Genomic DNA, 71,238 nt, shown 5'->3' on the forward strand with positions numbered 1-71,238 from the left:
TGTGTCCTGCTACCTCAGTGATGACATGCTCTGGTCAGCCTGCCCCTGTCCCCGCTGTGTGCCCAGGAGATGTGTCATTCCCTACCAGAGTTTTGTCATCAGTGACATTGACTACTTCTCATTCCAGCCAGACAGGCCTCTGGGCACCCGGCTCACCGTCACTCTGACCCAGCATGGTGAGGGACTGGGGGTCTTGGCTGGGGCCTGGTCCCCTGTGTGAACGGCCCTCCATGTGGTTTATATTTCTAGAAGGAGACAATGTTGCAACAAATATTTATGTACCTATAGTTTTGGGTATGGGTCCAAACATTTCTAGAAGCATAATAGTAAAGTCAAAAGGTGTACGTTTTTCATTTTGCTAGATATTGTCCAAGAAACAACTTCCCACTAAAATGATATCAGAGTACCTGGTCAAGAGAATGTGAAGACAAGACATAGAGTGGGAGAACATGTCTGCAAAAGACATATCTTTCGGATAAAGGACTGTTACCCAAATTATTCAAAGAACTCTTAAAACTCAATGATAAGGGCCGGGTGTGGTGGCTCATGCCTGTAATCCCAGCACTTTGGGAGGCTGAGGTGGGAGGATCACCTGAGTCAAGACCCCATCTCTACAACAAAATTTTTTTAAAAAAAAAACAGTGAGAAAATGAACAACCCAGTTAAAGACCAGAGTAGACACTTCATCAAAGAAGACATACAGATGTGAGAAGAGCATACGAAAAGGTGCTCAGCATCATGCGTCATTAGGGAATTGCAAATTAAAACAACAAGATACCGCTACATACCGGTTAGAATGGCCAAAATCCAGAACACGGACAACACCAAATGCTGGCCAGGATGTGGAGCAGCAGGAACTCTCATTCATTGCTGATGGGGATGCAAAATGGTACAGCCACCTTGGAAGACAATTTTGCAGTTTCTTATAAAAGCAAACACACTCTAACCATATGATTAGCAATTGTACTCCTTGGTATTTACTCCCATGAGTTGAAAACATATCCACAAAAAAACCTGCACATAGATGCTTATAGCAACCTTAACTGACAAAACTTGGAAGCAAAAAAGATGTCCTTCAGTAGGAGAATGGATAAATAAATTATGATACACCCAGACAATGGAATACTATGTAGCACTGAAAAGAAATGAGCTATCAGCCATGAAAGGACACAGAGGAAACTTAGCTGCATATTACTAAGCGAAAACAGTGACTCTGAATAGGCTACATACTGTATGATTTCAACTATATGACATTCTGGAAAAGGGAAAACTATGGAGAGAGAAAAAGGATCAGTGGTTGCCAGAGGTTAGGGTGAGGGAGTGATGAAAAAGTGGAGCACAGAGGGTTTTTAGGGCAGTGGAACTGTTCTGTGCCATGTTATAATGCTGGATACCTGTCAAGATGTATTTATGTAAACTATAGACCTTGAGTGATAATTATGTATCAATGTAGGTTTATCAGTTGTAACAAATGTACCACCGTTGCCATGGATTGAATGTTTATATCCCTCCAAATTAGTGCATTGAAATCCTTTTTGCTTTTTTTTAGTTTCTTTTTTTTTAAGTTCATGTCAGATAGGTAATATGCCCACACGGTAACTGACAGAGCAGAAGCATCACCATCTTGGACAAGCACTGCCATTCTAAAGTTCCCCTTGATCAAAAATTGCCTAAATCCAAAGGTCATCAGCCTAGTGACTAAGGTCAGCATGACCATAAACCACAAATGACGTCTCTGACCAGAAACATTCCAACCATAAGATAAATCCCTCCCTGACCAGAGACAAGCCAGCCCGGAGATAACTTCTCCTCCGGCAGAGAGACGTCAGCCCCAACACAACCTCCCCTTCGGCCAGAGACATTCCAACCCCACTATAAACTTCTCTCCCACACAGAAACATTCCAAGCCTGTGATAAAGCTCTCTCACTCTAAAATCAATAAATACTCTTGTTGTTTATAAGCCACTGGTCTATGTTATTTTGGTTATAGCAGCCCAATGGGCTAAGGCGATTGTAGTGCAGGCTGTTGATAGTTGTAAGAGAGAATCCTCCTGACTGAAATTGGCCAGAAGCCCCTTTCAGGTTTATTCTCCAAAATAAACCTGTCTTTGACGGTTGAGCCCCTTTTCTGGTTTCTTTCCTCTTTCTTTAACTCTTACAGTAACAAGGTTTGAAGGTGACACATCACACACATGCATAGGAACACCCAATCATCACGTCTATGAATTAGAAAATGATCTGTGTTGAAATCCTACCCCACAAGGTGATGGATTAGGAGATGGGCCTTTTGGAGGTGATTAGTTCATGAGGGCAGAGGCCTTAGGAATGAGATCAGTGCTTTTATAAAAGAGACCCGAGGGACTCCCTTGCCCCTTCAGCCATACAAGGTTACAGTGAGAAAGCTTCATCTATGAGGAAGCAGGCCCTAACTAGACACCAAATCTGCCAGAATGTTGATCTTGAACTTCCCAGCCTCCAGAACTGTGAGAAATAAATTCTTTGTTTATAAGCCACCGGTCTATGTTATTTTGGTTATAGCAGCCCAGCGGGCTAAGATGATTGTAGTGCGGGCTGTTGATCATTGGGGAGGCTGTGCATGTGTGGGGCAGGGAGTATAAGGGAATTCTGAACCGCCCACTCCATTTTGCTGCAAACCTAAAACTGTTCTAAAAAGTAAAATCTATTAAAAAAATAGACTTGTATTTTATAGTACAAGAGTACCTGTACCCCCACACACTTCCCACTCTGGATATTATCAGTCATTTTCCCAGTAATATTTACCAATGTGGTGAGTAAAAGAACTACATCTCATTTTAATTTGAATGTACAGCCACACCTCATCTTATTGCACTTTGTTTTATTGTGCTTTGCAGATACCGTGTTTTATACAAATTGAATGTTTGTGGCAGCCATGCTTTTGGCAAGTCTACCATCACCATTTTGCCAACAGCATGTGCTCACTTCATGTCTCTGTTATAGGACCAATGGGTTCATATGCCCACTGTGCAGTAACAGACCCATTACATAGTGACAGCAGGGTTTGCAGCAGAGAAAGTTTAATGATTGCAGAGTGCTGAGCGACGAGATGGGAGGAGACCCTCCTGTTTATCTCACCAAGGAGCTTTGGGCTGGGGCTTTTAAGGGGATTATAGAGGGTGAGAGACTCCCTCCATAATTGGAAAATTGGGGTTGTTGATTGGTCGGGGGAAGGGGGAATGAAATCATCATGATATGGAAACTGCATTCTTTGGTGAGTCAGCCCATTGTGGGGTCCTTCAGACCAGCTGGGTCAGTAGTTTCATCAGCATATGGGACCTGAAGGACTATCTCATAGGGAAAACTAAACATTTTATAATGTTCACGTTGTTATCTATGGAGCAGTTAAGGGGAACTGTGATCTCGTAACAGGGTCTATGTGATTTTAGCACAATAGGCACCAAACAGCTATGAGGACGCAGGCTGGAGAGCAGGTCGACCTCATGATGCAGGCCAAATGTGCTGCAAGCATGGGTGACTTTTGTTTCTGCCCCTTCCTTCTTCCCTGATTAATTTCATAAAGTTTATAGGGGCAGTTTCATCTCTGTGTCACCTTTTGGTAATTCTTGCAATATTTCAAACTTTTTCATTATTATTGTCTCTGTTATGGTGGTCTGAGATCTGTGATGTTATTACTGCAATTGTTTTGGGATGCCATGATATGTCACAGAAGACAGTAAACTTAATCAACAGATGTTCTGTGTGTTCTGACTGCTCCATCGACTGGCTGTTCTCTTATCTCTCACCCTACAGTGAGAAGGCTTCATCTATGAGGAAGCAGACCCTAACTAGACACCTAATCTAGCCTCCCTGTTCCCAGAGACCCAACAATATGTAAATTAGGCCAATTAATAACCCTACAATGGCCTCTCAGCTTTCAAGTAAAAGGAAGAGTTGCACACATCTCTTACTTTAAATCCAGTGCTAGAAATGATTAAGCTTCACTGAAAGCCTAGATAGCCTGAAAACTTGGCCTCTTGGGAAAATAGTCAAGTTATGAATGCAAAAGAAAAGCTCTTGCAGGAAATTAAAAGTACTACTTCAGTGAACTCATGAATGAGACAGGAAAACTGCCTTATTGCTGATATGGAGAAAGTTTTAGTGGTTTGGATAGAAGACCAAGCCAGCCACAACATTCCCTTAAGCCAAAGCTTCATCCAGAGCAAGGCCTTAATGCTCCTCAATTCCCTGAAGACTGAGAGAGGTGAGGAAGCTGCAGAAGAAAAGTTGGAAGCTAGCAGAGATTAGTTCATGAGGTTTAAGGAAAGAAACCATCTCTCTAACATTAAAGAACAAGGTGAAGCAGCAAGTGCTGATGGAGAAGCTACACAAAGTTATCCAGAAGATCCAGCTAGGATGATTAATGAAGGTGGCTACACTAAACACAGATACTCAATGTAGACAAAATAGCCTTTTTATTGGAAGAAGATGCCTTTTATTTGAAGCTGCAATGCTTCAAAGGACAGGCAGAATCTCTTGTTAGGGGCTAATGCCACTGGTAACTTTAAGTTGAAACCAATGTTCATTCACAGTTCAAAAGAATCCTAAGGCCCTTAAGTATTGATACAGTTGGCCATGCGCGGTGGCTCACACCTGTCATCCCAGCACTTTGGGAGGCCAAGGCAGGCGGATCACGAGGCCAGGAGATCAAGACCATCCTGGCTAACACGGTGAAACCCCATCTCTATTAAAAATACAAAACATTAGCTGGGCGTGGTGGCAGGCACCTGTAGTCCCAGCTACTCGGGAGGCTGAGGCAGGAGAATGGAGTGAACCCGGGAGGTGGAGCTTGCAGTGAGCCAAGATCGTGGCACTGAGCAACAGAGCGAGACTCCATCTCAAAAAAAAAAAAAATTGATACCATTTTACTCTGTGTCCCCACCCAAATCTCATCTTGAATTGTACTCCCATAATTCCCATGTGTTGTGGGAGGGACCTAGTGGGAGATAATTGAATCATGGGGGCAGTTTCCCCCATACTCTTCTCTTGTTAGTGAATAAGTATCAGGAGATCTGATGGTTTTATCAGGGGTTTCCGCTTTTGTGCCTTCCTTTCCTCATTCTCTCTTTGCCTGCCGCCATCCATGGAAGATGGGACTTGCTCCTCCTTGCCCTCCACCATGATTGTGAGGCTTCCCCAGCCATGTGGAACTGCAAGTCCAATTAAACCTCTTTCTTTTGTAAATTGCCCAGACTTGGGTATGTCTTTATCAGCAGCATGAAAACAGACTAATACAAGAATTATGCTAAATCTACTCTGCCTGTGTTTTGGAAATGGATCAGTAAAGGCTGACAGCACATCTGTTTACAGCATGGTTTAGGAATATTTTAAGTTCACTGTTGAGATGTAATGCTCAGAAAATATATTTGTTTCAATATATTACTGCTTATTGCCAATGTATCTGGTCACCCAAGAGTTCTGATGAAGATGCACAAGGAGATTAATGTCGTTTTCATGTCTGTGAACATAACATTTATTACGCAGCCCTTGGATTAAGGAGAAATTCCTACTTTCAAGACTTATTATTTAAGAAACACATTTCCTAAGGCTATAGCTGTCATAGAGAGTGACTCTTCTGATGGATCTGGGCCAAGTAAATTGAAAACCTTCTAGAAAGGATTCACCACTCTAGATGTCATTCAGAACATTTGTGATTCATGGAAGGAGGTCAAAATATCAACACTAACAGTGTTTGGAAGACGTTGATTCCAACTCTTATGGATGACTTTGAGGGATTCAAGACTTCAGGGGAGGAAGGAACTGCAGATGTAGTGGAAATAGAAAGACAACTAGAATTAGAAGTACGGCCTGAAGATGTGACTGAATTACTGCAATCTCATGATAAAACTTGAATGGGTGAGGAGCTGCTTCTTATGGATGAGCAAAGAAAGTGGTTTCTTGAGATGGAACCTACTCCTGGTGAAGATACTGTGAACATGTCGAAATAACAACAAAGGATGAAGAATATTAAATAAACTTAGTTGACAAAGCAGCAGCAGGGTTTGAGAAGATTAACTTCAATTTGGAAAGAAATGCTATCAAATAACATTGCATGCTACCAATAAATATTTCATGAAAGGATGAGTCCATTGATGCAGCAAACTCCATTGGTGGCCAATCACAAAATTGCCACAGCCTTCAACACAACCCCAGCCTTCAACAACCACCACTCTGCTCAGTCGGCAGCTATCAACATCATGGCAAGACCCCCCAGCAGCAAACCATGAAGGGCTCTGGGCCTGGCCATTTCCATCCAACACAGGCTCTTCCAACAGGCAATTCATGCCCCCAAGTTCCCCATGGGGGGACAAATGTCAACTCTGGATGGCCAATGGCTTCCCCGGCCCACTTCTGCTTCCTGCCTTCCCTTTTATCCCCCTAATAAATTTTTTTGTCCTCCTCCATCTCAGGGACAGCCTCTTGCAGGCCTTGCTCACCTCAGTGATCACCTACTACATGCATGGCTCTGGGCTGGGTTCTCAGGGGAAGACAGACGAGGGAGCTGCAGTCCTCCAGGAAAGGTCTCTCGGGACTCCAATGGGTGAGAACTGCATCTTCTGTGTTCAGCTCCCAGATAAACAGACATTTTTCAGGGTCACCTCTGATTCAATCTCCCCCTGCCACCAAATCAATTTATTTGGTTTATGGATTTTCTGTCTTGCCAACCAACATGGATCATCTTACATCCACATATGGATCTTTAGGTGAGAGACTTACCTTTTGAGGGCAGGCTCTGAGACACAGGGCTACATTTCAAATCCTGGCTCTGCCCCTTACCCGCTGGCGGACCTGGGGCAAGTTGTGTGACATCTCTGTGCCTTAGTTTCCTCAATGACAAAAATGATAAAGATAGTATCTTCCACTTCCATAGTATCTAAATGAATTGATCTTCTAGATCACTCGAATGGGACCTGCCAGGAATAAGCTCTCAATCACTCTCAGTTATTTGTATGGGGAACTCAGTCTCTATTTAGTTTTTCACTCTCATGACTATGGATCAAATACAGAACGTTCAGTTATGTTGGAATTTCAGATAATAATGAACGATTTTTTAAAAGTGTGTTCTTTATCCTCCTTTCCCTCACTGTCTTTCCTCTTCCCTCATCCCTCCTGGATTTTCCCAGGAGTGCCCTGCGTCTCCCTCCATTGCGTGGTGTTCCACACGCCATCATGTACCCACTGTAGTGCCCCAAAGACCGAAGGCCCTTCTGTTTAGCAGAATTCGTTTCCTTATGTTATAGGAATTATTAAAAAATTATTTGAGGCAGATAGAGAGGAGAAGGGGTCCTTGGGAAGTTTTCATTTCTGTTTTAAAAGCAGCTCCAAAAAACGTTTCTTTTTTTTTTTTTTTTTGAGACGGAGTCTCGCTCTGTCGCCCAGGCTGGAGTGCAGTGGCGCAATCTCTGCTCACTGCAAGCTCCGCCTCCCGGGTTCACGCCATTCTCCTGCCTCAGCCTCTCCAAGTAGCTGGGACTACATGCGCCCACCATGACGCCCGGCTAATTTTTTGTATTTTTAGTAGAGACGGGGTTTCACCATGGTCTCGATCTCCTGACCTCGTGATTCACCCACCTCGGCCTCCCAAAGTGCTGGGATTACAAACTTGAGCCACCGCGCCCGGCCTAAAAAATGTTTCTTGTCTAGCAGGAAAGCCCCAGCTCCTAGAGTCAGGCTGGCAACCTTTGATATGCAAATGCAGACCATTAGAAACTGGGTCCACCCAAACATGGGGATTCCCGCCATCTTTTCCTTGTCCCCACATTTGCCTGGCAATATGGCCACCCCCACATAGTCCCACCTGTGTAGAACATCATGGCGCCCTGCATTTGCATATTAAAATGCTAGGGTAAAAAGGCCAGGTTTTTCAGGGGTCACATGAATGACATGCCTGGTCAAACCAATCCCCTGAGCCCTATGCAAATCAGATACTGCCTCCTCTAGCGTCCTCATATAACTGGCTGATTTCCGTGGCACTCAGGGTTTCCTCTCTCAGCTTTGGATCCCCCCCTCCCTCTGTCTCTGTACAGGGGAGCTTCTTCTTCTTTCTTGCCTATTAAAGTCTCCACTCCTTGAAACCACTCTATGTGTTTCCGTGTCGTTTTATTTAAACTGGCACAAGACTAAGGACCCTGGTGTTCCTCCAGTCACTGGAGCTGTATCACTTACAATAGCAATTGAGGTTTCAGAGAGCAACCCCTTCCTCCAACTACACCAACATGCACACACAAATTCAGGGTTTCAGTTTGTTTTATGTTACAAATATTTTATTGCAATTTTTTTCCCTTTAATAATGTCTGGATATTTTGGAATTAATATCTCAGATTTCTTTCTAATCCACATTGGTTCATCTTGTTCATTATGAACAGGGGATTCTACTTTACAATGTACTAAAATGCTGTTATGGATTTCAGGACCATTGAACATTCAAGTTGTTTATCATTTTCTTTGACCACCAACATTGCTGTAATGAACAGGGATTTAAGAGCAAAAGTAACGAGAACACTTGCTTAACCACTTATGAAAACATACAAAAGTAGAACAATCAAAATGGTGGACGCCATAGAGAAAGCAAGGTAACAAAATAGGAAGCCTAGGGACCGATAAAGTATATATATGAGGATTTCCTATATCACAAAAGCAACACTTCAGATACATGGAAAAAGAATTTCAATACCAAAAGGCATCTCCGTCTCACATCCACACATTCAAAAATAATTAAAATTTTACATGAAAAGTTAGAAACACAAAATGAACTAGAAAAACAATATATAAATTAAGACAAACACTGCTTTGCAATGGGAGGACCTTGTAAATCTGACAGTAAAAGTGAAAAAGGAGTTTACTAGGGATCTGTTTGACATTACAGAAGCATTCACATTCATACACCATAAAGCCTCATATGCAACATTATAAGACAAGCTACAGATTTGGGGGAAAAACACTCCACCATCCGTGAAAGACTGTACGTCAATAGTCAAAAAAACTTAATCAGAAAATGATAGCACCCAACAGAAGAAAGACTTTAATAGGCTTGGCCCAGTTAAAAAATACCAATCGATGCCTAAGATACCTATAAAAATATGTGCAAACTGGATAACTAAAATAATGCAAATTAAAGCAATTTAATGCCATTATTTTTCCTGTATCTGAAAGGCAAAGATTTAAAAGAACCATAATCCCTGGTGCAGGCCCAGGCATAGACCAGCAGCCCTTCATCTGTGGCCGGTGCGAGTGAGAGTTGCCCAGTCTATCTGGAAGAGTGGCCACCCGCGCCATTTGGACCAAAGACCCTAAAGCATATATGCCTTTGGGGCATTTTCCTTTGTTCGGCAGTTTCCCCCGACTTTTCTGCAGTAGACGTGGGTTCTGGACTCCTCTCCTGATGTTTCCCAGGTCCCACCAGCCTGCCCATCACTTGGGCCATTAACTTCTCTACATGACATGGGGTCTCAAGGGACTGGAGGTCCCGCAGACATCACTGAGACAACCAGCAGGACTCCCCAGAAGCTCCCAAACAGTCTCTCATGTGCATCCCTTGCACTGCCCCCCGCCCCATTACCATGCCCATTTCTTGGAGTGACAATCGAGGCTAGTCTGAATTCCCTGAGCCTCACTGAGCGTGCCCAGTCCTGTGCCGCTCTTCCAAGCCCTAACCCCCATGGGTGCCCACTTGGTGCCTCCCGCCTCTGCACCCAGATGAGAATCATGTCATGTGCATCACCACCTGCCGGGGACAGGCAGCCTACACAAGTCCTAAACACAACCAGACGCATCTCAGTCTGACAACGCTCAGCTCAGACCTCAGTCCCACTCTCATAATAAATCAGTGGAAAAAGAAGGAAGAAAAATGGCAAAAGCAAGGAAACCTGATTAAAGAAATGAGGGGGAGATGGAATGAGTATGTCTAGAAAGTTCTAATTCAGAACCTACAAATAAGTTAACCTGAGGGGAAAAATGTGTGCATGTACGTGTGTGCGTGCGTGTGTGTGTGTGTGTGTGTGTGTGTGAGCGTGGGGAGAGAAGTGATTTGCAAAAGGTCAAGGAGGCCCAGGCCTCTAGCTACCTTGACAGGAGGCCACCCCTTGGCTTTGCAGAAATGGCTGAGGAAGGTCAGGCGAGAGGGAAGGCAAGCCCTCTCCATCCCCTTGCCCGTCTAGGTCTGAGGGTCTCAACACACCTCCCCGGGCTTGTTGACCTCCCAAGGGGGCAGAGACAAGTAGTCCTGCTGCTTCAGGGCTTTGAAGAGCTGAATGACGGGCACCTGGGGCAGAGCCTGGCCTGGGGGCTTCTTGACTTGAAAAGCCTGGTCTAGGTCCCTGATCTCAGGACAAGGTTCCGGGGAAGAAGGTTTACTGGAAGAAGGTTTACTCCGGAACGAGAGAGGGCCGGGCCCCAGGCCGGGGAGGAAGCAATAGTCACCCACTTGCTGCAGGACAAGGAGACCCTCGGGCTGTGGGGATGTTGGGGACACAGCTGCCCGGCGTTCCCCTGGGTTCAGGACAGGGCTTCTGGCCTCAGGGGGGACAGGATTGTTCCTTGGGGACCTGGGGGACTGGCCCTCAATTGGAGGGAGCTCCACATAGTCCTCAAACCCTGACTTCACAGGGCTTGGGGCTCCAGGGGGGCCATTGGCCAGCCCAGGACATAAGCTGGGGGTCTGGTCTGAGGGGAGGCCCAGAGAGGGAACTAGCAAGACAGACGAGGCCCCTGAGTGTGGGGGGAATACCAGGTCTGCAGAGGAGACATAAGCAGAGGTCTCTCCAGGGTCCTCAGGGTCCCCAGAGCTCGTGGGTGTAGCCACAGGGCTGTCCTTTTGGTCCTGACCTCCCACCCTTGGCCCAAGAGCAGGAGGGGCAGGGCCTTCCCCAGACTGCAGGGAGGAGCTCGCTGCAGCCCCCTGGCTCGGCCTCCTCTCCACTTCCACGGCCTGGCCCTGTCCCATCCCTTGGGCCAGAGGGACCAGTTGCACCTGCCCCCCAGCAGGCAGACACAGGTACTCCAGGGACCCTGGAGGTGGGGACTTCTGGCTCCCACCCTCCTGTGGGGCCTCCGGCTGGCCCAGGATGTCAGGCAGGGAGCAGCTGTGGGGCGGCCCCAGGTAGGGCCCATTGAAGTCAAAGCTGGAAACCTGTTTCTCAGGTGTGTGGGAGGGGGCAGGCGGGCCTGGCTGGGGGCTGAGGGGCTGTTCTGTGGGCAGATCTGAGGCAGCTGGAGTCGTGTCAGGCCCAGATGGTGGATCACAGACATGCTTGGGGTCCTCTATGGTGAGAGGTGACACCTCGCTGTCCCCGAATCCTACAGGGAACACCCTGTGGGAAGAACATGGGCAGAAGAGTTGGGACCACCCTGGGCAGACGATTCGGCTCAGGCACAAGGGTCTTGGTGGGGTGGGGATGATTCTCTGGAAGCCCTGATGTCCCCCAGAGCTCACAGAAAGAACCTGAGCGGGGCAGGGTTGAGGGAGCAGGGGCCCCAGAGAAGGACACGGGACATGGGTTCAGTCTCTCTGTGGCTCAGGAGCTCCATCCTCCATGCTGAGCTCAAGGTCTTCCTCCGCAAGGCTGGAGCCCTCTCCCTTTTGACCTTAAAGTCCATCCTCCTTCAGCACCAGGTTCATGGCCAGCCTGTGCACTGGGCAGCCCTTCCATCATTCTATCAACCATGCCACCCCCTTCTCCCTGCCGAGTCAGTGGTGAGCTGCCGGCTCAGGCGCTGAGTTCCCAGGAGTCTGCAGCCCCAGCTACCCCATGAGGCCTCTGCAGTGTGACGCCTCCAAGGCAGCCAGGGAGGGGAAGGCCATCTGTTTCCCTCTTTCACTTCTGGTCACTTCCCTTGTCTGGCACTCTCTAGCCTGGAAAGAGGAAGTTCTTCCTCACATCCCCCCAGGTGCCTCCTGCTTTAGTGCAAACCAGCCCCCTTGGATCCCTTCACAGTGAGCCACAGGCAGCCTCACTTGAGTCCCTGATTTCCACAATGGGGTCAGCCCCCCGTATGATCCCCAAAGGTCAGGAGTGATCCACGAGCCCACTCACCCCTCCAGCTCAGGGAAGCGGCTGCCCCACGGCCCCTGGTGTTGGGGGCTCCCGCTGGTGAAGGCCGACATGCTGCCTGGGAGCCAAAGCTCTGCGCTCCCATTCTGCAAGAGCAGAGACATTTGGGCCGGTGGGCATCAGGAGGTCCCCGAGGTGGGGACAAGGCAGAGGGTGATGGGGGTGCAGGGGGATTCAAGGAGCCCCCAGACAAGAGAAGAATCTCCACTTTTTCAGGACTGGCCACGGTCTTTTGACACCAGCAAAGTGAGGCCCAGAGAGGGGCTGGGACTTCCCCCATGTCCCTGATACCTGAGGACAGGGCCCTTTTCCTGTGATTTTTCTAACCTGGGGCGCTTGTCTCCATGCTCACCCCCATTTCTCCTCCACACCAGCCAAGAGTCCCCTCCACAGGCAAAGCCGGCCCTGCCTGCCTGACTATAGGGCTCCCATCACCCACATGCTGGCATCTTCCCCATGGTCATCTCGGCCTCCTCCTGTCCCACCCCCTCAGCTCCCTTCCTGAAGGGTTTCTGTCTCCACCCTCAAGATGCCCTGAGCCAGAGCAACTTTTGCCACCTGGCACCACTGGGACTCTCAAAGCTCAGCCCAGGTATCTTGTCCTCGGGGAGCCCTTCTGCCTCCTGACACCCCATCCGTCCTGGTAGCAGGAACCCCCTCTGTGAGCCCACCCTGTCCCAGGCATCCCCACACTCAGTTCTCTCCACTGGGCTCCATGCAGAGCTCTGGGAGGCAAGGCCAGGTGTGGGCACTCCAGGGAATCCCGGGAATGAATTTCCAAGTGCTGGCCTCACTCCCAAATCTCCCAGAGCCTAGTCCACCTACATCCCTACCACCCAAAGCCCACAGGAAGGGAAGGAGGAGGTGGGGATAGAGACAAGAGAGGCAGGAACAGAGAAGCCCCCACTCCACCCCTCGCAGCCAGTTCCTACCTGGAATAGGTGGCTCTTGCTGGGGTTGGGGATCTTCTCCTCCCACTTTCTGCGCAGCCTGGAAGACACCAGGGAGGTGACAGCCATCAGAGACCTCAGGGCCAGCTGCTCCCATGTTTATGCCCAGAGGGGAAACTGAGGCCCAGGAAGCGAGTGGCAGAGCAGGGCCTGGAGGGAGCTGGGTGGGATTCCCTGGTGCCCTCTGGGGTCTCGGCTACCACCTCCAGCCCCACAAAGTCCCCTCACCTGTACCCGTAGATGCCACAGAAGCGGAGGGCCAGGAGTACAGCGATGGTGAGGAAGATCACGACGAGGGCCAGCACCCACATGGGCAGCACTTCCAGCAGCCAGGGAGAAAAAGGAACGTCAGCATCTGGGCAGGAAATTGACCTCAGGGCAGGGAGTGGGGTTGGTGCGGTATTCCCTAAGACCCCGCTCTGTGCAGGCCCAGGGCTCTGGAACTTACTGCCTTGGGGGATTAGGGGAGAGAGGCCAGATCCATGCTGAGAAGGGCATTGGTCTGAACCCCCACAGTGTTCAAAGTGCTGGGAGGACACAGGAGGGTCAGATCCTTTCCAGGATCTATAGCACAGGAGGTGCTACAGGGAGGGCAAGAACCACAGTTCATCGCAATCACAGGGGTCTTCCTGAAGGGGGTGACATATTAGCTGGGCCTCCAGTAATAGGAAGGATTAGAGGTGGAGATGGGGAAAGGCACGCTGGCAGAGGCACCAGCAGGTGCAAAGGTCCCTCCGGAGGCCCCTGATCCCTCCTGCTCCCCAGCCCTGATCTCCCAGGCCAGGTTCCTCCAGGACTCCCCTCTTCCTCCTCTCTTGGGCTCATTGGTCCGGCCTCCTTTCTACCTGGTTGTGGCCCTCTCCCTGGGCCCCTGCCGCTACCAAGCCTGGCTGTGGACTTGGGGGGCTCCCAATATCTCCAGTGTCCTTACTCTCTCTGAAACCACCCCTTGGACTTGTCTTGTTCTATGGGAGTCCCCTGGTGGTTACTATGGTGAAAGGTGAGGGGTCAGTGCACGCAGCAAGTGCAGGGAGGTGGGAAGGTGAAGGAATTACAGCAAAACCTTCCAATCCAAGGACCCAGTCTGCGGCTCTAGATTTTCTTGCTTCCAAGGTAACAGGAAACTCGGCTGAGCAACCACAAAAACTTGGTAGTCCCAAAAGCTAAGAAACCAAGGGCCATATTAACAGAAGCCTAAGTCCCAGTTTAAAGGAGGAGCGATCATGAGATCTGCTCTCCTCTGCTCCCTCAAGTCCTCACTTGCAGTCTGTATTTCACACCAGGTGTCACTTTCCAACGACTAGTGGCCCAAGGGAGGGAAGGAGGCCTGAGTGGGGTGGGGTCTGGAGCCCCACATCTCTGTGCCCACACAGGCTGCATCCTCTGCCCGGCTGCGCTGTCTCATGAAGAGTGGGTGGAGAACTTCTGACTCCATGCCCAGTTTCTGCCTGCTTTACCCTTTGCCTCTTGGAGCTTGCGGGTCTGATGACCAGGTGGGTGGTGCTGTCTGCAAAGGCCTTCCCTTTCTCTTTGGCCACCGTCTAACTGGGGAGATGGCTCACCTACAAGTTGTTGCAGGCCTGCTACGGCTGCTGCACTGGGGATTTTCTGGCAGTGAGAAACTATGAGCTGGTCCTGGCCGGAAGCTCTGGACTCCAGGCTTCACCTACCTGACTCGGTGTCCCAGGAGTGAGCCTCACTCCACTCGCTCCAGATCCCGTTGTAGCCGGTGCGGAAGGTCCTGACCCTCACCCTGGCCCAGTACCTGGTGGAGGGCTCCAGGGCTGGCAGGGCCATGCTGTGGGCGTTCTGGAGGGTCTCGGTCTTGCTGTCCTGTGGGTTGGCGCTGAGGGTGAGGCCTGGCCCGGTGCCCGTGGGAGTGGCTGCAAATCCCTCCCACCTGGACCCTCCGCTTCGCTGGCTCCCAGCTCCTGCCGTACCCTAGGCCTGCTGCGGCTGCTTCTCTCTCACCACCGTGGATCCTCCCTGAGGGCCCACCCAGGGACAGCACTTCGGATGGCACTGGGGACTCCGCCTCTCAGTGCAGCCCCTGACATTGACAACACTGAGGCCTGGAACCCTGAAGCCACCTGTCCCACCCTAGTTTGAGCCTTTTCAGCTCCCAGCCATTCTGGCGCAGCCTGCACCCACACTGTGGCCTTTCCAGAAATGCAGTGCAGGCCGACTGGGCTCTGGACCCTGAGAATGGGGGTTCAGGACCCCAGGGCCTGCTCCTGGCTCCACCACTGGCCCACCTCCCTCCTAGCCTCAGTTGCCCCATTTCTAGCCTGAGGGTGTGGGATTGGTTCTGTGGTTTCTGTTCTGGGCTCTGTGGAGGGAGGGGACTGAGCCCTGGCCTGGGCGCACCCCCGACTCATTAGAAGCAGCTCTGTCTGAACCTCCATGTGTGTCCAGACGAGATTCCTCTGAAGAAATAACCCCAAACTTTCATGACTTTTGAAAACCTTCTTCCCAGTGGCCTTTCAACCCTTCCCTGCCCAGAGGGTTCTCTGTTCCCTGGGAACTCAGGGTCAGCTGTTCATGCTGGCCAAGCCACGCCACTTTTCCAAACCTCAGTTACTTCACCAAGAGACAGGACAGTGACCTGCTGACCACACAGCCTAGTGATCACCATGTCCCAGTGGCTACCTCTCACTGGTCACCTGCCAAGGGCCCGACGCCTTGCAGGTGGAACGCCTCTGGTTGCTTTCCCCTCTCCTGCCCTCCCCAGTGTTTCTCCCCTCCCTGGGCGAAGGCCCTCACCTTCCACGTGGCCGTGTCTTTCCTGTACTGGATCTCAAATGTGTGGTCTATGTGTTCGTATCGCATTTTCATTGTTTCCCAGCGCAGGCTGTAGCTGTCTCCATCCTTGGTCACGTTGAGGGATGGAGGGGCCATCTGGACTGGAGGGAGGGAAACTTTTAGGAGAGTCATCACACCCACCCTCCAACGGAACATTCCCCGTGTCTCATGCTAGACACTGGGGCTGTCTCCACTGGCACCAGACCCCAGGTACTGCCCATGGTTGGATCCTTTTCATCCCCACTTCACTATATCGTGTTTTGACCTGAGTGGTATTCTTGTGGGAGATGCTGAGATACACTTGTTTTGTAGTGATGTGGCCCAATGCTTGCATTACTCCTATTTTTTTTTTTTTTTTGCAATAAAAATAAAACCACTATTAGTTGGTTCTACTCTAGGTAACTGGCTATTTTTTTGTTTGTTTGTTTGTTTTTTGAGACGGAGTCTCACTCTGTCGCCCAGGCTGGAGTGCAGTGGTGTGATCTTGGCTAACTGCAACCTCTGCCTCCTGGGTTCAAGTGATTCTCCTGCCTCAGCCTACCAAGTAGCTGGGATTACAGGCACCCGCCACCAAGCCCAGCTAATTTTTGTATTTTCAGTGGAGACGGGGTTTCACCATGTTGGCCAGGCTGGTCTTGAACTCCTGATCTCACGTGATCCACATGCCTTGGCCTCCCAAAGTGCTGGGATTACAGGCGTGAGCCACCACGCCCAGCCTGACTGTGTTTTAGCCACTGTTAAACATACTTATTCTACATGAATTATTCCGCTCAATTCTAACAGCCCTATATGGTGGGTACTATTAACCTTTACTTTTCACAGACAGGGAAACGGAGTCACAGAACCATTAAGTAACTTGCCCTAAGGAAAGGCAGCTAAGCAGTGGTAGAGGCAAAGATTGCAACCCCACAAGTGTGATGGGCTCTCTTGCCTGACACTCCCAGAGGTGTAGGGAGATGGCTAAAGGCCAGGTCATTGACACGTTCTCATCACCAGAAAATCCCCAATACAGCGGCTGTGACAGGCCTTCAACAACATCTAGGTGAGGCCTCTCCCCAGCCAGATAGTGGCCAAAGAGAAAGGAGAAGCCCTTTGCAGACAGCACCTCCCACCTGGCCGGCAGACCCATAAGTTGAAAGAGGCAAAGGGTAAAGAAAGCAGAAACTGGGCAGGGAGTGAGAAGTTCTGAACTCTAATCTTGATCTGCCTACTAACAGCTGTGCAACTTTAAGTCAGCCACTCAACCTCTCTGAGCTTCAGTCTACCCAAAAGAGAAAAGAGAGTGCTTATAACCTTGATGCCTTCACTGTATAAACATAATATGAATGCCCGTAATTTGCTGAGGTCTCTTATGTGCCAGGCATTATATGAGGCCCTTAATATATCCTGTGCATTTGAACAATCAGAATTCCTTTTTCCAGTGAGGATCCCAAGATAGTTAATGATAAATTCAAACCCAGGTAATTAAGACAAATTGGCCTCTGCCCTTCACATGTGCTAAAGACCGGATGGAAGAACTTGGTCATCATGAAACAACGTGAGAGGTTCCATCGCCCTGGGGTCCTTGTTACATCACAGAAATGAGGGATATTAACCTCCAAGGTTCAACACTATTTGTACACACCACAGGCTCCAGTTGAAAAGTACATCATAGATCAATTACATTAAAGATAGAATATCAGTCGATGGGGAACTTCGGATACCAGAAAGAGGAAAATCCAACGAGGAATGAAAGGGAAGGTTTTGGTGACAGGACCGGGAGGGTGTGGCTAGCAGTGGAGATTTGGAGAGCTGCAGGGTAGGAGAGGGAAGCAGAAGAAAAGGACAAGAGATCAGAGGTTTTAAAGATCTGCTCCTGTTCTCGGCCACTGCCATGGTGGTTTCATTGCTTCTCTGTTCACTTTTGCTCACTGGACTGCAGCTCTTTGAAAGTGACAAACATGAAGACCGGGCCACGAGGAACCCTGAACTGATTCGGGTTACACAGTGAGGGTGTGCTGGTCTCAGACCGTCCCCACAGCGGGCTAGGAGCAAACTCACTGTTCACTGAGCTCTTTATGTGTTTCTCTGCCCTCCTTGGCTGAACAGAGACGATGTATTGGCCGTGGGCCGTGGGGTCGGGCACGGGAATCCGGCAGTGGTGCCTGGTGTGGAGGCTGCCGAGCTCCTCCCTCAGCACTGGGGAGCACTCTTCCTCCCTGAGGAGCACAGCAGAGCTGAGGACAGGGAGAGGGAGGGCACACGGGAGGGAGGAGAGCTTGGGGTGGGCTGTGGCTTCTGCTGGGGCCCCAGGGACAGGAGGAAGCCTGGAGAGAGCAAGGCCGAGAGGAGGGGAGGGGACGGAGAGAAAAGATGCTCACCCTGCATCTGGGCTGGGCTTGTAGAAGAGGCCAAAGGAGACCGAGCTGGCCACCTCCTTCCTCACCTCCCAGGAGCAGCTGAGCACGGCGGCCCCGTCAAAGAAGCACTGCAGGTTCTGGGGCTGGGCCTCGTCCCCTGGGGTGGAGACAGGTCCTCATGTACTCCCTCCTTCATCCCTCCCATAGCTCTCAGTGGGTGCCCACCATGTGATTCATCACACAGAGGTCACGAGCTCTGGGGCCAAAAGACCAGGGCTGAAACTTCAGCCTGAACCTGCCAGTTGTGTGTCCAACAGCTCCGAGAGAGAGAGAGTTCTGTGCACCTGCACTCCCTCCCGGGAGAATGGAAATAGTATCTAAGTTTCAGTGTTTGGGGATTGAACAGAAAAATGTGGGTAAGCCCTGAGCATCCTGTAGCCTCCATTAACACACAGCTGCTAACAGCACTATTGTTGTTATTATTGTAATTGCCATTGGCAGAGAGGGTGCAGAAAACTGGAAGCCCAAAGTGAACAGATGCAGAGTCCTCCTGGTCAGTGGTCACAGTAGCAGTGGGACGGCCCAGGGACGCTACTGGAAAGATGGCAGCAGGAGATCCGGGAAGCCTCCAGGTGGAGCCCAGGAACCCTGCTGTGCCAGGAGCTCCTGATGAGCCCGCCCTCCCACCACAGGGCATTTCCTGGGCTCTGGCTCCATTACCTGGCTGGGAGTCCCAGCGAACCTCTGGGCTCCACTTGCTGGGATGTCCTGAGAGCCGAGAGCCTGGGGCCAGGCGGGTCCGTACTCGGGCCACGTAGGTGCTGCTGGGCATGAGGTGCTCTGGCCCCAGGGTGGCCTGGGAGGTGTTGGAGAGGAGGGTGGCTGCATCCTGTCAGGAGACAGTGGGTGCTGGAGGAGGGGTGCCACCCATCCCTTTGGGCTGGGGCAGAGCTGGCCGTGATTCCTACCTCCCAAGAGTCCTGAAGCCGCTTGTAGACCACCTCAAACTCCAGATCCCCCTGGGACAACCAGTGGCTCTGGGGACCCCCAAGGGCCACACTCCAGGTCAGCAGGAAGTGGTCCTGGTCGGTGCTGATCTTCAGGTCCCTGGGTGCAGGAGGCTGGACTGGAGGGAGGAAGTGAAGGGCACCTAAGGGCTGAACCACTGGGGGACAGTCAGGGCCTGCATGGCCTTTTGTGTGGACACAGGGGGTTCCAGGCCACCCCTGCCCCCAGCAGCTGAGGGACCTTGAGCAAGAACCGTTTCCTCTGTGAGCCTCAGCCCTTCATCTGCAAAACTGTAGGGTTTCAACATGAAAGCAATGGAAAGCCGTGCAGATTGCAACGCGCACGTGACCCGAACTCCATAAAAAGCGCTGGTGAGGAAACTCATTGGAGCCTCCTCTGTCCTGAGGCTCCCCACTGCCCACGCTGAGGCCTGGGTGGCTCCTGCCAGCAGAGGGGCCTGCGATTCAGAGGCCTCCCCCTCCTGCTGTCCAAGCTCCCTTCCTCCTGCCCAGGGTCCCTCCTGCTGTCAATGCCCGGGGCAAATGCCTCCGGCTCTAGGAACATCCTTGGATCTGCATCTCCAGGCAGAACCCCCCATTCCTTCTCTCATTCCACCACAGCTCAGTGGAATTCCCTCCACCAGGGTCTTACCACAGCTGAGGGATTCCTATGTTTCTGTGTCTGCCTCCCCTAAGGGGTGAGGAGATGGGGGTGGGTGGGGTTGGTCCTGACCCCCTTCCCTATCTCCAGGTTGAGATGCGGCTTCTTAGGGAATTATGGGGCAAGGTGAATGAATGAATGAATGAATGAATGAATGAACAAATACACGTAGGCAACTTTGGGGCTTCTCATGAAATCCTTGCAGCCACAAGGCAAGCATCTATCTCCTGTGAACTCTGGGTTGTTCAAGAAAATGCAGAATGAAGACATGGCACCTGGTTTCTGGCATTTCTGTGTCTGCTTGCTGAGGGGTGGCTTTCAAACAAAAACATCCTCACACGTAGGATGTAAGTGCTCTCTGCTGGGCATGGGCTATGGCATGCTAGAGCATGTCAGGAATCATCAACCCAGAATGGCAGACACACAGCAGGGGAACCACCCCTCCCCACCTACAGCCAGGACAGGCGTCCCTCATGTGTCACTGCACTCCCAGCCCCCGAGGCTGTCATGGAGGGGGAGTCCTTCCCAGCAGAGCCCTCTCGGAAGCTGCCACAAACTGCACAGACTGGAAGTCCCATCAGAAACCTGCTCAGCCAACTCAAGAGGTTTAGTCCCCCAGCTCACTTCACAGACGGAGAAACTCACAGAGGAAGTGAAATGTCCAAGGTCTCCAAACAGGGAGCCTCAGAGCAGATCAGATGCATGCCTGTCGCCTGCCCAGTACTTCCCAGCTTCCTCGATTCATTGCTAATCTGCGTTAGGCTGGACCCTACCTCGCTACTCAACACAGGCTCCAGGAGGCCAAGGGCCACACTTCTCTCCCTATATCTAAGTTGTCTCCATCCCCCTAGAAACCTTCCTGGTTTCCAAGCTGTAAGCTCCAAGGGCAGGGTTGCTGGCTGGTTTGTTGGCTGCTTTGTTGGCATATGTAGGCACTCAAGGAAAGAAGATTGAATGAATGAATTGTGTGTATATCTGAACTATGATTTGCATGCCCTCATGTCCCCATCTCCTAGCCAGTTGTGTCCTCATCATTTCTAGGAATGAGTGCTTTAGGTCACATCCTGAACTTCAACTTCTTTCCCAACTCCTGCTCCTCCAGTCTACCCTGTAAGTCTCCTGTCCCCAGCATTCTCACATCCGCATCTGATCTTGTCATTTCCCCTCGGTGCTCTCCATGCCTAGAGGGTCCCCTCTACCTGACACCGCAGGAGACAGAAGCCTCTCCAGGGCCAGGTCCCTGCCTATGTCTCTTGCTTCTTCCCACCGCTGTCCAGCCCTTGAAGCTGATGCTCCTTGGACACAACGGTGAGCAGGTTCCCCAGCCGCCCATGCCCTTCTGATCCCCCAGCCTCTGCACAGCTGTTACCCTGCCAGAGAGGCTCCTCCTGCCCTCCCCTCCTGTCCACCCTTCAGATCTGGGTTGCAAAGCTCTTCCCTCTGGGAAGCCTGTCCTGAGCTCCCAGGGGCCCTGCCCTTTACCCCCTGCATGAGGCACCCACCCACCACTGTCAGTAAGTTCTCACGGTGGACGACATACAGTGTTTCCCCTCCCTCCAGCCTGGGCCCCCTGAGCTCCATTCGGGAAGGAAGGGACTCTCGTGTCCATCAAACCCATGTGTGGAAACGTTGCTTCTGATGGATTCCTGGTGGCCTAACTGATCCCCTCCTCTGGCAGTGGCTTTACGATGCTGTGGCAAAAAAGGGCAGGAAGCTATGGTCACAGCCCCTTCCGTGTGACCCTTGCAAAGAGCACCAGGTGGCCCCGTGGTTAGGACCAGGGACTCAGACCATCCTGCCCTGGATCTCAGCTCTGCCAGCAGCAGCAGAGAGGCCTTGGACTAGTCACCTCCCTCTGTCTCCGTTTTAGCAGCAGCCAAAGGCACCAATAACAGCACCAAGCCTGCCGTGGTTCTGAGACTCAATGACAGCCTGCAGTGCCTCCTACCAGCCTGCCACCAGCATGGGTTTTTGCCACGTCAACGCAAACTTTCATAGAACGTGTCCCTTTTTAGGTTTAGCTTCATTCTAAGCAACCATTTCCTTGAATCCAGGACTTCGAAGTGCAGGTTATATTTCTTTCTAATAGAGAGGCAAATAAAACCTAACTACATAAAATGATCATCTACCCCACCCTAGAGCACAGATGGCTTCATGGACCACTGTGGGATTTCGGCCCACACCGGGGCCCCTCCTCCAGGGCAGGGAGGAGACGCACTCCCTGTCTACCGTGCAGGAAGCCCCCAGGAAGGCTGACCCATCTCTGTCATTACTGCTCAGCGATGGGACTTCAGAGGAAGCATCTGACCTCCTGGGCCTCAAGGGCCACATCCAGGAAATGGGTTGCTTCAGAGATGAGATGAAACAACTAAGCGGAGAGAGTTTTCTAACTGGATAGGTTTCTAAGTGAGTGGTGAGAACGGTTTTCTTCAAGACAAACCTGCAGTGCTGGAAGCCCACGGCTTAGTGGGAGGTGGTAGCAGCCAGGGGCACGGGAGAAGCCTTTGTCAGGGGCCTCTCACACAGTCCCTGCTCTGAAGTCTCCATGTAACCAGACCATACCCTCATCCCTCAAGAAACCCTCACCCAACCCCAAGCCACAGCCTTCTGCCTTGAAGACTCCCTGGGCCACCCCTGGTGCTCCCCCTGTCCACACAGGAAAACAAGCCCCGGGCAGGGCCCCCAGCCCCTCACCATGCTGGGTCAGAGTGACGGTGAGCCGGGTGCCCAGAGGCCTGTCTGGTTGGAATGAGAAGTAGTCAACATCAGTGACGACAAAACTCTGGCAGGGAATGACACATCTCCTGGGCACGCAGCGGGGATGGGGGCAGGCTGACCAGGGCATGTCATCACTGAGGTCACAGGACACTGGCTTCGGAGGGTCCCTGTTGGGAGAGGACACGGCTTAGCCCAGGGTGTATGGGAATCACTGACTCATGAAAGGTTCATCGGGTACTCACCACATGCCTGGCTCTGTTCAGAATCAGGGGCCAGCAGCGATAAAACACACAAAAATCCTGCCCATGGAGCTGCCATCCTGGGAGAAGGAGACCCGCATGGAACAAAGTGTGTAGCGTGTGCAGTGGAGAGAAATTCATGTGGAAAAATAAAGCAAGCAGCAGGTGAGGAGGGAGGAAGGGTTGGGCTGGGGAGGCACTTTGAAATATGGGACAAGCAGGCTTCTCTAAGGAGGTGACCTGGGGGCAGAATGTTAAAGGCATTGAGGGAGGGACTGCGCAAATTGTGAGGATTTCAGGAAATGGGAACAGCACGTGCAAAGGCCCTAGGGCAGGCAGAGTTTGGTGTGCTACGTGGCTTGGCCTAAAACCAGTGCACAGGGAGTAGAGCGTGTGACAGGGAGGTCTAGGAGACCCATCCATCAACATGATGGGATTGGATCTCACTGCAAGTGAGTGAGAAACAGTCCTGAGCAAAGGCATTGTAGATTTCAATGAATGCTTTGAAAGGATTCCTGAGGGTCCTTGGTTGTGAATAGACTGAGGTGGGAATGTGGCAATGTTGGAAGCAGGGAGCCCAGTTAGGAAGCTTCTGGAATATCTAGGTGACAGGAAGTGGCTGTGCACCAGGGTGGTCAGGCTGGCGTGGGTGAGATTCGTGTTCTGCTTGAGATAAGGTTGGCAGCATTTGCTGGTGGAGGGAGGTAGCAGTTAGGAAGGAATGGTGGCAAAAGAGACTTAAAAACAAAACAAAATCATCCCTGTTGCTTAGCTTGAGCCACTAGGAGCTCCCATTTAGAAAGGGAGATGGGGAAGACGGAGGCAGCAGCGCAGCTCAGGTGAGAGCGGGACTTCGGTTGAGAACATTTGGAGTCAGAGACACCTGTTGTCTAAGTGACAGGTGGAGAGGCCAGTGCGCCTGGAGGCTTGGAGCTTAGGGGAAGTGTGGGCTTGAGGTCACCTTTGGGAGATGCCCCAGCGGCCTCAGGGGGTCTCTGCAGAGTGGATACAGCAGACAGGAGGTCCGTGGACTGGACCTGGGTGTCTCACCCTTGGCAGCCAAGAGAACAAAGAGGCAGCAGACAAGGAGAAAGAGGAGGGTGGGCAGGGCCCCAGGGGCACTGGGTGAGCTGTGGGCAGAGCCAGGTGCAGGAGGAAGTGCAGGGAGGCCGCGGTGGTCCTCCTCGTCAGGGGCTGCCCCTGGTCAAGTAGGAAGAAGGTGGAGGCCCCACAATGAGATCCTACTCCCGGGACATTTGCTGACTTGGACCAGAGCAGTTTGGGTGGCCTGGTGGGGGTAGCATCCTAGGGGAGTGAGCCCAGGAGGAGATGGCTGGAAAGACACTGGACGTGGTGAATGTGGACAACTCTTTAGGGAATGCTGCTGTCAAAGGAAGCAGGGAAAGAGGGGCCGCAGGGTTGCCGGGTCAGGAGATGCCCAGGTGCTGCACTCCTGTGGGCGTCTGAGAGGGGGTTGGGGTAGGTTTGCAAGGCAATTGGGAAAGATCCTGGGAGAGGGCATGGTGGGTGGCACAGGGCAGCGTGGGGACGTGGAGGCCGTGATATTCCTGAGCAACAGGACGAGGCGGCATCGGGTCTCAGGCCTTAGACAGGAGCCCTGGTCCAGGCCCAGGCCCCGGCGGTGGGCAGAGGGGGTGGGGAGTGAGTGTGGGGTGGGTGGGGAGCTTCTCCCTGGTCCCCTGTTGTGTCAGAGCAGCAGGAAGCAGGTCACAGGGAGGGGCAGGATGGTCTTTGAAGAGAATGGAGAAGGTCTGATGGAGGCCTCCAGGAGAACTGAAGGCGGTGGAGGGGTGAAGGTGGCAGAGCCGGCCCTACCCCCCAATGCTGGGGTGACCTCCAATGGGTTGTCACCTGCCTCTCTGGTTCCAGCTATTTAATTATTTGATTTATGGCTGATTTAGACCCTGGCCAACACCCCAGCGCGATTCTGGTCCTCTTCCCGTGTGGCACGTGCCCAGGAGAGCTTGGGTGGGAGAGGTGGCAGCCCACATACGGAGGGGGGGCCTGGGAGAGCGCAGAGCCCCCTCCCAGACACGCCCACACGGCCTGCTCTGCCACTCCTTACCCTGAGGCCAGGGCTGGCACCTCACCTCCAGGGCCTCAGTTTTCCCATCTGTGAACTCCCAGGCCAGCGCCATCTCTCCCTGGTCTACTCTGGACAGACAGGCGGTGGCACAGCTGGCGCTTCGTGGGCTGGCCTTGCCCACCTCACAGTGAGGAGGAACTAAGATAGGTCATGTGGGGCAATTGTGTTAAATTATAAAGAAACAAGAGAATATTTTCACCACTGTCACCACCACCACAATCAATAACATCAGTGTAGGAGGCACTCTGCAGAAACCCCAGGTCAGATGGCAGCGCCCGGCCTGGCAGGTGCCTGGCGGAGCAGGAGCTCCTGGAGGGCCTCCCTCCTCCTCTGTCCTCTGTCCGCTCCCACCCCGAGGCTGACCTGACAGGTCCCTCTCTACACTGCCGCCCCATGCCAGGCACAGGGGACATTGTAGTCCCTACCCGTGGCCCCTGCACCCAGCGTCACTCACTCATTCACTCGGCGAATGAGGGTCACGTTGACGAGCTGCTGGGCATCCTGGGTGTCTGCCCACCTGCAGGTGATGTGGCTGGTGTAGTCGTTGTAGCAGCGCAGGGTCTGCAGCGGGATGGTTTCTGACAAGGGGGGTAGGAGGGGTCACCTCTCTTTCCTGCAGGGACCCTTGTCACCATCACCCCCAGCTGCTCTGGGATGCCCAGCTCTGGGGAGGGGTCTCCCAGTTCCCTGCAGAGGCACCAGGTGGCCAGGCACATGCACATGTGTTCATGTCTGCCCGGGGTGGGCTCCTGGTTGCGGACCCTCCTCTCCTGACAGAAGCGCGATATTCTGTTGGCTGTCAGCACGCTTTCTGGGCCTCTGCAATGCTCCGTTCCTGGGCACGGCCCCCTTCCCCACCCCAGGACAGGGACATGCATCAAGCACAGGCCTGGCCCCTGGAACGACTGTGCAGCCTGGGAAGGGGCACACACTCAGCCCTGGGGTGCAGCGTGGCAGAGTCCTACCCTGCACCCTCCCCCCTGCTTTCTAGTCCCCATCCTCAGGAGCCTGGTATTTGTTAAGGGGACTGTGGTCCCAGCATTGTCACAGAAGCCAGGTCTCTGGGAGCCCTTGGGAGGGGCCATTTCACCTCAAGAGCCCAGGAGCATCCCAGTGTGGCCTTCAGGCACAAGGAGGGTGCTAGCGGCTGACGCGGGGACAGAACCCCAGCCAAGGCCCTGCAGGAGGAAAGCCCCGGAGGTGGGAACCACTGAGGCACAGAGTGTCCGCTGGGGAACAAGGGGCAGGGAAACGGCCAGAGCAGCCATCCTGGAGCCGGGGGGCCGGGAGTGCTGTGCTGAGAAATGTGGGCAAGGAAGCCAGACACGCTCAGCTGGAATTTCCAGGACAGGATGATCAGGAATGCGCAGGAGGAAGGAAGCGGGGGAGGCCCAGGGAAGGCCAGGGGGAGAGACGAGCAGGAGGAGGGCTGGGGGGCAGGGTCCTGGGGATACGCTGCGGCCCTCCCCTGGGGTGCAGCAGTGAGGATGGGGACAGGGAAGTGGGTGGGAGCCACGGACTCACCTTCTGCCCCTGCCAGGCTGCGCTGCCAGCACAGGGCCAGCAGGGCCATGGAGAGCAGCCCCTGGGCCAGCGCCATCTCCCTGGTCAGCTCTGGACAGGCAGGCGCAGGCACTGGTGGGTGCTGGCCATGGGCGTGGCAGGGTCCTCAGTGTCCTGAAGTCCTGTGTTCCTGCCCAGCTGGGAGCCAGGCCAGACCCATTTCACAGGCTCTTGGGACCTCTCCCTCCTGGCCTCTGCCTCCTCCAGGCCTGCAGAAGGAGATGTCAGCAGTGAGCCGCCCCTCCCCTTCCACGTGTCCCAGGGACACCGCCCGTGTTGTGGGGACAACCCAGAGAAGTGGCCCTCATGCATGACCCTTCAGTCTCCTGCAGCATGAAGGCAATGGACATGCGCTGCGTGGCCTGAGGGACTGGGTCCCCACTTGGATCACTGACACCTACCACTGCACAATGTGCTAGACAGCAGAGCAGCCGAGACAAGGGCCTAGGATTTGACTCCTGCTAAGCTCCCCGTGGGCTGCTGGTCCACGGCTGTTGGATGCCACGGCGTCATCCCTTGGACATGAACACATGTACACACACATGTCCTCACTTCCACAGGGCCTGTGCTCTCCCCACCCCTGCTCCATTTACCGTCATCCCCCCTACCCTCTGCTTGCCAGTTCCCTTTTCTCCTCGGAGGCCGGGGGTTTCCTCCCTTTCATTTCACTGGTCTGGGAAGTACCCAAGAGAGCAGAACAGACAACTGTGGCTCCTTTTCTTCTGTTAGATTACTGGAAGCTTCACTCAAGATGCCCACGCAGACACACACACACAAACACACGCACACACACAGGCACACACATGCACAACACACACAGATACATACATATATACACGTACACACAAAACATGCACATGCGTACCCACACATATACACACAAACGCACACACAGACACACACACATACGCAGACACTGACACACACAGATACATACAATATACACACATACACACACAGACATGCACACACATACACACACACAGAGACACAGACACACATACAAACATGAACAACACAGATACATACATGTATATACACATATATACACATATACACACAAACATGCACACACATTCACACATACACACACAAATTCACATAGAGAGGCACACACAGACACACATACACATGCACAACACACACACATATACACACTCACATATACCATCTACACACAGACATACACACACACATACAGATACATGCACAGACACACATACACACACACAGAATCTGTCAGTGGACATGCTGGCTGGAAACAAACTCTACTTAACCCCAGACTGAGAAAGAATCAGGAATCAATGTGAAGTGATGAAATATTCAATTTCAAAAAATGCTAAAATCATTGAATAACAACATAAAAATGCCTATCTAAAACCCCATTTCACACCATTCCCCAAATAACAAGTTAATTATAAATTTAAATGTAAAATGTTACATCCTATGAAAGCTGCAAACCAGAGGAGCGAACGCCTTTGAACTCTTTAAGCTTAAAAGCATAGGAGACATCACAGAGACAAAGGCTGGCAGAAGTACATAAAAGTGAAATCTTCTGTAATTTATCAACCTGACTGAATCATAAAAGCAAAGGACAGAGTGCAAACAGAAAATCTTTGCACCAATGTACTCATCCGTTAGGGCTATTGTAACAACATACCATAGATAGAGTGGCTTACTAGTTACAAAGTTTATTTCTCATAGTTCTGGAGGCTGGGAAGTTCAAGAACAAGGCACGGGCAGATTCAATATCTGGTGAGGGCCTGTTCCTCACAGTCTTCTCCCTGCAATCTCACATGGAATAAGCAAGGGAGCTTGCTGGGGTATTTTATAGGGTGCCACAGGAACTACCTCCAGATATTCTCACATTGGGGATTAGGGTGCAACATAAACTTGGGGGCACTTAAACATATAGACCATAGCAACTAGAATTATGGAGGACAGGTTAGTGTCTTTTACTGTAAAAGGTTAAAACAAATCAATATCATCAAAGAGCACAAACAATACTCACATACACAGAGAGAATTCATGGTAGTGGCTGACAATATTGCAGTGTTTTCCATGAGCCAGCCATTATTCAAAAGGCTTTATGGATATGAACACATCTATGTATAGCTTACCACTAGAAGCTCCACTTTGTAGATGAGAAAACAGGGGTGGGATGTTATGTAATTGGTTGACAGTCACACGGTTGGTAAGGAACAGGTTGAGATTCGAGCCCACAGTGGGTTGCTTCTAGACTCTGTCCCTAACCTCTATGCCAATAGTGATTCAATTTCCCAAATGTCAAAACAGCACACATCTATTCTGACATACGCTAACCCAGCAGACACTTCTACAGACATGCACAGATACAGCAAAAATAAAAGAGTACATTAAGACATCTAAATCGGCATCCTCAGGGAGATTTGAGAAATCATAGTCATTTAAAAGAAGACACTTCTATGCAAAGAACAGAGTTCTTGGAATTTGAAGATATGAGATCCATAATTAAAAAAAAAAAAAAAAAAATAGCTGGCCATGGTGGAGCACGCCTGTAATCCCAACTATTCTGGAGGCTGAGGCAGGAGAATTGCTTGAACCTGGGAGGTGGAGGTTGCAGTGAGCTGACACCATTGCCATAGCACTCCAGCCTGAGACTCTGTCTCAAAAAAACAAAATGACAACAACAATCAATAGTGGGCCAAACCACAGAATGGATACCACAAATGAAAAAGAGAGATATATAAAATAGAGCAAATAGTCAAGGAGATGAAAAGTCTTAGGGAAAAGTTTAGACCTGGGAAAGAAATTCAAAAATTCCAGCCTCCAGAAGGAGGGGGTGGAGGCAATTAAGAGCAGGTACGGCAGACAATGTCAGCTACCTAGTCTGAAAGACAGTGGAAGACTGTGTCCCTTTCCTCCTGGCAGCAGAAGCCAAGGTTTTAGCTGAGTTTATTGCTACACAGAATAAAAGGTTCTATTTCCTATACTCCCTTGCTGCTAGGTGCAGTCAAGTGACTAAACGTGATCCAAGGAGATGAGAATAGAAACATTGTGTATGTCTTCCAAAAAAGGCTGCTCAATGGCAGTTGACTCAGGTGGGAGGGGCTCATTTTTGTCCCTCTGTCTTTCTTCCTTCTTCCAGCCTGTAACTTGGAGGTGATAGCTGGAGCTTCAGCAGCTATTTTGGACCATGAGGTTACCTTGAGGATGGAAGTCATACGTGAAGATGATGCAACAGAAAGAGAGGAAGCTGGATTCCCACTCTCACTCTGGAGCAACCATACTAGCCTAAACTGCTACCTCTGGGCATCTTTTATATGCTGGGAAAAAGAAACTTCTATGTTGTTAAGCCACTGTTGCTTAGGGATTTTCCATGTGCAACCAAACAGATACAAGAGCAAATGGGGAAAACTTCACATGGCTTTCAAGGAGACAACAGGCCACTCAATAAACAAGATTCCTTTTTAAAATATTTTTTAAAGACAGTAAGGAATCTGTATTCAAGGGGGGAGGCTACTATAATGGGGTTTTGTAGTAGGGGACAGAGATCAGGGTTAACTCCCAAGATTCCTTTTAATCAAGCCATACCCAATTCTCACTGGTAAACTTTCCATCTTGCAAGTATATGAGGATGATCCTAGAAACGCTTCCAGAAGAAAACAAATAGGATACTTTGAATGCAACAAGGGTCAGATTGGCTAGAGATTTCACATGAGAGACTCTGAACTTTAAATAGATGTCTTGAAAATACCAAGGGAAAATTATGCTTAAACCTAGAATCACAAAATGCCAAGTTTTCTTTGACATTTAAAGGACACAAAAAATTTTGGATATGTACGGACAAAGAAAGTTTTTCAGATCTTTTCTGAAAGAAATTACTCTAGGTTATATTTCAGGAAAAAAAATCCAAGAAAATCTGAAATACTGAGGCAAAGAAACCAGTAACACTTACAGATAAGTAAAGAAGAATATTGAACTCAAACTCAGATGATTTTAACATGGGAGTTGGCTTTGAGGCTGGGGTGGAGAGTGGAGGAGAATTGAAAACTTGCTAAAGATCTCCTCTTGTTTTGGAAGGTCTTATATGTGCTAAATAAAGCCAAATGCTGGTAGCAAATATGGTTTCTTTAAAAAAAATTTTTTTTTTTTTTGAGACAGAATCTCACTCCATCACCCAGGCTGGAGTGCAATGGCATGATCTTGGCTCACTGCAATCTCTGCCTCCTGGGTTCAAGCAATTCTTGTGACTTAGCCTCCCGAGTAGCTGGGACTACAGGCATGCACCACCACGCCTGGCTAGTTTTTGTATCTTTAGTAGAGGCCGGGTTTCACCATGTTGGCCAGGTTGGTCTCAAACGCCTGGCCTCAAGTGATCTGCCCACCTTGGCCTCCCAAAGTGCTGAGATTACAGGCGTGAGCCACTGCGCCCGACCCAGAAAATATAAGTTCAATACATTTTAAATCCCTAAAAATGTAAAGATTAAAAATCACTAAGAATGAAGAGTAAGCATGGGGACAGGAGGATGACAGAGAAGGGGTGGGAGGGACAGAGAAAGGAAGAGAGAGAAAAGAGAAGAGAAAAACCAAATACCTTCTTACTCAAAATAAACATGCACATATGACACTCCCAAGCTTATGAAGAAATTGAATGGCAGGCATAAACATTCCCAAGCTTATGAAGAAATTGAATGGCAGGCATAAACATTCTCAAGCTTTTGAAGAAATTAAATGGCAGGGATAAAAACTGGGGGAAAAAAAGCAAAATACAAATTCACTCCAGACAAAAACAATTTCATAGGTCAACCTGACAAAGACTTTTAAAAGAAGAAGACATCATGGCCAAGTAGAGGGTACTCCATACATGGAAGGAGAACCCTCAAGAAACCTATTTATGATTCAAACAAACAGATGAACGGATTAAAAGGGAAAGAAGGATAAGCTGATCTTGACAGACGCTCCTAAATATTTAATAATAAACGAGACATTTCTGGTCAAATGAACAAACAAACCCTGGCAAATGAAGTAGTGGAGGAAACATTGGCATCACTGAATGTCTGCCAGAAACCAAAGGCGATGACAGAGTCAAGGGGGCACATTAGCGTCCTCCTGTCAAAGCCTCACACAGGAGGCTGTCACTATTGTCTTTACTTCCAGTGGTCAATGTCCCTCAGATAATCTCTAAATTCAACGCAATCAGCATGAACATTCCAAAAAGACATTTAATGGGCTTGGCAAACTGATTTTTATTTTTATTTTTGAGATGGAGTCTCACTCTGTTGCCCAGGCTAGAGTGCAGTGGCGTGATCTCGGCTCACTGCAAACTTTGCCTCCTGGGTTCAAGCGATTCTACCACTTCAGCCTCCCAAGTAGCTGGGATTACAGGTGCACTCCACCAAGCCCGGCTAATTTTTTGTATTTTTAGTAGACAACGGGGTTTCACCATGTTGGCCAGGCTGGTCTTGAACTCCTGACTTCAAGGGATCTGCCTGCCTCAGCCTCCCAAAGTGCTGGGATTATAGGCATGAGCCACTGCTCCTGGCCTTGGCAAACTGATTCTAAATTACAACAAACCAGAGATGAGAGACTTGCTCCATTCGCTAGAAGAATAAGAAGGAATGTAGTGATAGCCAAATGGAACAAAAAACAGTAAGGAAAATAACGAAGTACATATAGAATCCTAGGATGTAATAGGGGCACTTCAAATCATTGAAGAGAGGAGAAGCCACACACTCGTAATTAGCAATGTTAAGACAATTAGATGATAATTATTTTTAAAAGTTACTTTACACATTATTCACCTCTCTAAACTCTAGGTGGGCTAAAAATCTCAAAGTCAGAACCAAAATAGTAAAATTATTCAAACTCTTTCTGTGATCTTAGAGGTTTACAAGACACCAAACCAGAAACCGGAAAGTAAAAAGAGGTTTACAAGACACCCGTGATCTTAGAGGTTTACAAGATACCAAAACCAGAAACCATAAACTAAAAAGTAATGACAGGCTTGACTTAACAATGAAAACATTTTTAGATGACATAAGACATCTTAAACATGTTAAGAAAAAGATAAGTCATAACTTGGGAGAATATATCTTCAACATATATAAATGGATTATTAATACACATAATAAATGAGTCACTCCAAAAGTTAAGATGTAAAAGAGAAATTCAACAGGAGATGAACGAAAATTTCTCCACATTCATCATAAATGAAATCCAAATGGCCAATCCACATATAGAAAATGTACAACTTCACCCATAATCAGGGAAAGAAAAAATCACGCAACACTGAGAATTTCCATACATAACACTGGACAAAATTAGAAGATTGATAATTTCTCTAAAGGTGAATTGGCCCTTTTATACACTACCTTGGCTATGTCAGCTTAGCTCAGCTACTTTGAGGTTGATTTGACAATACCTATTACAATTTCTAATGCACAACCTCTTGCACAACAATTCTGCATTTAGTAATTTAGGCTACAGAAACACTTTCATAGATGTGGAAAAATTAGAAGCAACCTAGGTGTCGATCAATATGAGATTAGATGAATTGTGGTTTACCCATCCTAATAAATGCCACATATTTCTTAGGGTTACTTAATGAGTTAAATCTATATGTATTATTGTAGAAATTTGGAAATATTCCAAAATATAATATTAAGTGAAAAAATTGGGAATATATATATATATATATATAATAATCCCATTTCTGTAAAAAGAAAAACTACCACCCAGGCACGGTGGCTCAAGCCTGTAATCCCAGCATTTTGGGAGGCTGAGACAGGCGGATCACCTGAGGTCAGGAGTTTGAGACCAGCCTGGCCAACATGGTGAAACCCTGTCTCTACTAAAAATACAAAAATTAGCCAGGCGTGGTGGCGCATGCCTGTAATCCCAGCTACTCAGGAGGCTGAGGCAGGAGAATCACCTGAACCCGGGAGGCGGAGGTTGCAGTGAGCCAAGATTGCACCACTGCATTCCAGCTTGGGTGACAAGAGTAAAACTCTGTCACAAAAACAAAACAAAACAAAAAACAAACAGGAAAATAAAAGCTATATGCTTATATCATGCTTAGAAAATGTTCTGGAAGAATACATGTGGTGAAAAGAGTAAGCCATGGAACTAGGGAAAAGAAATTGCTGGGGACTTTGTCTCTCGTGCTACATAATTCTAGATTATTCTAATTTTCGTGAAGGCAGGTTTCTGTGTAGTTGCTTGTTTAGCATTAAACACATTCCTTATACAATTCATGAACTATCCTGTGGTGTTGGTATATCTGTATACTGGACAATATAAATAAAACTGCTGGATGAGAAAAAGAGTGACCAAAAGCTAATAGGAAATGTTTACTCATTATAAAATGATTACAAAGCAAGAAAGATGATAGAAAAAAATTAGAATTGGGCTATACAAAAATATAACAGCAGGGTTTTTGAAGACTAAAAATTGCACATATGCAGCTCGTCACTAGCACCTGTCTGACAAGGTCCCAGTAAAACACCTGCCCTTTCATTCTCAGGGCCAGTACACACACCTGCACACACCCTGAAGCAGGCACCCCAGATACTCACCCACCCAGCCAACATACTTGGGTGCAGAACACACACACCTGGACCCCAACCCAAATCAGCAGGGCAGAGTGTCATAACTAAAAAGACAGAGAGAGAGAGAGAGATAGAGAGATAGAGAGAGAGAGAGATAGAGAGAGAGAGAGAGAGATAGAGAGAGATTGCTGGATAGTGCCTGGTATGTCTCTGTGCAAGGGGCTGGGCTCTTTCTCAAGTTCAAAGTGAGCTTCTCAAGCCACACCGCACCCAGCTCTGGGCCTCAGTGAAGCAAGGTCCCAGGTTTCACCCTCTGCTTCTTAGTCTCTCTGCACTCCTGCATCCCCAGGGATCCGCACATGCACATACACACACAGGCACACACACAAATGCACACACAGGCAAACACACGAGCATGCATTCTCTCTCTTTCTAAACCAAGATGTCAGGGACTATCCATGCTCCCCATACAACAGATGAGGAGACAGAAGCCCAGGATGGACAGGGGGTGCTCTCACTACCACCAGCATCTTAGTGACAAAGTGAAGACAGACCATAGGTGCCTGACTCCCAGGCCTGAGCTCTCTTCACCCCACTAGGCGTCCTTCCCGCCAGGACCAACCAGATCCCGCTAGCGAGGCTGAGTCCTCCCCAGAGCTCTTATACAACACCCAAGCAGCTTGGCACCCCTGGCTGCCTCCCCACCCACTGGCTGCCCCAGGAGTCTGGGCTCAGGTCATCCCAAGAGGCCAAGCCCTAACTCCTCCAAGTCCCCAGGTCACAGCTACCCACAGGACGCCCCCCAGGCTCCCCCCGTCCTTTCCCATCTTAGACTCCCCACATTCCCCCCTGCTCTGACCCCACCCCTCAGCCCTGCTCCTGGACGCCGGGCCATACCTCTGTGTGGTGGGAGAGACGAGCCTTCTTCTGGAGCCTCTAGGCAGAGTGAGCCTCCCACGCTTCCTATTTATGTTGATGTCATCAGGAAACAGAGAAGCAGAAAGAGGAAGCAATGCCAGCCCAGGCCTACTTTGCTAATAGTGCACATGACTTTTCTTCCAGAAAGTCTTCTACTCCAATTTACCTTCCTATAAACTCCTTGGCCTCCTTCAAGCCTCAGCTGACACAGGGCCTCCTCCATGCAGCCTTCCCTGACTCCTCAATGGGGATGCAGGTGGAAGTGGTTGCAATAACCATAGCTGGTTTGAGCCCAGAGCCAGACAGATCTGTGTTGGACTTCCAAGCCCACTGCTTCTTAAAGCGTGTCCTTGTGCAAATCATCTGCATGTTATTTCCCCAAGCCTCGGGACATCCATCTGTTACTTTTGCAGAAGCATCTACAAATCTGGAAGGACTGTTGAGGGAATCCAGTGAGATTTGGCGCAGGAAGACCTTAGCTCCGAGCTGGCCACAACAGAACCTCCTACAAGTGGTAGCTGGTGGCATGTTGATTTCCCCGATGTCCTCTTTGCCCTGCCGCCCCACCCCACCATGTGTCCTATGGTCATGCGTGTTCATGGCTGTCTTTCCTCTGACACTATCTTCAGTGCTGGCTTGTGTCCAGCTTGCACTTCCCTCCCATATACCTAGCACATGTACAGAGGAGACATTGCACCTTTGACTGTGTGCAAATGAATACATGAATGAATGAATGAACGAATGAATGAATGAGTGGCTCCCTGAGCACAGCAGGGCCAGCAGAATTAAGGTCAGGTGAGTGAGGCACTCTCTCGTGCTCCAAATTTAAACAGGCATTTCAAAATTCAGTAACTGATATAAGTAATATTTTAATGCAATATGGTTTTAAAAATCCCAATTAATGCAGAAACTATTCATGGTGAACTAAATATGAAAAGTTTGAATAAAGACAAGATGAGTCACAGTGCCAAGACACAACAAAATGCAGTCGTATTTCTCCTACGTGGGGCTGCCTCCCAAGGGAAAGGGCAGCAGGCAGGAATGAGGGGAATGGAGGGCAAGAATGAGGGGAATGGAGGGCAAGAATGAGGGGAATGGAGGAAATGGAGGGGCAGGAACCTGCCTCAAAGCCACTGGAATTCTGGCTTGATTGTTCTTTGCTTTCCTCCTACCAGGAAGGGCAGGGTTGGCCAGGAAGAGCTGGCAGGGGCTCACCCTAGCAGAGAAAGCCCAGGGTAGAGGAAGGCACGGGTGGTTCTCTGGCACTCCGGCCAGTGTGATGTCCCTGCCTGGCATGGAAAAACCCTGTGGGGGTTTCTGCAGGGCTGGAGAGGATGGAATTAAAGCAACGTCCCGGCCTCTCTTTTCTCCCAGGTGTCCCCACTCTGCCTGTCTTTCCTGAGGTCCTCTGTGGGACTGGGAGGCTGCGGGCCTGGGTGCCCTCAGGAGCACAGAGGATGCTGTCTGGTGGAGAAACGAAGACCCCGAGACTCTGAGTCAAAATGACGCCGGACACCAGACCCAAAATGTGAAGGAGCTTTAGGAACACCTCAGCCAATTCACTTGACTGATCCTTTCCTTTAAAAAGTCGTCATGCAGCAGCAGAGGATAAAAATCTACATTTGAATAAGTCTATCAGAGTTTTCTCAATAAGTATTAAAGGTTCTAAGTGAGAAGAATCACATTGTCAGGAATTCATTGAATGTTTTTGTTTGTTTGTCTGTTTTTTCCCTCAGTGGTATGTAAAATACTGTGTCTTGCAATTGTCAATCTTTTAGAGACTAAGAAACCCAAGAAAATATTGGCAAGAACGTAGTACTCATGACCAGGGCTTGAGCATTTATGCTATGAGCAGACCTTGGGCTTGGTGCTTCTCCGTCTCTTCCCAATAACTTTTATGTAGCTGTTACTGTCTTCACCTTACAGATGAAGAAACTGAGGCATGAAAAGGAAGATAACTTGTTGAAAGTAGTAACTCGTATATGTTAACATTGCATTTTTTTCCATTTCCATTTTTATTCTGAAACTATTTCAAAATACAGACAGCGTTAAAGGAACGATACAAAGAACTCTCACATACCCTTCATGTGGAAACCCCCTTTGAGTTTCGCTAAGCCTCTCAATAATGTGTTTTGTAACAAAGAATCCATCCGGGACCGTGCATGGCTCTTAGTTGCCATGTCTTTCGGGTCTCCAGTTTGAAACACATGCCTTGTTTTTTCCTTGACATCTCAAAGACTGCAGGCTGGTTGTTTTGAATAATGTCCCTCGATTTGGCTCTGTCTGATGATTAGAACTGGGTTGTGCTTTTTTGGCCAAAATGACATGGAAGTGATGCTGGATTATTCTTGGTGAGTCCTATTAGCTTTCATTGTCAATCTGTCCCATCACTAATGTTGTTCGCTCTGATCATTTGATTAACTTGACATCAATCAAGTTTCTCTATTGTAAAGTTACTTCCCCTTCCACATCGTAATTTATAAGCATTTGGTAGGGAGATACTTTTAAGCTTTCTCATCCCACTCCCACACTTGTATAATTTCAGTATGCAATGATGTTCCTTAATTTAATTAAACATTATCATGAAGATCATTGCCAAATGGTGACTTTTAAAAATTCTGTCATTCAGAAGTCCTAGCCAGAGCAATCTAACAAGAGAAAGAAATAAAAGACATCCAAATAGGAAAAGAAGAAGTCAAACTTTCTCTCCTCCTTGATGATACGATTTTATACCTCGAAAACCCTAAAGACTCCACCAGAAGTCCCCTGGAACTGATTAACAACTTCTATAAAGTTGGAAACAAAATCAATGTGCACAAATCAGTAGGATTTCTATATACCAATAAAGTTCAAGCTGAGAGCCAAATCAAGAATGCATTCCCATTTGCAATAGTCACACACACACAAATAAAATACTTAGGAATGCAGCTAAGCAAGGTCATAAAAGATCTCTACAAGGAGAACCACAAAGCACTGGTGAAAGACATCATAGATGACACAAACAATTGGAAAAACATTCCATGCTCATGGGTTGGAAGAATCAGTATCATTACAATGGCCATACACCCAAAGCAATCCACAGACTCAACGCTATTCCTGTCAAACTACCACTGCCATTTTTCACAGAATTAGAAAAAACTATTCTAAAATTCATATGGAACCAAAAAAGAGCTCAAATAGCCAAAACCATCCTGAGCCAAAAGAACAAAGCCTGAGGCATCACATTACACAAATTAAAACTATACTAAGGCTACAATAATCAAAGCAGCATGGCACTGGTACAAAACCAGACACATAGACCAACAGAACACAGAAATAAAGCTGAGTACCCACAGCCATCTGATCTTCAACAAAGTTGACAGACATAAGCAATGGGGGAAGCACTTCCTATTCAATAAATGGTGCTATAATAGCTGGCCAGCCATACACAAAACAATGAAACCAGACCCTTACCTTTCACCATATACAAAAATTAACTCAAGATGGATTAAAAGTTTAAATGTAAGACCTCAAATTATAAGAATCCTAGAAGAAAACCTAGGAAACACCATTCTAGACATCATTCTTGGGGAAACATTTATGACTAAGTTCTTTTTTTTTTTTGAGACGGAGTCTTGCTCGGTCGCCCAGGCTGGAGTGCAGTGGCGCAATCTCGGCTCACTGCAAGCTCCGCCTCCCGGGTTCACGCCATTCTCCTGCCTCAGCCTCTCCGAGTAGCTGGGACTACAGGCGCCCGCCACCACGCCCAGCTAATTTTTTGTATTTTTAGTAGAGACGGGGTTTCACCCTGGTCTCGATCTCCTGACCTCGTGATCCGCCCACCTCGGCCTCCCAAAGTGCTGGGATTACAAGCGTGAGCCACCGCGCCCGGCCGACTAAGTTCTTAAAAGCAATTGCAATAAGAACAAAAATTGACAAGCAGGTCCTAATTAAACTAAAAAGCTTCTGCACAGCAAAGGAAACTATCAACAGAGTAAACAGACAACCTACAGAGTGGGAGAAAATATTCACAAACTATGCATGCAACAAAAGTCTAATATTCAGAATCTGTACAGAACTTAAGCAATTCAGCAAGCCAAAAAAAAAAAAACCCTAATAAAAAGTGGGCAAAAGAAATGAACAGACACTTCTCCAAAGAAGACATACAAGCAGCCAACAGATATGAAAAATGCTCAATATCACTAATCATCAGAGAGATGCAAATCAAAACCACAATGAGATGCTATCTCACACCAGTCAGAATGACTATTATTAAAAAGTCAAAAAACGATAGATGCTGGTGAGGCTGCAGAGAAAAGAAAATGCTTATATGCTGTTGATAGAAACGTAAATTAGTTCAGCCATTGTGGAAAGCAGTTTGGAGATTTCTCAAAAAACTTAAAACAGAACAACCATTTGACCCAGCAATCCCATTACTGAGTATATATCCAAAAAGACACCTGTGCTTATATGTTCATTGCAGCACTATTCACAATAGCAAAGACATGGAATCAACCTGGTTGCCCATTAACAGTGGACTGGATAAAGGAAATGTGGTACATATACACCCACGAAATACTACACAGCCATAAAAAGAATGAAATATGTCCTTTGCAGCAGCATAGATGCAGCTGGAAGCCATTATCCTAAGCAAATTAATGCAGGAACAGAAAACCAAATACTGTATATTTTCACTTATAAGTGGGAGCTAAACATTGGGTGCTAACGGACATAAAGATGGCAACAACAGACACAGGGAACTACTTAGAGGGGTGAGGGAGAGAGGCAAGGATTGAAGAACTAACTACTCGGGTATTACACTTACCATGTGGTTTGGGATATGAATTATCAATTTTCACAGAATTAGAAAAAAATATTCTAAAATTCTAAAGTATCATGAGATAACAAAGGGGCACGTATACCCCCTGAGTCTAAAATAAAAGTTGCTATTGTTAAATAAACAAATAAATAAATAGAATGTCACCATTCTTTTTGTATTTAATAGTTGGCATACTATCGAAGGAAGAGTTTGCTTTCCTTCTTGTGTTCTTTGTTCACTTACTTAATCAGTGTGGACTCACGGATTTCCATTTTATTAAATGGCTTACAGTTTGTTCCTACCATGATTTATTTTAATGCTCAAATCATGCCAACTTTGGCCAGTGACAGCTCCTTCAAATGGGCTCCTGTGTCCTTTTCAATGATCTCCATCGTGCTTTAAGCCCTCCCTGACTTTCAGGCAGCATGAAATGCTCATCTCCTCTCCTATTTACTGTGCCCTGGGCTCAGACTTGGGAATTTTCTCCAAGGGGCTGGGGTTCCTCGTAGTAGAGAATGGTATTTAGAGCCAAGATACACACACAAGTTGATCTTGCTCCCTGCTGCTCAAGTGTCACTGCCCTCAGGTCTCTCACTGGACAGAGCCAGAGAATGAATGAACAAATGCATGTATTGTATTTACAGCTATATTTTCTTTTTCTTTTTTTGAGACAGAGTGTTCCTCTTGTTGCCCAGGCTGGAGTTCAATGGCACGATCTCGGCTCATTGCAACATCTGCCTCCCAGGTTCAAGTGATTCTCCTGCCTCAGCCTCCCAAGTAGCTGGGACTACAGGCATGCACCGCTATGCCTGGCTAATTTTGTATTTTTTTTTAGTAGAGATGGGGTTTCATCATGTTGGTCAGGCTGGTCTTGAACTCCTGACTTCAAGTGATCCACCTGCCTCGGCCTTCCAAAGTGCTGGGATTACAGGCATGAGCCACCACGTCCAACCAGCTATATTTATTTCTATATCTATCATTTTGAAAACCATGAGCTTAGACTTATACTGCCAATTCCAATCCAATACCACAGGGTTCTTTCTAGCTTTCTCTCTGTCTATATCTGTACCTCCCTCCTTGGCTGTGTGAAATTACACTATTGTTGTCAGTGTATTTACATAGTTTCTCCCCTCCTCCTGCCCCACTGACTATAGCCCACTTCTATGCTGGGCTGGGTCCTGCCCTGTACTGACACCCTCTGTTATGAGGTTGGCTTGTGTCTCCCAAAAAGATATGCAGAAGTTCTAATCCCCAGTACATCAGAATATGACCTTATTTGGAAATAGCATCTTTACAGAGGTAATCAAGCTAAAATGAGGTCTTAGGGGTGGGCCGTAATCCAATATGACCGATGTCCTTATAAAATGGGGGAAGTGTGGACATGGAGACAGACAGCCCTAGAGATAAAACAACCGAAGACACACAGGAAGAAGAAAGTCATGTGACTGGAGGGATCCCACAAGTTAAGGATCACCAGGGATTGCCAGCAGCCACCAGAAGCTGGAATAAGGCAGGAAGCATTCTCCCTAGAGACATCAGAGAGTATGGCCGTGCCGACACCTTGACTTTGGACTTCTAGCCTCCAAAACAGTGAGACAAGACGTTATTGTTGTTCTAAGCCACCCAGTTTCTGTTATGACAGCCCTAGGAAATTGACACACCCTCCTTGTTTGTGTCCTGGCTACCCTTGGACTGCCCTCTGGCCCTTAGCAGACCTGCCCAGTGACTTTGACCGAAAAGGAACAAAAAGAGAGAGGGAGTCTGGAATCAGAATATTAATACAGACCATCTGCATCCAAAGGCTGTGTTCCTAACTCTTCTTTTTATAGGCTAATAGGCGAGACCAAAATAAGCCTGTTAGCAAGCCGATCTTAGTAAGCTCTCAAGCAGGTGTTGGTGCACTCTGGTCTACACACCAAACATAGACTGCAACCTCTTTTAGCTCAGCCCATGAGCTAAAAATGTTTTCTGTTTTTCATTTTTAATGTTTTTAAAAATAACAAAATAAGAATAATATTTTGTGACTTGGAAATTACATGAAATTCAAATTTCAGTGTCCATAAATAGTTTTTTGTTTTTTTTTTTTGAGACAGTCTCGCTCTGATCTCAGCTCACTGCAACCTCCGCCTCCCGGGTTCAAGCGATTCTCATGCCTCAGCCTCCCGAAGTCACTGTTGACGCTGCTAGAAGGGCCAGAGAGAGCCCAGGCTGGACAGGCAAAACCTGGCCTCGCCAGACTCCCGGAGCCTGCACAGAGTGTGTGGCTGAGAAGTCCGGATTCTGGTGCCAGACCGACTGCCTAGTGAGAAGCCTGGCACCGCCGGGTCAGGTCAGTGCACTTTTTTTTGTTTGTTTTTTGTTTTTGAGACAGAGTTTCGCTCTTGTCCCCCAGGCTGGATTGCAATGGTGCGATCTCGGCTCACTGCAACCTCCGCCTTTTGGGTTCAAGCGATTCTCGTGCCTCAGCCTACCGAGTAGCTGGGATTGCAGGCGCCCGCCACCATGCCCAGCTAATTTTTGTATTTTTAGTAGAGATGGGGTTTCACCATGTTGACCAGGCTGGTCTTGAACTCCTGACTGCAAGTGATTTGCCCGCCTTGGCCTCCCAAAGTGCTTGGGTTACAGGCATGAGCTGCTGCACCCGGCCCATAAAGTTTTATTGGAACACAGCTACACTCATTCATTTTTGTTCTCTGTGGCTGCATGATGTTTTTGTGTGCAATGACAGAGTGAAGTCATTAAAGCAGACACTTTATGGCTGGCAAAGCCATATTTACTATCTGGTCCCTTACAGAAAAAGTTTACCAGCCCTGTTCTAGCGTAGGCATTCAAACAGCATCCTATTGGAGTATGGGGAAAAGAGAGATGACTCAGTAAGGGAGGCATGGGAAGACTTCTAGGGGCAGTGACATGGGCACTGTGGAGGATATAAGATTTTGACATTTGTGGCCGGGTGCGGTGACTCACGCCTGTGATCCCAACACTTTGGGAGGCCAAGGTGGGTGCATCACGAGGTCAGGAGATCGAGACCATCCTGGCTAACATGGTGAAACCTCGTCTCTACTAAAAAAAATACAAAAAAATATTAGCCGGGAATGGCGGCAGGCGCCTGTAGTCCCAGCTACTCGGGAGGCTGAGGCAGGAGAATGGCGTGAACCTGGGAGTCAGAGCTTGTAGTGAGCCGAGGTCGCGCCACTGCACTCCAGCCTGGGCAACACAGCAAGACTCTGTCTCAAAAAAAAAAAAAAAGATTTTGACATTTGTTAATGTATTCATCCTTTCAAAGAGCACTGAACACCTGCTATATGCCAGGCAATGAAATATGGAGATGACATCATCGAATTTACAACTTAGAGAGGGCATGCTTCTCCTGTGAGTTGGATGTCCTCTCTGTCCTATGCAGCAGAAGGAGGAGAACCCCCCACTCAGAGTAGAAGCACGTGGAAGCCAGAGACTCATCTCTGAGGGGGTCAGAGGAAGATCCACAGAGGAGGCACCCCCAGAGATAGACCTTGGAATCTGTGGAGGTTCTCGTCAGGCACAGCAAAAGATGTATCTGGCAGCCTTCTTGGAGGTGGCGGCTTTTGCCCTCCTTGGGAACTACTGTCTGACCTGGCTAACTGTGTAACTGTGAGAACACCATGCAGTCAAGGGAACCTCCAATAGGACTGGCCCAAGACCCACTTCCAGGCTCACAGGTAGCAAGTGGCATCCCAAGGTCACAGCCACTCAGGGGCTGAGTTGAGGTCAGCGCTACCTCTTATGGCCTCAGTGAGGAATCCAGGAGCAAATGTGGGGCCAGCTTTCTACTCTTTCTTCACCCATATGCTCCAGCTCCTGGGACTTTGGAAAGAAAGATGACCAAGGGAGGCTCAACATTGCCCCACATGCACAAGAAACTTGCTGAGATCCTGCCTCTGCCCTCCCCTGTTCCTCTGCAGAAACCCTAGTTGAGCATCTTCCGTGTTCTGTTGTAGCTGCTTATGCTTCTGTCTCTCTCACTAGCCTGACAGCCAATCAGGAGCAAGGATTATATCGTTTATTTTTGATCTCTAATGTTGAGGAATTGTAGATGCTCAATTAATGTTTATTGAATGAACTGGGATATAGTTGAATTGAATGGAGCAGACAGGATGCAATTAGATCAAGTAGGAAAGACACTAAAAGATGATTTCAGTAGGACATGTGTGGCCTCCCTACATCAATCTCAAAAGTTCCAGATTCTTCCAATAGTGCTTTTTGGGGTAAGTTCTAAATTCCCTCTATGGGTCTTACCTGGGAATTTATCTACTATCACATATTTTTTTCAATGTTACCATATCTAAGTGGGCTTCCTTCTTTGTTCTTGAGTAACGGCAACTATCAAAACCTCAATTTATTATCTCCCTAGTGCAGCCAGCCCCGGTCCTGAAGGTCCTTCCATAAACAAGTTACACTCAGGCCCTCATGCCCTCTTACCTTCCCACCTGCTGTCAGACTGCATTTATGATCATTCTGCTGTCCCTCCTGCAACCCCCTAGTCAGACCTTAATTAAGTCTCCAAGAGCTTCCTACCAGAAGGTCCTTCCTCACACCCCTCTTAGCTCCTGCCCTTCCTCACAGGGTTGCCATGTTGCACAACTCCAGGGGGCGCCATTCCCGTTGTGTTCTATGGGATTGTAAATGGTGTCTCCTGAGTTGTACAGCACAATGACCCTGAGTAGTCACCAGAGTGATGTGTTGCTCTCTTGCTCAAAAAACCCCACTTGAGGCCAGGAGGTCGAGACCAGCCTGGCCATCATGGGGAAACCCCCTCTTTACTAAAAATACAAAATTAGCTGGGCTTGGTGGTGCACACCTGTAATCCCAGCTATTCCAGAGGCTGAGGCAGGAGAATCGTTTGAACCCAGGAGGTGGAGGTGGCAGTGAACTGAGATCGCACCACTGCACTCCAACCTGGGCAACAGAGTGAGACTCTGTCTCAAAAAACAAACAAACAAACAAACCCATCACCCAGGGAATTCCCAATACCCAGGGCTTTGACTCTAAGCCCTTAGAGTTATTTAAGACACTCCAGAAACCTACCTTCCAGCCATATGTACCTTCACCCCTCCCAGCTTCCTTGAACCAGGTCGTTTTCCCCAAGCCTGCTCTGAAACTCATCTCTCCTAAGACCTTGCGTCACGAATTCCCATTTCTCTCTTCCATGTTTTCAAACCAAGTTGTTTTCCCCTCAGCCATAAATAATCAAGCTGCACCCAGCTCTAAAAGCAGAAACCTTTTTTTTTTTTTTGCCCCAGGCTTCTTCCCAAACCCTGTCCTTCACCCCATTCAGTCATTCGGTTTATTCTACCAACCCTTCTAACACCTACTGGGAGGCAAGCCCTTGCTCTGGACACTTAGGACATATTGGTGACCAAAAGAAATGAAGGCCTTTGAGATTGTTATATAGTCTTGCTGGGGAGATACACAATCCACAATGAACGTACTACATTAGTAAATAATACAAGGCAAATGGCACTTTGGAAGGTGAGTGTCAGTGCAATGGAACAAAGAAGTGGAGCCATTAGGGGACTAGATGGGTGATGGGAGGGCAGATTCCAGCATTAACTGGGATGGTCAGGGTACACCTGCCCAGGCAGAGGGTGTACTCAGCATTCCTAAAGGGCCCATCTGCACTCACTGTCAGCATTTCTTTCCTCTCACTTATTCCCCAACCCAGTGAAACCTGCTCCACAAACGCTGCTTTGTCCGCAGGGACCTTCCTTTTGCCCAGTTCTAGAACTACCTCCTATTCTGTTGCAGCAGAATTTGACATCGTGGAGCCTTTACTTCTGGACACCTGTTTGTGCCTTGGCCTCCAGGACACCACACTTGCTTGTTTTCTTCCCTTTCTCTAGTACAGGGGCGTCCAATCTTTTGGCTTCCCTGGGCCACATTGGAAAAAGAAGAATTGTCTTGGGCCACGCATAAAATACACTAACACTAACAATAGCCAATGAACTAAAAAAAATCGCAAAAAAAATCTCGTAATGTTTTTATGAATTCGTGTTGGGCTGCATTTAAAGCCATCCTGTGCTGCAGGTGGCCCGCAGGCCAAGGGTTGGACAAGCTCATTCTATTGGATCTTTGGCACTCTCTGTTGTCATTTCCTCTTTCTTTGCCCATCCCTCAAGTGGCGGTGTTTCCAAGACCCCATACATGCTCTGGCTCATCTCAAGCTGAGCTGCGTCTCCCACAGAGAATTTCATCCACACACTCACTCTGAAACTCACATCTCTGTTTCTCACTGTAGCCCCTGGATACATCAACAGTCTCCTTTCTGTTTATGAAAGGCAAAGACCTTGCCCTCCTGCCACTGACTTCCTCTATATAATGAAATCTCAGGAACTGGGAAGGGGTGGGGTTCCTGGCACAGCAGGTAGAAGGCAGTGGAGGGTAGAAGACAGGGCGTAGGAGAGAGAACAAGCTCGTCTGCCTGCTCCTGGCTCCTGCTTCCCATATTCCCCTCCAGGTGGCCGAGCTAACAGGGAACAGACATGACAATATAGACGTGCAACAACGTGACTTAGTACAAACACCAACTTGGCCAGTCAATGGAGGAGCAATGAAACAACTGGATCCCAGATGTCACTCAGGCACAAGCTTCTGGTTGATTGTAGAAAACACCATTTCTTTTCATTGAACCACACTGACTTTCCACATAGCCACATGATCCCTTGTAGGAACCCATATTAACAGTCACCAGACTCCCAAGGAAACAAGCCACCATGGGCGAGAGTCAGCAGAAACAACGAACAATAGATATAGACCTCCAAGGAACAAAGATCTTTGAAAAAATCAGATCTTGGATATAAAATACAAGGATATAAACCTTCAAGAACCAAAGAACTTGGAAAAATCAGATCTTGGATATAAAATACCTTCCTGTCCCCTGTCCCAAGAAGGTGGAACTTGATTAGTTGAAGCTACTCACAGTAATTTTCTTCTTTCCTGTGATTGGCTTAGGAAGGATCATGTGATCTCAATCTGGCCAATGAGACAATGGAAGATGTTGTTTCTACCTCTGGGCATTACCCTTTGCATGTGACACCTGGAGTCCCCTCGGCCATCATCACTCCGATTCTGAACTGTCAGAGTGCAAAGAGGGGAAGCACCTGGGTTCTTGAAGAGGTTGAGACCCTACACAGCCCTGCATGGCACTATTGTGTCTCCAGACTCTGTGTCTGAGCAATGACAAACCCCTTGTTCCTTGGCTACTTTCAGTGGTTTTTCAGTTGCTTGCAGCTGACAGCACTCTGCTGTACTCGCTAATATGCTGTGTATTCTGTCCCCCTTCTTGAAGGCCTTCTTTGTCTGCTTCACCTCTCCGTCATCCCTGCACCATCTCAGTGACTTTGCCCTGAACCTTTAGCTCTTCCAAAGCCAGAAAAGTGCCCAACACACATCTCACCAGCAGGAGCATCCTGAGCCGAAAGCAGGCAGCCCAAACCTCCACTTCTCGAGACCACGTTCTGGTTTTCAGGGGCAGGCCAAGGTGGTAAAGGAGATACCAAGAACCGAACTGTGTGGTTTGGAGTCATGAGGAAGATAAGAGCCATCAGCGTCTGATCTACCGCAGAGGCAGATACAACAACTGCTCTCGAGTGAGAAGTTGCAGGAAAACCCCTTCATAAGAAACAATGCTCCCTTCTTAGAGATGGGGCTCTTTCTCAAGATCTCCAGGTAGGAGGCTTCAGGGCTGAGGGACTTCAAGCCATTACTGTTGGCAGGTAGAAGCTGCCCAAAGAGAGGGGTGTCCCCACCGCAGGCTGATTACAGTGATGGGAAAAGCAGGGTTGTTCTGAAGGGCCGGCTGTCAACAGGGAGCTGGGCCCCAGGTGCAAAGGTAGGAGGGGAACACGGATGGGGAAGGGCAAGGCAGTCTCCACCTTGATCTTTCTAGGCCATGGGAAGGAACGTAGGAATTCAGCTGTCAGATGTAAGTGGGCCCCGGTTGTCGGAAACAAAGCTGGCACCAGAATGAGAACCGAGAATTAAGGAGCACTGAGAAACAGCAAGTTTCCTCCTGCAAGTCCCTCCTGACTCAGGTCAGGGCAGGTCCCAGGGGATAGATCTGAGCTGCCAGTCTGGGGGTCAGGGGAACCAGGGGGCAAGAACCAGGCAGGTTGTCCCTGAGAACGCTGTTGTTTCTGTGGGATTGGAGGCTCTGCTCTAGGTGAGAATGCAGGGCTCTGTGGGAGGCATCCCAGGAGGGACCTGGACAGACAGACCCTGTAAGTGTGGCTTGGACATGAAGCTGCATCTGAACGAGGACACTCTAAGGGCAGTGGTGCCAGTGGAGGAGCCAGGAGACATTAGGGTGGTGTACTGGGCTCAGAGAGGGCAGGCTGGGCTGGGGCCCTGTACAGCCCTGGGAGCTGGCAGAGAAGTGGGAGGGACCCACATGACGCCTGTTCCTGTCCTGGGGATCCCCACCTCACTGCCACTGGCGGGGACCTGTCCAGCATACGTGGATTGTTCAGACTTTGTCCCTACTTTCAAACACATGCCCCCTGCGGTCTCCATGAGACCCTGCTTCTCTCTAGACTGTGGTTTTATCCAGACTCTTTGTTGCATCATTTGATTCCTTCAAATTGATAGTTTCCTTAGTGATAGTTTGATAGTATGACAGAGGAAGTGGTAAGTATGTGGCCCGAGGTGACTGGCATGGGGGTGGGGAGCTAACTGGACACATAGGGCCACTCACACTAGATAGACTTATTTGGCAGGTCAGTTGAGGTTTGTGGGGGAGGCAGATGAGGAGAGCTGACTGGATTCAGATGGTGAGGGATTGTCAACCCTGGATCCAAGGCCATCAAGGTCCCCCTCATCTGGGAGCTGCCCCAGGGACTTGACCCTCAACAGCTCCTTCCATCCAGCCCAGCCCATGGGGCAGCCTACAGTGCAGCTGGCCCTCCTGTGGGTGTCAAAAATTCCCCACATTGCCTGCCTCTTCTCAAGGGCCCCAGCCCCTGCAGCCTCAAGGGTTCCTGCTTCCCTGCATCAGGGCGCCTCACACCAGCCAGGAGGGCCTTCCATGTTCTTAGGATCTTTGTTTTCTTGCTGACTACAAGAGGAAACTTGACAGAGGTAGAAAATCTGATTGATTGAGGGGAGTCAGAAAGGTTCCAGAACTGTGTCCCATGCCCTTACTGTGCACAGAACGGTTAGTGACACTCAGTGATACCAACTCTGCTTTCATGGCCCTGGAGGAGACCTCCTGTCCCTTTATTTCCAGAAAGATGAACCCCCACTCTCAATGCTGCCTAAGGGAGTGGGCCCTGAGGAGGCCTTTACTCCCCACTTGGCACCAAATTACCAAGAGTGGAAGAAAGGCCAGCTGTCCGGTGGCCCCAGGCCAGCTGGAACTGGTCACCACCTTCCCCAAGCTGACCATCGTGGTCAGGCACAGCACATCAACTTTCTAGCTCTCCCTAGTCACTGCCAGAAACCCAGGCTCCCAGGACATCCCTTAAGACCCAACTTCATCCCCAAGTCCTCCATACATAAGTCCTCTTAATAGCATCTCCCGTCTGATCCCTCAGCCTTTCCAAGCTCTTCCCTGTATCTGTGGGAACTCATGGTCTAGCAAAATCCCCTTCTCCTTTTCTCTGACTGTTCTCTTCATTCCTGTTAGGGGTTGAATTGTGTTACCCAAAAATCCATATGTTGAAGTCCTAATCCCAATACCTCAGAATATGACCTGATTTGAAGACAGGGTCTTTACAGAGATAATCAAACTGAAATGGGGTCATTAGAATGATCCCAAATTCAATATGGCTCGTGTCCTTGTAGAAAGGAGAAATGTTGAGACACATGCACATTCAGAGAGATCACCATGTTAACATGAACACGCCTTGTGCAAGCAAGAAGAGGGACCTGGAACAGGTCCTTCCCTCACAGCCCTTGGAAGGAACCATTCTGGAGCCACCTTGATCTCAGACTTCCAGCCTCCAGGGCGAAAACAACATATTTATGTTGTTGAAGCCACCCATGTGGTACTTTGTTCTGGTAGCCCTAGGACACTCATGCCACCCTCTTGTGCCAACTCAAACCTGTCCTCCCTGAGCACAGTGCTTCCTTGCAGTCCTCTCCATTGGAGGCTCATTTTCTCCTTCATTCCTGCCTTCTGGACACCCCGGCTCATTTGCAGCTCATTCTGTGTTGTTGGCATCTACCAATGATCTGGTCAGTGCCCACCTATCCTGATGACATCAGCACCCAGCTCTTGGTCTTTCTCCCTCCACTTCCTCAGGTTGCCATCTCCCAAGAGCCATCCAGCCAATACCTCGACCTCTTGGTCATTCACCTCATTAGTGGCAGAGCTGGAATTCAGAGCTAGTTTCTTTCCACACCAGCAGCAACCAATGGGTGAAGAACATGGGCCCTGGGGTTAGCCTACTTGGAGTTGATTTCTGGCCCTGCCACCTACGGCTGTATGTTCCGGGGCAAGTCTTTTAATCTCTTTGGGTATTAATGTCTTTGTCCATGAAATGGAGCTAATACTAACAATAGTATTTACTTCATGGTGTTGTTATGAGGACTAAATAAGAAAATCCAAATAAGGATCTATGTGGCACATAAACTCTGAAAATGGTGTTATAAATAGCATATATAAATTAAAAATGCTGTTATTATTTCCTGGAAATAAGAGGATTCTAGCAGATAGAACTTTGTAACCCAAGAGGATGGGAATAGAGTTAGAGAGAGAGCAGTCCAGGGGACTGTTTCCTTGATTACTTTATATAATAGTGGTAAAATGAGGTCTGAAACACAGAACTTCTAAGCCCCAGAAAATGACATGCAATAAATATGATCTATTTATATTTATTGTATCAGTCAGGGTCCAGTCCATAGAGAGAAATCACACCAATTATCTGACCAGAGAGAACTTAACATGAAGGTTTGTTAATTAAGTATAGAGTTGTTAACTAGGTTACTAAAAGATTAAGAGAGTGAGCCAGAGAGAGAGAAAGAGAGAACTGTAAGGTATCATGGTGGTAACAACTGCAGGAAGCAGCTTTCACCCCTTGCAAAGGGGAAGAGGTTAAAATTATAAAAACTGAGAAACCAAGAGGAGGAAGATGAACCTGCGATCTCTGAGAAGGGGTCACTGTTCTACTGGTGTGTCAGTCTGTTCTTGTGCTGCTATAAAGAAATACCTGAAACTGGGTAATTTATAAAGAAAAGAGGTTTAATTTGCTCATGGTTCTGCAGGCTGCACAGGAGGCATGGTGCCACGTCCACTTAGCTTCTGAGGAGCCTCAGGGAGGTTTTACTCACGGAGGAAGGCAAAGCGGGAGCAGGTGTGTCACAAGGCAAGAGAGGGAGCAATCAGCCCCAAACAAGTTTGAAACCCGACAGGGCAGTCACTGAATCTTAAAGCTCCAAAACAATCTCTTTGACTCCATGCCCTGCATCCTGGTGTGAGGGGATGCATGCCCTGCATCCCAAGGCCTTGGGCAGCTCCACTCCTGTGGCTTTGAAGGGTGCAGCCCTGTGGCTGCTCTCATGGGTTGGAGTTGAGTTCCTGCAGCTTTTCTACATGAGGTCTTATACTCTTTTAAACAACCAGATCTCATGTGGTTGTTGAAATAACTGAATGAGAATTCACTCATCACCATGGGGATGGTGCTAAACCATGAGGGTTCCCCCACCCCCCATGATCCAATGCTTTCCATTAGGCCCCATCTTCAACACTGGGAATCACATTTCAACATGAGAGTTGAAGGAGATAAACATTCAAGCTCTATCATTCCTCTCCTGGCACCCCAAATCTTGTGTCTCTCTTACATTTTAAAATACAATCATACCTTTGCAGTAGTCCCCCAAAGTCTTAACTCATTCCATCCTTAACTCAGAAGTCCCAAGCTCCAAATCCCAAGTCCAAAGTCTCATCTGGAGATGAGGTCCTTCTGCCTATAAGCTTGTGAGATCAAAAACAAGTTATTTACTCCTAAGATACAATGGTGGTACAGCCATTGGGTAAATATTCCCATTCCAAAAAAGAGAAATCAGCCAAAAGAAAGGAGCAATCAGCCCCAAACAAGTTTGAAATCCAGCAGGGCAGTCACTAAATCTTAAAGCTCCGAAACAATCTCTTTGACTCCATGCCCTGCATCCTGGTGTGAGGAGATGCATGTTCTGCATCCCAAGGCCTTGGGCAGCTCCACTCCTCTGTCTTTGAAGGGTACAGCCCTGTGGCTGCTCTCATGGGTTGGAGTTGAGTTCCTGCAGCTATTCTACATTGAGGTTGCAAGCTGCCAGTGATTCTACCATTCTTTCTCCCTTTCTTTCTCCCTTTCTTTTTCCCTTTCTTTCTTTCTTTCTCTTTCTTTCTTTCTTTCTTTCTTTTCTTTCCTTCTTTCCTTCTTTCTTTCTTCCTTTCTTCCTTCATTTCTTCCTTTCTTCCTTCCTTTCTTCCTTCCTTTCTTCCTTTCTTCCTTCCTTTCTTTCTTTCTTTCTTTCTTTCTTTCTTTCTTTCTTTCTTTCTTTCTTTCTTTCCTTCTTTCCTTCTTTCTTTCTTTTTCAGACAGAGTCTCACTCTGTTGCCAGGCTGGAGTGCAGTGGCGCAATCTTGGCTCATGCAACCTCCGCCTCCTGGGTTCAAGCGATTCTCATGCCTCAGCCTCCCAAGTAGCTGGGATTACAGGCATGTGCCAGCACACCTAGCTAATTTTTGTATTTTTAGTAGAGATGTGGTTTCACCATGTTGGCTAGGATGGTCTCCATCTCCTGACCTCGTGATTGGCCTGCCTCAGCCTCCCAAAGTGCTGGGATTACAGGTGTGAGCCACCGCGCCTGGCCAATTCTACCATTCTTGATTCTAGAGGGCGGTGGCTCCCTTTCCACAGCTCCACTAGGCAGTGCCCTGGTGGGGACTCTGTGTGGGGGTTCCAACCCCACATTTCCCCTTGGCACTGTCCTAGTAGAGTTTCTCTCTGGGGGCTCCACTCCTGCAGCAGGCTTCTGCCTGAACACCCAGGCTTTCCCATATATCCTCTGGAATCTAGGTGGAGATGCCAAGCCTCCTTCATTCTTGCATTGTGTGCACCTGCAGGCTTAATACCACGTGAAAACTGCTTACACCCTCTGGAGTGGCAGCCTGACTGTATCTGGAGCTCTTTAACCCAAGACTGGAACCAGAGCAGCAGGGATGCAGGGAACAGCATCCTGAGACTACACAAGGCAGTGGTACCCCAGCCTGGCCCCTGAAAGCATTGTTTCTTCCTAGGCCTTTGGGCCTGTGATGGGAGCAGCTGTGAAGATTTGTCTTCAAGGAAAATCTTGAAAATGACTTCAAGGCCTTCAGTGCCTTCAAGACTTTTCCCCATTGTCTTGGATAGTAGTATTGATTCCCTTTCCACAAGACTCTTTGAAACATATTCCTTTCCTGAAAATGCTATTTCTTTCTCTGTCACATAGCCAGGTTACAAACTTTTCAAACTTTCACACTCTGCTTCCCTTTTAAATATAATTCCAACTTTAGGTCATTTCTTTGCTCCTGTATCTGAGCATAGACTATTAGAAGCAGCCAGGTCATGTCTTGAATGCTTTGCCACTTAGAAATTTCTTCTGCTGGATACCCTGGGTCATCACTCTTAAATTCAAACTTCCACAGATCCCTAGGTCATGCACCAATGCAGTCAAGTTTTGTGCTAGGGAGAAACAGGGGTGATCTTTACTCCAGTTCTCAATAACTTTCTCATTTTCATCTGAAAATTCCATCAGCATGGACTTCACTATTCATATCTCTATCAGCATTTTGGTCACAAACATTTAACCAGTCTCTAAGAAATTCCAAACTTTTCCTCATATTCCTGTCTTCTTCTGAGCCCTCCAGATTCTTTCACCCTCTGCCCATTACCCAGTTCTAAAACCACTTCCACATCTTCAGATATCTTTATAGCAATGCCCTACTCTTTGATACCAATTTTTTGTGTTAGTCCATCCTTGTGTTTCTATAAAGAAATACCTTAAACTGGGTAATTTATGAAGAAAAGAGGTTTAATTGGCTCATGGTTCTGCAGGCTGCACAGGAAGTGTGGTGCCAGAATCTGCTCAGCTTCTGGGAAGGCCTCAGGGAGCTTTCACTCACGGCAGAAGGCAAAGTAGAAGCAGACACATTACATGGGGAGAGAAGGAGTGAGAGAGAGAGAGAGAGAAGGGAGAGGTCCCAGACTCTTTTAAACAATCTGCTCTCATGTGAACTGAATGAGAACTCACTTATCACCAAGGAGTTGGTGCTAGGCCACTCATGAGGGATCTGGCCCCATGATCCACTCACTTCCCACCAGGCCCCACCTCCAACACTGGGAATCATATTTCCACATGAGATTTGGAAGGGACAAACGCCCACACAATATCAGCTGGTTCTGGTGTTTTGTGCGGGGGCCAGGGGAAAAGGGGAGTTTCTCATCAAAACTGGTTCTGCCAGGGCTGGAGAAGCTGCAAAATGGATTCAACTGCTGCCACAGGAAATAACTGCTGCTGCTAGGGTGAAGGGTGAAGAAGTATTCTTACGGTGAGGCTCACTGGAGCAGCAAGTAGGCAGGAAGGTGCAAGTCCTCTCTTCCTCCAGCCTCACAGCTCACAGCTTCCCTCTAGCACCCAAGTTGGCAGAGGGTACCGGGAACCAGCTGACATCACTGTGGTTGGGAAGTCCCGATTCCAGTATCACAACAAAGTTCAGAGGGATGAGTTTGGAGCTGAGAAATAATAGCTTAATAACAGACATAGGCAGGTTTTTTTATATGGGTGTAAAATAAGGAAATGGGCTGAGAGTGAGTTGGGAAGGGACTGGGTTATCTGACAAAAAGATGAATTCTTGTGGCCACATTTATCAGGGAATTCCCTAGTTTTCTCTGCTTATGAGCACTTTGACAGCCACTGAGTGACATCTTCCCAGAATTTAGAAGACAGGCCCTCACTCCAAGAGCTAAACTGTATGGTCATGCGATGCAAAGATAGGCCAACCACCTCATAAAACAGACAAAAAATGACAATCTGAGAGCAAAAGTTTGCAAAAACGTATGCAAAGTACAGAGTTGATATCCTGAATAGCAACAGAGATATTATAACTAAATAAGAAAAATATGAACATACTAATTAACAATAATTCATAAAGGAAGAAATGCAAAGGGCCAATACATGTAAAAAAAGTTTCATCAAACAGGCATGTAGCATCACTGATGAACCATCTCTGGGTCTCTGTACTTCAGGCTTCAGAAACATCTTGTCCCTTTTGCAAGACTTTGAACTTATTCATCCCATATTACTTTTGTTGCTTTGGTATTCTTTGCCCCAACCCCTTCTTCCAACACACAGACACACGCAGACACACACAGACACACAGACACACACACACACACACATATCTTTAGAGGTTCTAAGATTCAGTCATGGGCACTCTAAGATTCTAATTACCCAGTTTTGAAAGTTGTAAAATGTTAGAATCAGGAAGAGTTAATGCTGCTGCTCAAGGGTTCCACTTTTCAAGCAGGAAGAGCACAATCCCTAGGCCCAAATCACCAACCATCCCAACTTGAGTTATTTAGGCCCAAGTGTACATTATTGAAATGTCAAATGTGTGAACAAGTCCATCTTGCTCTACAGGAAACTTGTTGATGACTTCTCATAGCACTACAGGAAGAGAATGCAGCTTGTAAAAGTCTACTTAACAGCCATAAGCACGTCTCATACACAGTTGCTGGATGGTTTACTGTTTCTAGGGGCAGTTTTATTCCTTGAAGAAATTGTTATAGTGGCACGGCGGGAACAGGAGAGTATGCTGGAGGTCTCCATATTTCCTCCAGATTCCAGCTGGCCTTTACGATGCCATAGTCGCCATTTCAAAATGCTTAGTTTCTTGTTAAAGCTTCTTTTTAGGCGGTCTTATTTTTTTAAGTCTGTATTATTGATGGGTGCTGTGTGGCAGGCAATGTACAAAATATATTTCCTATTGTCACAAAAACCATGCAACAAAGGGAGGTATGAAGATAAGGAATCTTATCTCCTGATACTTGACTTTTTCATTCAATTATGTTTCTAAGAATCATCCGTGTCATCATTGTGCTATAATCACTGTATAAACCTACTGTTCTCTGGACAGGTGTTTGGGTTGTTTACATTTGTTGAGAGCTATTACGAGGAGTGCTGCCATTATTATTAGACCATTTTACAGATGTGAAGATAGTCTGTTACCCAAGTTATCCAGCAAGGAAGTAGCAGAGCCAGAACCCATGTTTTTATCTCCAGGGCCTCAGGGCCTCCCCGGCTTTCTTTCAGCGTCTTCCTAGCAGCCTCTAAGTGAGTGGCTATCTGCCTTTCTTTTTCAGCATGAACTGTCCCCTCTCCACCCCCACTCCCATGCTCAGCTGAACCTGTCCTTCCTGTCCTTTGTCCCATTCCTCATTCCCCCTAAGGACAAACCTCCAGCCCATGGTTATTGTAAGGTTATTCCCTGCGCTTGTTTGCAGGGAAACAGAATATTAACCAGAACTTCAAAGGTGGAAAGTCCCAAAGTTTTCAGCCTGGGAAGAGAGCTCCAGGTTCCTCCAGCCAGCAATGCTAGGCTTGGACTCCTGCCTCACCCTTTCCTCTCCAAGGGGAGGCTCACCACAGCCTCATTCCACCCTGTCTTTCAGGAGAACCCCACTCCTACCACGTGGCCAGCAATGCTCTCCTGGCATAACAGATCAAAATAATTAATTTCTGCCAAATGAAGTCAAAGCTCTGAAAACTGGCGAATAAGAATCTTTTATGGAAACCAATTTTTAAACTTGTAAACTATACGTTACCTTTAATGTCATATTTGATACATGCAAAAGATTATGTGTAACCCATATGTAAGCCATAAAGTGTAATAAAGAGCTGTGAACCCACACCCGCACCCACTCAACCCCAAGTATTCCAACAAATTTCTGTACCTGTTACTGACACTTACCTATGTCTTACCCTCCTATGCCTTTGCTACCTCCCTCCCAGAAATAACCACTATCTTGAATTTTGTATCTGCTATTTCTGTTTATAGTACTTGAGCTTTAAAAAAATAGAATCTTATCTTCTCATAGTTGATTTTTCATTCAATTACATTTCTAAGAATCATTCATGTCATCATTGTGCTATAATCACTGTATGAACCTACTCTTCCCTGGACAGATGTATGGGTTGCTTACATTTGTCGGGGCCATTAGGAAGAGAGCTGTCATGAATGTTCTTGCTTATGTCCCAGGGTCACGTGCAAGGTTCATTGCTGAGTCATAAGATATGGGAATGTTCAACTTTACAAAATAATTGCAAACTGTCTTCCAGAGATTGAACCAATTTGCACTCCTCTTATGACTACTGAGTATCTTTTTATATAGTTATCGACCATTTGTTTTTTTCCTCTTTAGTGGAATATCTAATCATGGCTTTGCCCATTTTTTATATAGTTGTCTGTATTTTTCTTATTAATATGTGGGAATTCTTTATATATTCTAGATACTAATCTTTTGTCAGTTACACATCTTGCAAATATCTTCTAGTCTTTGGCTTATCTTTTCTCTTCCTTGTGTCTTCTTTTTGTTTTTTGTTTTGTTTTGTTTTTAACAGGGCCTCTGTTACCCAGGCTAGAAAGCAGTGGTGCAGTCGTAGCTCACTGCCACCTCGAACTCCTGGGCTCAAGTGATTCCTCTGCCTCAGCCTCCTGAGTAGCTGGAACTACAGGCACATCAGCTAATTGTAAAATTTATTTTATAGAGACAAGGTCTAGCTTTGTTCCCCAGGTTAGTTGCAAACTTCTGGCTTCAAGCAATCCTCCTACCTGGGCCTTCTCAAGTGCTGGGATTACAGGCTGAGCCACTGTGCCTCTTCTCTTGTGTCTTGATGATGAGAATATCTTGAGCTTAATGTAGTCAGATTTATTAATATTTATTTATTTTTGTTTTATTTATGAAATTCTCCTCTACCCCAGGATTTGGTAGATAGCATCCTATATATCTTCTCAAAGTATTACTTTTCCCTCTTACAATTTAATGCATAACATTGCCTTTTGGAATGGTTTAAGTTAGGGATCCAATCTCATTTTTTCGTGTGTTCCATATGGTCTAGCAATTGCCCAAGCACCATTATTTGATTTTATTTCTCTTCCTCCCACTAATCTGCAAATCCAACTTTTTTTTTTTTTTTTTTGAGACAGAGTCTTGCTCTGTCACCCAGGTTTGGGTTCAGTGGCGTGATTTCGGCTCACTGCGACCTCCGCCTCCTGGATTCAAGTGATTCTCCTGCCTCAGCCTCTTGAGTAGCTGGGATTACAGGTGCATGCCACCACACCTGACTAATTTTTGTATTTTTAGTAGAGACGGGGTTTCACCATGTTGGTCAGGCTGGTCTCAAACTCTTGACCTTATGATCTGCCCACCTCGGCCTCCCACAGTGCTGGGTTTACAGGCATGAGCCACTGTGTCGGGCCAAATCTACTTCTATCACATATCAAGTATGTCTGGGCTCTCTATTCTGTTCCATAGATAAATTATCAGTCCCTGGGACAACATTACATTGTTTTCATTTCCATTGCTTTATAATAATTCTTGCTATTCTAGATGTCATCTCCCGTCACTTTATACATCTTTAGGAGTAACTTGGCTATTTCAAGTCCTTTGCTTTTCTATATAAATGTCAGAAAAAGTTTATGAAAATATATACAAAAAACAAAATAAAACAAAAAGAAGAAATAAATTATTGGGATTTTTTCTATTTGCATCAAACCTATGGATAGCTATAGATCAGTTGGGAGAACTGGCAGCTGTGCAATATTAGCCTCCTATTCATGAACATGGGTTGTCTCTCCATTTATTTCAGTTTTCTTTAATCTTTCAGTTAAGTTTTACCATTTTATACATACAGGTGTTGCCTACCTTTAGTTAGATTTATTTCCAAGTACCTTAAGATTTTATTGATGTTGTAAATGGCATCTCTTTTAAGAATTCTTTTCGAATTATTTATTGCTGTTGTATCAAAAGGCGATCAATTTTTAGTGTTAGCATAATCGGCCACACAGGGAAGCTCTATTATCACAGTGAATGATTTGCCTATACACTCTATTGGGTTTTCAATGTAGACGATTATAGCAAATGTGAATAATGACAGATATGCTTTTGCCTTCCAATTCTTATGCTTTTATTTCCTTTTAATGCCATGCTGGGTGGCTGGGGCCTCCAGTGTTGGTAGATGAGTGATAGTGGACATTCTTGCCTTTCTACCATGTAAAGGAATGGCTGCTATATTCAAACGTGCTCCTACCAAATGTTCGAATGATGTTTGCTGCAGATTTTCTTGAAGACAGCCTTTATTAAGTGAAAGACATCGCTTTTATTCCCAGTATACTAAGAGGTGTGTGGGTATGTGCACATGTGTTTAATTTAAATTCATGAATAGGTCTTGAATTGTATCAAATTATTTTTCCCCACATCTGTTGAGATGATCATATAGTTTTCTCCTTTATTCTCTTATGTGGTGGTGAATAATTTGTTTTTGTTTTTTTTTTGAGATGGAGTCTCGCTCTTTCGCCCAGGCTGGAGTGCAGTGGCGCGCTCTCGGCTCACCGCAAGCTCCGCCTCCTGGGTTCACGCCATTTTCCTGCCTCAGCCTCCCCAGTAGCTGGGACTACAGGCGACTACTGCCACGCCCGGCTAATTTTTTGTATTTTTATTAGAGACAGGGTTTCACCGTGTTAGCCAGCATGGTCTCGATCTCCTGACCTCATGATCCACCCGCCTCGGCCTCCCAAAGTGCTGGGATTACAGGCGTGAGCCACCGTGCCCGGCATGAATAGTATTTATACATGTTTAGATGCAAAGCTTTCCTTGTATGTCTGGGTTAAACCTAATGTAGGCATTTGTATTGTCTTTGTGTGTATGTGTGTTTCCTGCTGGATTTAGTTTGCTAAAGTCTCTATCTTCATATGTGTGATTGGTTTATAATTTTTACTACTTGTACTGCTTTTGCCTATTTGGGAATTGCTGTGGTCTGAATGTGTCCCCTAAAATTAATGTGTTGGAAACTTAATTTCCAATGTCACAGTGTTGGAATGTGGAAGTTTTTGGGAAGTGTTTAATGGATTAATGCTGTTATAAAAAGGCTTTGCAGGAATGGATTTACTCTTTTCCTTTTCTGCTTTTCTGCCATGTGAAGACATAGTGTTCCTCCCCTCTGGAGGATGCAGCGCTCAAGATGCCATGTTGGACACAGAGAAACTGGACCCTGATCTACCAGTGCCTTGATCTTGGACTGCCCAGCCTCCAGAACTGTGTGAAATAAATTTATTTTCTTTATAAATTATTGAATCGGTGGTATTCTGCTATAGAAGCACAAAACAGACTAAGACAGCCATCAAGATTATTCTGGCTGCATAGATGAGTTGGGAAATATTCTATCTTCTATTTTCTGGAAGTTTTTTTGTAATATTAGCATAATCTGCTGTTCTAATGTTTGGTAGAACTTGCCCATAAAACTGTATGTGCCTGGGGAGGCAACATTTCAGCTTCAATGTATTTAATAGTTAAAGGAAAATTCAGTCTATCTGTTCTCTTGATTTTTTAAACCAAATTATACTATTCTAAGTATTTGTTTAATCTAAATTTTAAAATTTAGAATATAAAGCTTTTGATGAAATTCTCAGTGTCTTTTAAGCCTCTGTTTCATCTATAATTATGGCTCATTTACATTCCTAATACTATTTTTTTCTTCTTTCTTTTTATCCTCATCAGTTTTACCATAGTCTTTCCTAAGAACCCAATTTTGGCTTTGTTGACCTTTTCTATCGTATTTTTTTGTTGTTGGTTGTAGTGATCTTGAGTTCTGGCCTTATCTTTATGTCTTTACTTCCCTCCTTGAGCTAATTCGATTGTTTGTTTGTTTTTGTTTTTTTACTTCTGATTTTGGAAGTTTAGCTTGTTAATTTTCAGCTATGTTTCTTTTATGTACTTTCTGTATTGTTATATTTGACTATTAAAAGTGTTTTTTTTAAGCCAGTAGATGCAAAGTGACCCGCAAACACAGGAGCCAGGATACCGAAGAAGGAAGCAGACGAATCCAGCTTGTTATAGGATGGTTTTATTTGGGAACTTAGGGACTAAAGGATGGTCTTGGGCAGCTGTGAGACAGGTAGATCTCTATGCTGTTATCCCCCAGACCCAGGGATTATACATCATAAAGAAAGGGTAGCATGCTTAATTTGATCAAAAGGCAGGATTTATGGTAGGCATATGTTCTTACACAAAGAACAATAAATAAAATGGAAATCTTAGCGGCATTCCAGGACCCGGGGTTAATCAGAAGTCAACATGGTGGAGTAGCTTCCAAGATGGAGTCACTTTAGTCTCCACACTATGACTCCTACATCTGTATTTCCCTCACTGTTTATTTTGGGAAATGTCTCTCTGCTGCCCTAATGTGTCCCCTCAGGAGAATGCTGCAGATGCTGGGGCAGAGAGCAGCAGCCTCCCTGTCCTGGGGTTATTGTTCTCATTTACTTTCTTGTAACATTCTAGTGCAGTGAAAACTACTATCATCTCTTGAACAAACTTTCTCTTTATTTCATGGGCTATAAGGAAGAGATAAAATGCTGTATCACTGCATGCCACAGGTGTTAGGCCTTATACCTGACGACTCGTGATGTTCTGTGGAGGTGGTTTTACCCGACATAAACAGGATGCTTCAGTTTGAGAAACCTCACCCTTGTTATCTGTTGATTTTGATTCATTCCCTTAGCTTGTCTAAGTCTCTACAACTGAAGGATATGAAAGACAAATGAATCTGCATGAAACATGCAAGGATACTTTAAAAAGAAAAAGAAAAAAGAAAAAAGTGTTTTTTTAAACTCCTCACATGGCCAAGCATGGTGGTTCACGCCTGTAATCCCAGCACTTTGGGAGGCCAAGGTGGGCGGATCACTTGAGGTCAGGAGTTCAAGACCAGCCTGACCAACATGGTGAAACCCCATCTCCACTAAAAATACAAAAATTAGCTGGATGTGTTAATGCATCCCTATAATCCCAGCTACTTGGGAGGCTGAGGCAGGAGAATCGCTTGAACCCGGGAGGCAGAAGTTGCAGTGAGCTGAGATTGTGCCACTGCACTCCAGCCTGGGCGATAGAGCAAGACTCCATCTCAAAAAAACCCCCAAAAACAAACAAACAAAAAATAAAATCCTCACATGTTTAGAAATTTTAAAACACACTTCTAAGTAACTGATAGCTCAAATAATATAATCCTAATTGAATTTAAAGAATAGTTACAATCAAATGACAATGGGGCATATGAAAACTTGTGGCATGTACAAAATGATATTTTTTAGAAATTTGAACCGTTTGACCCTCCTTGTGCCATTGAGCCAATAGTTGGAGAAAGAGGTCACTGTATTGGCTGGAGTAATTGTCCCAGTTACCAAGGGGGAAATTAGGTTGCTGCTATAGAAAGGAGGTAGAGAGGCCTGGCATGGTGGTTCATGCTTGTAATCCCAACACTTTGAGAGGCCGAGGTGGGTGGATCATCTGAGGTCAGGAGTTCAAGACCAGCCTGGCTAACATGGTGAAACCCCGTTTCCACTAAAAAAAAAAAAAAATTAGCTGACGTGGTGCTGGGTGTCTGTAATCCCAGCTACTTGGGAGACTGAGGCAGGAGAATCACTTGAACCCGGGAGGCAGAGATTGCAGTGAGCTGAAATTGCGCCACTGCACTCAAGCCTGGGCAACAAGAGCAAAACTCTGTCTCAAAAAAAAAAAGAAAAGAAAAAAAGAAAGGAGGTAGAGAGGACTATGTGTGGTCCCACCGTGATTCACGTAGGTGCCTCTTAGTATTTTCTTACCCAATAGTCCTGGTCAATGGAATACTGAGGCAATCTGATAAAGACAAGTCTAACGAGAACTCAGATCCCATAAGAATGAAATCTTGAGTCGCTCCACCACATAAAGACCCTTATTTGACCCATGTACTGGCAGAGGAAAGAGGAACATGAAATGAACACTGGGAACAGGTAGCTCAAAATATCAACTTTGGGCCTGTGACCGGCTGCGGATGCAGGGACTCTTAACAGCCACGTGTATATTACTTCATTCATCGCCCCTCCGCTGCTTTATATAAAGAATACCCGTAGCAGCTAACACTTTAGCTTTCAGGAGGGAGTATGTCTGTATGGATATGATCTTAAAATGCCAAAATAGCTGATGGGAATTCCTGTGTTCCCTGTCTTGGGAACATGGAGTTTTCACTTGGCTGAAGGATAAGCGTATATAATGAGGGGCAAAACGTGTGGAGGGTGCCAGATATCTTCATTTTTCCCCACTTACATCTACACCGTGCTCTCTTCCGCCCTGCTCTCTACCTTGGGAAGCTAACCTGTGTGGATTATAACAGCCTGGCCCTAGGGCTTCCAGTTTTGTTTGGTAGTGGGGAACCCCTCTCCTGAGATCAGAATGGGGAAGGAGAGGAGGGCGGGGTATTCGTTTCTCTGATCCCTTCCCAGCGGGGTTACTTTGGGTCAATCTCGCCCACTAGCCAAAGATCACCAGTCCTTCTAAGGAGGCCATGTCTACACAATCCCCTCCTTCCAGGTTTTGTAGACACTCCTTCCCTTTATTCCTTTGGGCTCAGGAATGTAACAGGTCTGAGGTCCTATCCCTGGGATATTGAACTATTCCTTGAGGTTTTCCCGTGTGCTGCGTATGTCTTTATAAACAGTCCCTTTATTAAACACACCTTGAATTATCTTAACTTGAGGATGCCAGATTTTCCCTCCTGGACATCTCATGATGTACCGGGAACAGGATCCTCAAACCAAGAAGCACACTGCAATCAATTGCCTTTTTAATGACTTCTTCCAGCGTCCTATTCCATTAGATGCCTACTTGAGAAGTCTGTTTCTAATTGGGTAATTTTCCATTATCTCCTGCTCACCATTAATTGAGAATTGTTCAAGGCCCGTAATTAACTAATTAAATATTCACCATATTTTTAATGGGAATGTTTTACTCTGTGTTAATTGTGTCATTAGCATCACAGTTACCATCAACCCTTATCTGTATTTGTTAGCAACTTCCCTACTATGCAAAGAATGAACAATAGCTGAATCACACGTTCGACATTTCTTTGGTATCAGTTTTTCTCAGTTATTTCCACTTTTAGCTGATAAACTTTTTGTGCAAGAATGAAGTCTTACGTCATCATTTTCTCATAAGTCACAAAAATTCTCCAAAGCCTTTATGTACAGACTTGTTTGCAAGCATCAGTATAGTCAGAATCTGTATCAAATGTGTTAATGTCTAATTAGCATCATTCCAAACACTGTCAATTGTGTACATAACATTCTTAACACTGGACTCTTTCGGGAGCTGTGGAATCTTAGGTTGTGTGATTGTAGCAAGAACGTAGCCTGAAAAAAAGTGTTTACCCATCCTCTAAACTTCCTTGCACTTAGGCTAAAATGCACATATCCCCCAAGGGGAAATAAAAGCTGAAACTGCTTTTCCACAAGATGATTAGGGAAGGAGCATGCATAGCAGTTTCCTAGGAATGATAACATCTAACAGTTGTTTTTTTCCAAGCTAGAATCCCTGCAATGAGTTTGTACCGCTGGTATAAAAATGTTATTAATCAGTCAGAAAATATTTCTCTGGTTACTCATGGTGTCTAGTATGTGTACTGACAGACAGTAAATTGGATACATCCTACAAAGATGGTGGATGTTGGCTTTTTCCAGTTACTGCCAAGTGTATCTGGTGTCTTCCTGTAGCACATGGTACACCAAGAACAGTCAACAGGGTGTAAGCAATTGGTGGGTCCTCATCAGCCATTCTGCAGAGCAGACTGAAGTCCACTGCCAATTGATCAGAGCCAAGGTTTTCATCAGATAACATTACTTAACAAATCCACTCATGCCATTTTCATCAGCTTTATTATCAGCAAAAGCTTTTCACTTCTGATTTTGACAGGTTCTTACTTCAGTTATACATAAAATCAAAAGTCATGCCCCCAAAAGCATCAAAAAATAAGGGAATAGCAGAGACATATATGGCCGATAAGCGTAACTATTCGGCTCAGGGTCAAGGAGTGCTACCAAGTGAGTTTGAGTACCAAGTTTACACAAAAGTAGATTGTGAATCTGTATAGACGTCCCAGCTGTCTTCTGGTTAGTGGTTTCCAGAAATATCTTTCTTCATACTTTTTTTTTTACTTTCAATGCTTCCATGACATTTTATCTTATGTGTGTCTCTTGTACATATGACACTTACATAGATTTAGATTTTTAAAAATTCAATCTGACAGTCTTTTTTTTTTTTTTTTTTTTGACGGAGTCTCACTCTCTCGCTTAGGTTGGAGTGCAGTGATGCGATCTCGGCTCACTGCAACCTCCACCTCCCGAGTTCAAGCGATTCCCCTGCCTCAGCCTCCTGAGTAGCTGGGATTACAGGTGTGCACCACCACGCCCGGCTAATTTTTTTGTGTTTTTAGTAGAGACAGGGTTTCGCCAAGTTGGCCAAGCTGGTCTCAAACTCCTGACCTCGTGATCTGCCAGCCTTGGCCTCCCAAAGTGCTGGGATTACAGGCATAAGCCACCGTGCGTGGCCCTGACAGTCTTTTAACTCATGCATTGACTCCATATATGTTTATGATATCAGAATTATTGGTAAATTTGGACTTTTCACCAACTCACCTTTTGAATAATATATATGTGTGTACACACACACACGCACACACGCACACACATAGATACATTCATACCTTCTTTCTTTTACAAATCTGAAAATTCGCCTGCTCATTGTTTTTTGCTTGTTCATGTTTATTATTATATTCTTTATTTCTTTAAATATTTCAGTCACATAATTCAGTGATTGGTAGTCCCTGGGGCTCTAAAGCTATCGTTCATTGCCTCTGCCCATTCTCACTCACAGAGATATGGTGATCTTTGACTATGAGCCTTTTGCTTGATATTAATCAGGGTAACTCATGCCAGCCTAAACCGGAAATATTTTACTCCAGAGGAGACTCTCTTCTGCTTCTGCTTGAAGCCAGGAATGCCACTCTCTCAGGATCACCTCAGCTCTCACATCTAGGGCCTTGGCCTGGCACAGAAGCCCCTGGCCCAGCCTCCCTACCTCATGGCCTCCCCATGGCTCTGCCTTCTGGACTGCCTCTGTACTCCAGAAAACAACACCCCAGCTGCTCTGTATTCTGGTTTCAGCTCCTATCATAGTTTTTTTTGGTGGGAAGTATAGTTTTTTTGGTGGGGAGTGGAAGAATCATCGGAGTACTCCTTGACTTCTTGTGAGGCTCATAATTCCTCAAAGACTGTGTCTAGCCAAGGTCTGGTTGTTTTGCGGCAGAACATTTTCTTGGTGAATGTGGTCAGGCAACAAACTAGAAGCCAAATAACTGGGTTTGGGAGATCACACCTTGCAAGGTCTTTTAAAATTTTTCTTAAATGGATATTTTCTAGTGTACTGTTATTCGAATTGTATTCTCTCCCAAAAGATATGTTGAATTTCTAACCCCAGTATCTCAGAATGCAGTGATATTACATGAGATAGAGTCTTAGCTGGGTGCAGTGGCTCATGCCTATAATCCCAGCACTTCGGGAGGCTGGGGCATGCGGATCACCTGAGGTCGGGAGTTCAAGACCAGCCTGACCAACATGGAGAAACCCTGTCTCTACTAAAAACACAAAATTAACAGGTGTGGTGGTGCACACCTGTAATCCCAGTTACTTAGGAGGCTGAGGCAGGGGAATCACTGGAACCCAGGAGGTGGAGGTTGCAGTGAGCCAAGCTCACGCCATTGCACTCCAGTCTGGGCAATGAGAGTGAAACTCCATCAAAAAAAAAAAAAAAAAAAGAGTCTTTACAGAGCTAATCAAGTTAAAATGAAGCCATTAGAGTGAACTTCCTTTAATATTTTTTTGTAAGGCAAGTCTGCTTAACAATGAATATTCTCAGTTTTTGCTTATTTTGGAATGTTTTAATTTCACCTTCATTTTTGAATGATAGATTTGTTTTATGTAAGATTCTTGGTTGACAGGAAATCAGCTGTTAGTCTTAATGTAGTTCTCTTTTATGCGGTGAGTCATTTTTCTCTTTCTGCTTTCAAGATTTTCTCTTTATGTTTGGCTTTCAACATTTTGACTATGATGTGTTTAAGTGTGGCTTTCTTTGTATTTTACTACTTGGAGTTTGTTGAGCTTTTTGGATATGTAGATTGGTAGTTTTTTAAAAAATAAAAATTGGAAAGTTTCCAATCCTTATTTCTTTTCATCCTTTTTCTGTCTCTTTCTCTCCTCTCTTTCTGGTAATCTCATTATACGTATGTTGGTACACTTAATGGTGTCCCACATTTCTCTGATGCTCTGCTCATTTTTCTTCACTCCTTTTTCTTTCTTTCTTAAGATTGCATCATCTCTATTGATCTCTCTCAGTTTGCTTATACTTTCTCTGCTAACATTCTTTTGCCAACTCAAATCTACTACTGAGCCTCTCTAGTGGACTTTTCATTTCAGTTATTCTTCTTTTCAACTCTAGAATTTTCAATTTGGTTCTCTTTCTAAAAATCATTTATGTCTTTGTATTGATATTCTGTATTTGAAGGGTCAATGTTACAATACTTTCTTTTAATTCTTTAAACATGGTTTCCTTTAGTTCTTTAAACATATTCCTAATATGAAGTCATTGTTTGCTAAGTCCAGCATCTGAATCCTCCCCTCAAAGGCAATTTCTTTAGTTTCCTTTGCCTGTTTTTCTTCGTCTCCTGTGTATGGATTACACTTTGCCATTTCTTTGCAATTCTCATAATTTTTTGTTGGGAACTATATTCGCCTGTTCTTGCACTGAACAGATACCAGCTGGGTGCAGTGGTTCATGGCTGTAATCTCAGCACTTTGGGAAGCCGAGGCAGGTGGATCACCTGAGGTCAGGAGTTCGACACTAGCCTGGCTGACATGGCAAAACCCCATCTCTACTAAAAGTACAAAAATTAGCTGGGCGAGGTGGGGGGTGCCTGTAATCCCAGCTATTCAAGAGGCTGAGGCAGGAGAATCGCTTGAACCTGGGAGGCAGAGGTTGCAGTGAGCCAAGATCACACCACTGCACTCCAGCCTGGATGACAAGAGCAAGACTCAGTCTCAAAAAAAAAAAAAAAAAAACAAAAACAAAAACCTGAGACTGCATAATTTAGGAAGAGAGGTTTAGTTAGCTCTTGGTTCTATAGGTTATACAGGAAGCCTAGTGGCTTCTGCTTCTGAGGAGACCTCAGGAAACCTTACAATAATGGTGGAAGATGAAGGGGAAGCGGGCAAGTTTTATATGGCAAGAGTGGGGGAAGAGAGAGAGAAAGAGGAGGTGCCACATACTTTTAAACGGCCAGATCTCACTCACTATCACAAGAACAGCACGGAGGGAATGGCGCTAAACTGTTTATGAGAATCCACCCCCATGATCCAATCACCTCCCATAAGGGTCCACTTTCAACGTGGGGATTATAATTAGACATTAGATTTGGGCAGGGACACAGATCCAAACCATATCAGGAACTGAACATTTTATATTATATTTTGTAGCAACTCTAGATGCTGCTCTCCTATTCCCTCTAGGGCTTAATGTTTTTGTTATTTGGTTTGTTATCTGTTTACTTGTTTAGTGACTTCACTGAACTAATTTTGTGAGGGCTGTTTCCCCTACGATGTGTAGCTTATGATGCCCCTGCTCATATTTTTTCGTCTTCTGTCTTTTTTTTTTTCTCCCTCTTATCCTGGTTTCCTAGAGGTTGCACCTGGGTCTGCATAAACCACCTATTGGTGAAAGGTTGTGCTTAAGCCCCCTCAATTAGATTGGTTTTACCCTTTACTTTTGGCCGCGAATGTGGTTTGAAGACATCTTTTACAGCTCAGGGTTCAAACTTGCCCCATGTTCAGTCAGAAACTGACAGCCCAGAATTTCTTTCTCCAGTCACTCCTGAGAGTGATCAGCCTGGGCGTGCACGCAGTCTTCCAGACCACCAGGAAATGAGGGTAATTTTATTTTTAAGCCTGCCTTCCTAAGAATCCCCTCTGAGTCAGATTAGCTTATTGTTCAGCCATTGCTTGGTCAGAGGTTATGCTTCAGCCTCTTGAGCTAGTGTGTTTTGCTGATGGATCTGTATGTGGTTTAGGGAATGATTTCAAGTCTGCCACACTTTCCACTCTTGATTTCTGCTGTGTGGGTGCAGCCTGGCACTAGAGCACAATCTTCTGAGTCCCCAGGGATGACTGTAGTCCTAGAACCACTATTCTTGGTTATTTCTTTACCTTGTTCTCCGTTAAATTTCTGGCCTTACATTTCACTTGATGGCATTAGTATCTAGCCCCTCCTTAATTGCTGGCCACCAAGCTTTCCATTATTTTTGCCAACTTCTTCGGGATGCTTTCCAAATAAAGTTAGTCCCCTCAGGAAAAGCTGTGGAATTCTCCATCCCTAAGGCCTGACTCTCTCCCTGGGCAGAACCTCTGCACCACTGCACCAGAGCTGGGGATGGGGGAATCAGCCTGCTTCCCCAGGAGTGATATCCTGTTGGTGAGTGGGCACCGGAGTGGAGGACAGTATTCCTTGATCTCAGGTTGCCCCTCTCAGCATGGAACCCGTGCCCTACCAGGGCGTTAAGGTCCTGCATTCCTAGCCTGCTACCCCTATTGCAGAGCCCTTGCCCTAGGAGGGGGAGCTGAGTGGGTAAAGGGAGTATCATGGGTTGAAGTGTTATGTTGGAATTAAAAATGACATGTTGAAGTCCTAACCCCTAGTACTCCAGAATGTGACCTTATTTGGAAAGAGGAGGTTTATAGAGGTAATCAAGGTAAAAGGAGATCACTAGCATGGGCCCTAGTCCAATATGACTTGTGTGCTTATACAAGGGGGAATTTGGGTGCAGAGACAGACATGCACAGAGGGAAGACAGTGTAAATACACACAGGTAGAATGCCATGTGAAGACAGAGTGATCCATCAACAAGCCAAAGAGCACCAAACATTGCCGGCAACCACCAGAAGCTAAGAAAAGGCAAGGAAGGATTTCCCTATATATTTCATAGGGAGCATGGCCCTGTGGACACCTAGCATTCAGAACTGTGAGAAAATCGATTTCTGTTGCTTAAGTTCAATTTCCTGGTACTTTGTATGGGAACTGCAGGAAACTCAGTCCTCTCTGCTGTAATGACCTGGAATAGTGCTTCTACAACACAGGGCTGCAGAGAGAAGAGATTCTGGCAGCCTATGCCTCCTGGGGTGAAACTGTGGAAGGTTAGGAGCTGAGGGATGAGGGAGCCCATCTTCCTGGGTGCCTCCATCTGGAGTGGAGGATCTGGAGCAAAGTTTCCATCACATGGACCTGGGGGTGGGGGACGGGAACACAATGTGTCTCAAATGCCACCGACTCGCTGTTCTTACTGAGACGTAATTATCTTTTTGAACGACTGTCTCTCCACGTGCTCTGTGCCCTTAGAACAATTTCCAGAGGCTTTAAACAGTTGATTTTAAGTATTTCTCATCAGTTAAACCGCTGTTTCCCTGGGGAGAGGGTCCACCAAGCTCCTCACACCACCATTCTGGGAGTGTCACCTGTTTAATTTTTGGCAGATTAGGATAGAAGGAGATTCAGCTCAGAGAAGATGATCCTGTTGCTTTGTGTCCCCCTCCTCCTGCATGAGACCAGAGTCCTCCCCCTGCCCCTACTTACAGTGGAGACCACCAACCCCAAGACCTGCCTTCCTGCCCCACAGAGCAGCAGAGACAGGAAGGCAGAGGAGAGCTCCTGACCCTCATCACACAGCCGAGGACTTGGCATTGGTGGGACCCCAGAGGGCACCCAGAGCAGATCACTTCTGTGAGGCAGGTGGCTAATCCCAGGAAATGGGGAGCAGTGGGAGGGAGAAAGGGTACGGCTTGGGGACCCTCGGGTTTCCCCCCAACACAGGGACAGAGCAAGGAAATGGGGTGGCAGGACAGGGGTCTCAGAGCCAGGGCCCCTGCCAGATATAAATGGCCCCCCGTGGATGCTCATTAAATGATATTTTACTCCCCATGAGAGACACTCTTTCCCGCAGCCTGCCCCTTTCAGATGGAATGGTTTATTTAAATCAGATGTAAAGAGTAGAAAGAGACAGATTACAAGCCCCACGGGTCCATTAGCCTCAAAGACGGGAAGTCTGCCCATCCTCCCAGGTTTTCCTGGTCCTAATCTCCTCCGAGAGCTGAAGATTCTTGCTGGTGTCCCCTCACTGCTCCAGGGACACCGTCAGCTCATGGCATCGTGTTGTAGACCCTGTAGTTCTCCTTCTGCGTGATGTGCAGCTTCCAGGGGAAGAGGCGCTTCTGGGAGGGGAGGCCGCGAGCCTGCTGCACCATGAGCGCTACGTCCTCATCCGAGAGCAGCCGAACCAGATCCCCCTCAGCGTCCCGGTAATTCAGAGCTATGTCCTCCCTCTGGAACTCCCGCCTGCATGGGA

General features: G+C 47.1%; 2 protein-coding genes and 1 pseudogene across 4 annotated transcripts in view; all 3 read right to left on the reverse strand.

Annotated features, from left to right (window-relative positions):
- Nucleotides 1–2,156: 2,156 nt before the first annotated feature.
- Nucleotides 2,157–2,238, reverse strand: LOC116459551 (small nucleolar RNA U13; annotated as a pseudogene).
- Nucleotides 2,239–8,282: 6,044 nt separating this feature from the next.
- On the reverse strand, nt 8,283–34,948 carry CSF2RB (colony stimulating factor 2 receptor subunit beta). 2 transcript variants are annotated; one of them, XM_032138904.2, is made up of 14 exons: nt 34,899–34,948; nt 26,434–26,681; nt 25,364–25,487; nt 22,540–22,730; nt 19,146–19,303; nt 18,898–19,066; nt 18,199–18,334; nt 17,879–18,036; nt 15,800–15,939; nt 14,707–14,869; nt 13,265–13,355; nt 13,019–13,076; nt 12,069–12,172; nt 8,283–11,345 (listed from the first exon to the last, which is right to left on the reverse strand). In XM_032138904.2, exons 2-14 carry the CDS (start codon nt 26,507–26,509, stop codon nt 10,205–10,207), a joined length of 2,709 nt encoding a protein of 902 aa, XP_031994795.1. In that variant the 5' UTR covers nt 26,510–26,681; nt 34,899–34,948; the 3' UTR covers nt 8,283–10,204. The 2 variants fall into 2 exon arrangements, with proteins under 2 accessions (XP_031994795.1, XP_058286949.1); XM_058430966.1 differs by lacking the exon at nt 34,899–34,948 and having other exon boundaries at nt 10,159–11,345; nt 17,879–18,054; nt 26,434–26,509.
- Nucleotides 34,949–70,840: 35,892 nt separating this feature from the next.
- The window catches only part of NCF4 (neutrophil cytosolic factor 4), a 19,330-nt gene continuing 18,932 nt past the window's right edge, over nt 70,841–71,238 (reverse strand). For both annotated transcript variants that reach the window (XM_032138092.2, XM_032138091.2), the window contains one exon: nt 70,841–71,228. In XM_032138092.2, coding sequence (XP_031993983.1) covers nt 71,033–71,228 — 196 coding nt within the window. In that variant the 3' untranslated portion in view covers nt 70,841–71,032. The remainder of the gene's footprint in view (nt 71,229–71,238) is intronic.

This window comes from Hylobates moloch, unplaced genomic scaffold (assembly GCF_009828535.3).
Source record: "Hylobates moloch isolate HMO894 unplaced genomic scaffold, HMol_V3 SCAFFOLD_19, whole genome shotgun sequence".
NCBI lineage: Eukaryota > Metazoa > Chordata > Mammalia > Primates > Hylobatidae > Hylobates > Hylobates moloch.

Excerpts from the sequence above, each read along its gene's own strand:
- CSF2RB (XM_058430966.1), bottom strand. The coding sequence starts at position 26,509 with ATGGCGCTGGCCCAGGGGCTGCTCTCCATGGCCCTGCTGGCCCTGTGC. Across the intron at positions 19,304-22,539 it reads CGTCACTCTGACCCAGCATG|TCCAGCCTCCTGCACCCAGG; the intron begins GTGAGGGGCTGG and ends TCCTCCCTCCAG. Across the intron at positions 13,356-14,706 it reads CTCCTGGGACACCGAGTCAG|TGCTGCCCATGTGGGTGCTG; the intron begins GTAGGTGAAGCC and ends GGCTGCTGGAAG.